Source organism: Apium graveolens, chromosome 6 (genome assembly GCF_009905375.1).
Source record: "Apium graveolens cultivar Ventura chromosome 6, ASM990537v1, whole genome shotgun sequence".
NCBI classification, from domain to species: Eukaryota; Viridiplantae; Streptophyta; class Magnoliopsida; order Apiales; family Apiaceae; genus Apium; species Apium graveolens.
The window spans coordinates 53,352,731-53,424,819 of record NC_133652.1 but is presented as its reverse complement, the minus strand read 5'-3'; the positions used below and the strand labels follow the sequence as shown (position 1 = coordinate 53,424,819).

The 72,089-nt window shown below is 36.3% G+C and overlaps 3 protein-coding genes and 1 long non-coding RNA gene across 5 annotated transcripts; all 4 read right to left on the bottom strand.

The window, feature by feature from the left end:
- Nucleotides 1-15,428: 15,428 nt before the first annotated feature.
- LOC141663773 (uncharacterized) lies at nt 15,429-18,962 on the bottom strand. Its single transcript, XR_012551635.1, has 4 exons — nt 18,422-18,962; nt 18,279-18,336; nt 17,480-17,524; nt 15,429-15,728 (listed from the first exon to the last, which is right to left on the bottom strand). It is a non-coding gene; the product is annotated as an uncharacterized LOC141663773 (long non-coding RNA).
- Nucleotides 18,963-19,954: 992 nt separating this feature from the next.
- Nucleotides 19,955-20,467, bottom strand: LOC141665058 (uncharacterized). The gene has a single exon (XM_074471041.1). The coding sequence runs from the start codon at nt 20,465-20,467 to the stop codon at nt 19,955-19,957; it is 513 nt and encodes a 170-aa protein (XP_074327142.1).
- Nucleotides 20,468-22,114: 1,647 nt separating this feature from the next.
- LOC141667901 (ADP-ribosylation factor GTPase-activating protein AGD12-like) lies at nt 22,115-28,557 on the bottom strand. Of its 2 annotated transcripts, none has more exons than XM_074474542.1 (9): nt 28,432-28,557; nt 28,011-28,064; nt 27,325-27,415; nt 26,309-26,384; nt 25,260-25,423; nt 24,757-24,895; nt 24,381-24,497; nt 23,864-23,959; nt 22,115-22,599 (listed from the first exon to the last, which is right to left on the bottom strand). In XM_074474542.1, the coding sequence occupies exons 2-9, from the start codon at nt 28,012-28,014 to the stop codon at nt 22,318-22,320; spliced, it is 969 nt and encodes a 322-aa protein (XP_074330643.1). In that variant the 5' UTR covers nt 28,015-28,064; nt 28,432-28,557; the 3' UTR covers nt 22,115-22,317. The 2 variants fall into 2 exon arrangements, with proteins under 2 accessions (XP_074330643.1, XP_074330644.1); XM_074474543.1 differs by lacking the exon at nt 28,432-28,557 and adding an exon at nt 28,168-28,391.
- A 2,179-nt stretch (nt 28,558-30,736) lies between these two features.
- On the bottom strand, nt 30,737-33,311 carry LOC141665057 (uncharacterized). The gene is made up of 5 exons (XM_074471039.1): nt 32,688-33,311; nt 32,511-32,561; nt 32,376-32,427; nt 31,883-31,956; nt 30,737-31,564 (listed from the first exon to the last, which is right to left on the bottom strand). Exons 1-5 carry the CDS (start codon nt 33,309-33,311, stop codon nt 30,737-30,739), a joined length of 1,629 nt encoding a protein of 542 aa, XP_074327140.1.
- Between the last annotated feature and the right edge of the window lie 38,778 nt (nt 33,312-72,089).

The following is a 72,089-nucleotide window of genomic DNA, read 5'->3' as shown; positions in this document are numbered from 1 at the left end:
CATGTAATAGAAGAGGGATACAGGTGTATACCAAGGTCAAGAGTTCCTTGCAGGTAGCGTAATATACGCTTTAAAGCATTCATATGATGTTCTCGAGGATCATGCATGTATAAACAAATTTGTTGCACGACATAAGAGATATCAGGTCTCGTAAAAGTTAGATATTGAAGAGCACCTGCAAGACTTCGATAATCAGAACTGTTAGATATATTTGATAATGTCATGGCTAATATGATTTATGTTTAGTTTTCAGATCTTATTTAAACAGGATAAATCAGTACTTACTGGAAGTCAGGACTTAAGGATATCAGTACTTATATTATCAGGAGATAATTATCAGAAGATGGATATCAGAACTTAAGTACTGAAGGACGTTCAGATAAGGACAACAGCTGATTAAATGAAAGAAGATCGAGATAAACATAAGAAGAGATATGCATGAAGAAGGAATTCTATGAAGAATAGAATACTTGGAAGAAAAGATATCTGATTGATATATTTTAGGAAGCAGAATTATATTCCATATCAATTAGCGATTATCTTGTAACTGTGTAGTATATAAACACAGACATAGGGTTTACACTAAAAGTGTTATCATATTCGAGAAGATTATTCATTATAACCCTAGCAGCTCTCGTGATATTTGTTCATCACTGAGAGGTAACAGTTCCATACTGTAACAGAGTTTATTGTTTCAATAAAGTTTATTTTCTGTTATTTGAGTTATTAAAAGTTCGATTTGATTGTACTTTACACTGTATTCACCCCTTCTACAGTGTGTGTGTGTGACCTAACAAGTGGTATCAGAGTCTAACTGTTAACGCACAAACAGTTTAAGATCCAAACACAATCATGTCTGACACAGAAACTCCTACTAAGCCTACCAAAACTGAAGAACCTCCAAAGACACAAATTCAAAGTCGGTATGAGACCATCAGAGTTCCCATACTGAGACCATCTGAATATGCCATATGGAAGGTGAGGATGACCATGTTTCTGGAAGTTACAGATCCAGAATATCTTGATAGAATCAAGGAAGGACCTCACAAACCAACCAAGCTCGCGGTTACAGTTGCAGGTGAAGCAGCAAAGACTGTACCAAAGGAGAAGAGTGATTATACTGCTGAAGATATCGCATCAATTGCTAAGGATGCTAAGGTAAGACACTTACTGCATAGTTCCATTGATAATGTAATGTCAAACAGGGTAATTAACTACAAGACTGCAAAGGAGATATGGGATGCTCTGGAAACAAGGTGTCAGGGAACTGATACAATTAAAAAGAACAGGAAGACAATACTCACTCAAGAGTATGAACACTTTGACTCAAAGGCTAATGAGTCATTGACTGATTTATATGATAGATTTGTCAAACTCTTGAATGATTTGTCACTGGTTAATAATGAGTATGATCTTGAAGATTCAAACCTTAAATTCCTGTTAGCTCTTCCTGAATGCTGGGATTTGAAGGCAACAACAATCTTGATGAAACAACTCTTGATGAAATTTATGGAATGCTCAAGATTCATGAACTTGAGATGGAACAAAGAAGGAAGATAAAAGGAGGAAAGTCAAGGACAGTTGCTCTTAAGGCTGAAGAAGAATCCCCCAAGGCAGCTACCACAAGGAAAGACAAGGGTAAAGCTCTTTTCACAAAGTCTGATACTGAGTCATCAAGTTCTGAAAGTGATGATGACTCAGATTCTGAAAGCTTGCCTGAGACTGATGCTGATGAGGAGATGATGAAGCTGTGTGCTCTTATGGTGAAAGGGATCACAAAGATTGCATACAGGAAGTTCAGGAAGGGAAAGAAGTTTTCCAGGAAAGGAAAAAGTTCTGATAAGAAGAATTTCAGAAGATCTAAGGGCAGAGGAGGAAATTCTGATAGAGGAGATTATACCAATATTAAATGCTATAACTGTGGTGAGAAAGACCACATATCTCCTGATTGCAAGAAAGTGAAGGGTGACAAAGGCAAGGCTCTTGTCACAAAGAAGAAAAGCTGGACAGACACCTCAGACTCTGAAAGTGAGGAGAATTATGCTTTGATGGAAAATGCTGATAAAGCAAGTGCTGAAAGCAGTTCTGAAGCTGCTGAATCAAAGGTACCTCAGACTACTTATGCTTTTCATACTGATGATATTAATGAGTTGAGAAGATATCTTAAAACCATGTTTGTTAGTTATAGAGATCAAACTTTAACATGTGAAAGATTAACTTCTGAAAATCTTGCTTTTAAGAAAAGAAATGATTTCTTAGAAAAAGAGTTAGTTATGTTCCATCAAACTCAGAAGGATAGAGATGATGCTTTTTATGTTAGGGATGAAGTGCTAAAAATGAATGAATCTCTAAAAACTGAGTTAGAAAAGGAAAGAGAGATTATCAGGACTTGGACTAACTCTGGCAGAACAACTCAAAATTTGCTAAGTAGTGAAAACTGGAAAGAGGGCTTAGGTTATGGAGAGGATAAGAGTGATAAAGGAATAGTAGAAGTTAAGCCTGTTGTTGTTCAGTAAAAGCCAAAGTTAAAACTTGTTAAGTTTGTAGCAGTAAAGTCTGATAATGAGAAATCAGAAGTTAAAAAGGGATTAACTTCTGACAAACTTAAACAGGAAAAGACAGCTGAAGTAAACATAGGTTTAATGACTAAGAAGCAGTTTAAGCATAAGCTGAAAGATTTTAAGAGCACAAACAAGGTAAAATCACCTAGGAAAAATAGGAATGGAAAGGAAGGTGTGAATAAAAGCAATGATTATAAGCCTGTTCCTAAAGCTCCTAGGAAAACGTGTCATAACTGTGGAAGTTCTAACCATCTGGCCTCTTTTTGCAGGAAGAATAAGAACATAAAATCCTTACCTTCAAAGTCAAGAGTTAAGAGTCAGTCTGTTAGATATAAGCCACAAAATCCTTGTTTTCATTGTAGTAGTTTATGGCATTCCATTTATACTTGTAAGGAATATCATAGTTTGTACTATGATTATTATCAAATAAATCCTTCTTTAAAGAAAGTTTCCATTGTTCCTTCTAGTGTAAATTCTGATTCAAAGTCTGATAGTGTAAGTTCTGATAAGAAAAATGTTAACATAAACTCTGATGCTAAATCCGCTGCAAATGTTAACAAACTTGATAAGGCCAAAGGATCCAAGAAAGTCTGGGTCCTTAAAACTAATCATTAGTGGTCTTTGTGATTGCAGGGCAACAGGAAAAATATCCTGGTTCTGGACAGTGGATGTTCAGGACATATGACTGGAACTAAAGCCCTGCTATCAGACTTTATGGAGAAAGCTGGCCCAAGTGTTTCTTATGGAGATGGCAACATTGGAAAAACATTGGGATATGGCAATATTAATCTTGGAAATGTCATCATTAAAGAAGTAGCTCTGGTCTCAGGACTTAAACACAATCTGCTGAGTATAAGTCAAATTTGTGAAAGAGGTTATCATATTGATTTCTTTGAAGAACACTGTGAAGTTGTGAGTAAATCTAAAGGCAAAGTTGTTCTGAAAGGATACAGGCGTGGTAACATTTATGAAGCTAAGCTTTCAACAAGTACTGATGGTTCTCCAATCTGTCTGATGAGTAGAGCATAAATTGAAGAAAGTTGGAATTGGCACAAGAAACTCTCACATTTAAATTTTAACAATATAAATGAGTTGGTCAAGAAAGATCTTGTGAGAGGACTGCCAAAGTCAGTATTTGCTCCTGATGGCCTTTGTGATTCGTGTCAGAAGGCCAAACGAAGAAAATCTTCATTCAAGAGCAAGACTGAATCATCAATTCTTGAGCCTTATCACCTACTACATATTGATCTATTTGGTCCAGTAAATGTCATGTCTATTGCAAAGAAGAAATATGCTATGGTCATAGTGGATGAGTTCACCGGATATACATGGGTGTATTTCTTGCACATAAAAAGTGAAACTGCATCTATCTTGATTGATCATGTCAAACAACTGGATAAATTGGTCAAAGATTTTGTGAAGACAATAAGGAGTGATAATGGCACTGAGTTCAAGAATCTGATAATGGAAGAGTTCTGTAAAAATCATGGAATCAAGCAGGAATTCTCTGCTCCTGGAACTCCATACCAAAATGGAGTTATTGAAAGAAAGAATAGAACTCTCATTGAAGCTGCACGTACAATGCTTGTTTTACTCAAAATGCAACACTCATTAACAAGCAAGGAAAGACACCATATGAGATGGTGAAGAAAAAGAAGCCAAATCTAAAGTATTTTCATGTATTTGGATGCAAGTGTTTTGTTCTCAAGACTCATCCTGAACAGCTATCCAAATTTGATCTAAAAGCTGATGAATGAATCTTTGTTGGATATCCACTTTCCACAAAAGCCTTCAGAGTCTATAATTTGAGAACAAGAGTGGTCATGGAATCTATCAATGTCTCTTTTGATGACAAGAATATTACTGGACTTGAAGATTTTATTGATCATGATCAGCTGAGATTTGAAAATGAAAACTCAAATTCTGATATTGAAAATCCTGACAATCTAAGTCCTGATACTGCAAACTCTGATGGATTAAACTCTGATGTTATTGAAACTGTGGTGACTACGCCAAAGGAAGATGCACCTATGCAGGGGGAGCATACTCAAGATCTTACCACATCTCAAGAAGCATCGGAACATACATCTGGCTCTTCAAGTTTTGATTCGTCAAGTTCTGATAATTCTGAAAATCTAAATACTGAAGAATCCAACTCAGAGAGCATAATTTCAGGGGGAGCATCAGAAAATGAAAATGAAAACAACATGGATCATGGGGGAGCATCCAGTTCTAGAGAAAACCTTCCATCTGCAAGGAAGTGGACTAAATCACATACACCTGATTTGATAATTGGAAATCCTGATGCAGGTGTCAGAACTAGAACAGGTACTTCAAATGAATGTCTTTACAATTCTTTTCTTTCTCAGACTGAGCCAAAGAAAGTGGAAGAAGCTCTTCAAGATGCTGATTGGGTGCAAGCAATGCAGGAAGAGTTAAATGAATTTGAAAGAAACAAAGTCTGGACCCTAGTACCAAGACCAAAGAATAGATCTGTTGTTGGTACAAAGTGGGTATTCAGAAATAAAACTGACAGTGATGGCATAATTACAAGGAATAAGACAAGGCTGGTTGCAAAAGGATATTCTCAACAGGAGGGAATTGATTATGATGAAACATTTGCACCAGTTGCTAGGTTAGAATCCATAAGGATATTTTTGGCTTATGCTGCTCACAAAAAGTTTACTGTCTTTCAAATGGATGTGAAAAGTGCTTTTCTCAATGGAGAATTAGAGGAAGAAGTATATGTTGAACAACCTCCAGGCTTTGTAGATTCCAAATATCCAGATTATGTCTACAGGCTTGATAAAGCACTTTATGGACTTAAGCAAGCTCCTAGAGCATGGTATGAGACTTTAGCTCAGTTTCTTCTAGAAAGTGGATTTAACAGAGAAACAATAGACAAAACACTGTTCTACCTCAACCATGGAAAGGACTTACTTCTGGTCCAGATTTATGTTGATGATATCATTTTTGGGTCTACAAATGACAGACTTTGCAAAAAGTTTGCCAAACTGATGCAGTCAAGGTATCAGATGAGTATGATAGGGGAACTTAGCTATTTTCTGGGCCTTCAAGTCAAGCAGAATGAAGAAGGCACTTTTATTTGTCAAACTAAGTACACTAGAAACTTGCTGAAGAAATTTGGAATGGAAGATTGTTCAAGTGCATCCACTCCCATGGCCACTGCAACAAAATTGGACAAGGATACTGGTAAATCAGTAGATATTACTGATTACAGAGGTATGATTGGCTCTCTACTCTATCTAACTGCTAGTAGACCTGATATCATGTATGCTACCTGTCTTTGTGCAAGATTTCAAGCAGATCCAAGAGAACCTCACTTAACAGCTGTGAAAAGAATTTTCAAGTATCTTAAGGGAACAGCTGATCTGGGATTATGGTATCCCAGAGAATCATATTTTAAACTAATAGGTTACTCGAATGCAGATTTTGCAGGTTGCAAAATTGACAGGAAAAGCACAAGTGGAAGCTGCCAATTTCTTGGAGGTAGATTGGTTTCTTGGTTTAGCAAGAAACAAAAGTCAATTTCCACATCAACTGCAGAAGCAGAGTATATTGCTGCAGGAAGCTGTTGTGCACAGATTCTTTGGATGAAGAATCAGTTACTGGATTATGGGTTAACATATTTCAAAATCCATATTTACTGTGATAATCAAAGTGTTATTGCTATGACAGGTAATCCAGTTCAACACTCTATGACAAAGCACATCAGCATCAGGTACCACTTCATCAGGGAACATGTGGATGAAGGTACAGTGGAATTGCACTTTGTTCCAACAGATCAACAACTAGCAGATATCTTCACAAAACCACTGTGTGAAGCTACTTTTACAAGATTGGTAAATGAACTTGGAATGGTTTCAGGTTCTTTCTCTAAATCTGCTTAGTTTTGTTCTGATGCATCAGACTTTATGATCAGTATTTACAGAAATTACTCTCATTGTGTATTCTGTGCTTAATTGAAAATTTGCTTAAGTACTGACTGTTGTCTGATGTAAGTTTCTCAACTATGATAGTGATATGTCTGTTACTGTAACTACTCAATCCTATGAGGATACCTATGCTAGATGCTGACCTAGTAGTCTTCAATAAACTAGGGATCCCATGTAAGAAGTAATTATTTCTGTGGAAATCTATTGACACAAGCAAATTCTGATATTGAGCTTAGTTGAGTTTACTTTGTCTATCTTATTACTAAGTCACAAACTAGAATATTGCTTGAGAAGAACAAGGGCAACTCATCAAAGAAAGAGTTCTAATGCTAGTAAATCTGTTTGGATGTACTAAGTGCTGATAAACCTCACTTATCAAAAGAAAAAGAAAAAGAATCAAGGATTAACATTCAGGTACTCCTTTGAGATCTAGAGTACAAATGTGGAAGGAACGACCCAAGTGCATTGCTGGTATTAAGTAAATATGCATCAGAAAAGCAAAATATTTTCTTGGTGACTTTTCACACTCTATGATTACTGGAGAAATACTCTTATAATAGCATAAATTCTGATAAGCAGTCGTGACTCACTTACACTGAGAAGCCATTGTAAAATGGAATTTAAAAAGATACACAAAATTAGCACAAAATATTTGAGGTGGACTTAAGCATGAACTCATTCAATAGTAGGTTTCAGAATAATGACAGGTTTTTGGTAAAGTTTTAGTTTTGCCTTATTTCTAAGATATACTAAAGTGAATCAGACTTTACTCTTTGTCTGATATTTAGCTTAATGCACACACTAAACACTCCATATGAATGATGAAAATAACTGTGGTGATCTATGTTATTTTAGATGAACAGTTTCTGTGTCACATTGCACACATTCGGAGGACAAGTTCTGATTGCATGTTCTGATGATTAAGTTCTGAAGAATCTATATCAGAATTTGTGTGAGGACTTACTAAGATAGGCATTCATTTTTCGAGTTGAGAAATTATGTTCTGATAACTGTTAAGTTCTGATATAAGTCTAAGTTCTGATATTCAATTCTGATTCTTTACTTGACTTATTTGTGAATAAAATCTAAAAACAGTTTCATCTTAAATCAGACTATGTTTGGGTAGAATATTAACAGTCAATATCATTAAGGAAAGTGGTTCACGACACGTACAGTAATTTTTACTTGTTACTTGTGCGCATTAACCCTGACTTACACTTCCAATGACTATTTTTCGTCTTCCCAGTCTAGGGAGACGAGGTAGAATTAATTCTACCTGTCAGCATTGAATTTCCTTGCGTCTCCTGGCATTCTTTTGCCTATATAAACAACCACTTCACATAAGCCTTAACATCAACTCTTTTATCACAAAACTCATCTCCAATTTCTTCATATCAAAAACACCATGGTCAATTACAATATATTTTTGAACTATGAAACATTCAACATGGAGCTGAGCTGTGAAGCCTGGCAGCAGGAATGGCACGTCACTGCCATTCCTGATGAGATATGGGACTCAGTTCCTCAGGAGGTACTCACCCACCTCCTGTTCTTGTACATGGATTACCATCGTCATCTGGAGTGATTGGAGGAGGAAAGGCTGGAAGCTCTCCGTCAGCAAGAGCGAATCATACGACTCGCTATTCTGTTTATCGAGAGTAGGAAGAAGAAATGATTTATTTTCTTCTTCCTGTTTTTCTTCATCGTCAGCCTTGCCCTGCTTCTTGAGCTAGGACTAATGCTGTTGATGTTAGGTTTAGCAGCTTAGGACAATCTTGTAAAAGTTCTGATATAATTTAAATTTCATGAATGTATTCTCTTAATATATTAATGAAATTTCTTTTTTTACAAGTTCTTGTCTCTGAGATGTTCTGAAATGCATTGATAAATCCTGATAAATATTCATATTCTGATGACCATTACAATTTAAATTTAAATTAAGTTCTGATTTTACGTTATCAGTACTTGTTCCCTTGATTTAATTTGGTCATTCTCACTCGATTTTTTTTCAAAATATTGGTGTTGCAGTGAAAAATAATTGAAAAAGTGGAAACAGTTTCAATTTTGAATTAAAACTGATTTACCTTGATTAATGGAATTACTGGGTAAGTGGAATGGTTTTTCCTTGAAAAACTGCAAGTGGGTAAGTAATGATTACTGTTTTCCCGTGCCCATTAACTATTCATTATTACTGCATGTCTGATAGGTGTCCAACGATTACATTTTTTTTAAAAGTATAAGTAAGACAGAGAGAGGATATTCTAATCTTTTATTCACTTTTATACTTTATCTCTCTATTTTCTTTTACTCACTTTTTACTCCTGACGTTGGTTTTTCATTTAGACATTTTATCAAACACCTAACAGGCACTCTTAAATCTCGATTATTTTCATGGCACCTAAGGATTTGATCATTAATGGAGCTAAATTTGTTCCAAATAACTATGCTGCAATTCTTGATAATGCTGAAGCTCCGTCTGAGTTGCATTTTGTGCAAGTTCTTCTTGCACACAGTGAAATCGGGTATGCATTGACCTAACCTTCAACCTTTTCGAGCCAACAAGTTCTGACATTTTAGAGGACTGGAAACTTTGATAATGGTGGTCAAAATGGTACTCCTAGTATTGTTTTTGAAGTGGGTGATTCTACATATGGGGTAACTCCTGGTACAATTCGCAAGGCCCTACATCTACCAAAAGGATGTACTTTTTCAACCCCGGAGGAATCAGCTCTTAAAGAGTTCATGGCTAGTTTGGGGTATGAGCAGAGTTTGGAAAAGCTTGGGCAGTTGAAACGGGCTCATATCAGAAAGGAATGGAGCTTCTTCTTTGACTGCATAACTAAAGCTTTTGGGAATAAATGTTCAAACTTTGATGCTATTCCTATAATGAGTCAGCACATCGGGTATGCTATCATTAACCAAACTCATTTTGATTTTGCAACTGTTGTGATAGGTTTTATTGGGGATAGGATGACAGAAGATAGGAATGTTGTCTACTTTGCTAGATTTTGTCAGCTTATTATTAATCATTGTTGTGCTGATAACCCCCAACCTACCACTGACTTAACTCCATCTTTCAAAATTGTAAAACGAGCCTTTAATGATTTGCTAAATGCTGATGTTAAGAAGAAGGTGGTTAGATCCTTACAGATTCCTCAATCTGTAAAACAGATCTTAGTAAATGTTGATCCTGATACCTACAGATCTGTTTATCCTGATGTCCAATCAACCACCACATCTCAAACACCACAACAATCATCAGCATATACCACTCATACTACTCAACCTACCCTCAGACAATATCTCAAATCATATCTCTCCACTTCACAGACAGTTCAACCTTCATCCTCAGCACCTCCTGTGAAACCTTCATCTTCCAAGGCTCAGAGGACAAAGACAGTTCCCCAAACACCTCAGAAGCGAAGGAGGATTGTTTTGAGAGATGAATCTGACAGTGAGGAACAGGTTTCTACATCAGAACTTGTTGTCAAAGAAGCTGAGAAAGTTCCTTCTCAGAAGGATTCTGCAATTGGGGGATCTAGGCTTCTCAAAAGGCTCAAAAGAATGACTGTTGATGAAACTCCCAAGGAATCCATATCTTCAAAGAGATACAAGAAACAGAGGGCAAAAAGGCCAGTTTAAGATGATGAGGAAGCAGCAGCTAAGGAAAGAGATCAGGAATCTCTGATCTCACAAGAACCAGTTTCTGCTAAGGTCCCTGCTTCTCCATTACCTTCAACTAAGGAAGTTTTTACCGAAAAGGCCAACACACCATATGTGTCTCCTAGCACTGTATCTCCTGTTAATTCAGGCACAAGTACTGATATTGATATTCAGAACTTGGTTGTGCCTGAAGTACTTTACTTAGAAGCTCCAACAGCAACTAATCCATCAACAACACCTGTTACTGATGCTGCTCAACCTCCAGAGTTATCTACTACACCTTCTCTGCATCTAGATGTTGATGATCAGAATATAGGTGAGCATCAGGGTATGGCTGTTAATCAGAACTTGGAACCAGATCAGCAATTAGAGGATGATCCTGAAGCCTCCATTGCTACTCATACTGTTGTTTTATCAGAAGATATGATTCGTCAAATTCTGATGCTGCAAATGCTGGAGATACTGTTGATGCTGCTCTAACTGCAGATGCTGATGAAGCAGGTCCTTCATGACATACTCCTCAACAAACTGTTCTTAAATCTGAATTTGTGAAGAAGTTTGTTACAAGAGAAGCACCAGTGCCTTGGAGTGAAACTTCTGCAGGACATGAGTGGACTAAGGAATGGAACTCAGTTTCCTGTGTTCTAAATGCAAAGCATCTTGCTGAGCACCTGACTAAAGCTGATGAGATGTTAATTACTGATGATTTCAAAACACAGCTTAGAGTCACTGCATTGAGTACTAAACATCTACAAGGTCTTCATTCAACTACTCATGCAGAGTTACATAAGATTCAGGAAGAATTCATTAAGCAAGAACAAGTTCAGAAAATTGACAAGAAAAAATTCTTCCAACCTACCTTTGACAGAGTTGCTTATATTGAGAAGACTCAAGAGAAACAACAAGCTCAAATTAATGATATTCTGAAAAATCAAGCTTCTCAGCAATCTTAACTTAATGAAATCCAAGCCTCAGTGAAATTGCTTGTCCCTCTTCTCTTACCTGCTGATTCCAAAAAGGGGGAGAAAGTAATTAAGTCCAATTGCAAAACTGATAAGACACTGAAGGGGAAGGATGATGAAAAGGATGACCAAGGAAACTCTGGAATGGGTAGAGGTCATAGTCAAGGTAGAGGTTTCTCATTAAGAAAAGCTGAAATCACAAGTCACAGGACAAGTTCTGCTACTGGTAAAAGGATAAGTTCTGATGAACTTTTAGATCTTGATGAAGAAATGTCAAGACAGTTATTTCTTCAGGAAAATCCAGGAATGGACTTGGAAAGTTTAATGGAAGAAGAAGCCAGACTTAAATCAGAAAAAGTCACATCTAAATCTGAAGCTTCTGGTAAAAAGATACTTCCAAAACTTAAAGGCATTGTGATAAAAGAAATGACAAATATTGAAGCAACATTGGCTAAATCACAACCGCAGATAGATCCAAGATCCAAGGGTAAAGAAAAAGTTGGTGAACCTATCAAGGTTTATATGCCTCCTGAGAATGAAGAAATCACTGATGAAAAGGATGATCTTGCTCTGACTTCAAGAAAAGTTTTTAAGACAACCTCTGACATGGCTCAAGTTGTTCAGAGTCAAGAGGCAGTAAGTTCTAATATTTCAAAGAAGCAAGTAACCTCTGACATAGCTCAAGTTAACTTGATATCAGAAGATAAATCAAAGACACTCCTACCAGGATTCACTAAAGCAAAACAGACTCAACCTTTGAAGACTGCTGCAAGTGGTTTTGAAGCAAGAGTAGTTACTGGAAAGGAAGCAAGAGATAAAACTGGATTGAGAAGTGCTGATGAAAGAAGAATACAAAACACTACCAATGATCCAACTTCCTTGAGTGAACCAGGTATTGGAGCAACTCTTGAGAGATTGAATCAACTGGAATCTGTATAAATGGTTTACCATACGTACTTGAAAGAACACATCTTGTTGTACTTCATGACATATGGTAGGGTTTATCATATAAGGCAAAATGCCATTCCATTGAAGTATTTTGAAGAACTGGAGCATGTACTATTCTTACTTCAAGTGAATGACAGATTAACAGAAAGTGCTGCAAACTATTTGAAGGATCAGATTCAGAGACATAAAAGGCTTTATTCTGTTAAGTCTGACAGCACATATCTTCCAAAGTACAGAGATTACAAGGGCGATATAGTTGAAATAAAGCCCAACACTGCTAAGATTATAACTACTTTTCTGGGTTACAGGGCTGTGGAATTCAATCTTGAGTCTGATAAGGCATATTTGATCAGACTGGATCAGGATATAAGAAAAGCTAAGATTAATGATCTCAGGGCTGCAATCTTTCAAATTGGTGAAGATACTGCAGAGCTTAAAGATGCTAAAAGGAGGATGATTGATGAACTTAGATATGCTGAGAAATGTTTGTTGAAGAACTATCTCAGAACAACTCCTGACATCAGAGAGATCAGAAGATGAAGCCAAGTCAAGATCTACAACTGATTAAATTATGATATTTGTACAGACTGAAGCTGTTATCAGAAGTTAAAGATTGGTAAAGCTTTAAGGACTATAAGTTGTAGTTATCTAGTCTAATTTTCATGCATTTGTACTTAATGTTTTTGACATCATCAAATATCTGTTAAACTTGTATATTATGCTAATTTACAAGTTGGGGGAGATTGTTAGATATATTTGATAATGTCATGGCTAATATGATTTATGTTTAGTTTTCAAATCTTACTTAAACAGGATAAATCAGTACTTACTGGAAGTCAGGACTTAAGGATATCAGTACTTATATTATCAGGAGATAATTATCAGAAGATGGATATCAGAACTTAAGTACTAAAGGACGTTCAGATAAGGACAGCAGCTGATTAAAGGAAAGAAGATCGAGATAAACATAAGAAGAGATATGCATGAAGAAGGAATTCTATGAAGAATATAATACTTGGAAGAAAAGATATCTGATTGATATATTTTAGGAAGCAGAATTATATTCCATATCAATTAGCGATTATCTTGTAACTGTGTAGTATATAAACACAGACATAGGGTTTACACTAAAAGTGTTATCATATTCGAGAAGATTATTCATTGTAACCCTAGCAGCTCTCGTGATATTTGTTCATCACTGAGAGGTAACAGTTCCATACTGTAACAGAGTTTATTGTTTCAATAAAGTTTGTTTTCTGTTATTTGAGTTATTAAAAGTTCGATTTGATTGTACTTTACATTGTATTCACCCCCTCTACAGTGTGTGTGTGACCTAACAAGAACTATCATTGATACGAGGACCATCTGTTGAACTTAATTTTTCCTTTGTATCAACTGGAGTAGGTGTTGGTTTACACGAAGACATGTCCGCGCGCTCTATGATTTCTTCAGCGTACCCTTTCTGAGAGAGAAATAAACCACCTGCATGGCGAGTAACAGCAATACCAAGGAAATAACTCAATGGACCTAAGTCAGTCATTGCAAACTCAGAGCTCAACTGAGATATTATTAATTTCCTAAAAGAATCCGAAGAGGCTGCCAGTATAATATCATCAACATATAACAATATGTATGCCATGTCAGAACCATGTCGATAGATAAACAAAGAATGATCAGATTTACTATGCGTAAAACAAATGGTAGAAACATAGGAAGTAAACCGTTTATACCATGTCCGGGGGGATTGTTTAAGACCAGGTATGGATTTTTTGGTTTGCAAACATAGTCTGGATGAATAGGGTCCTTGAATCCTGGGGGTTGATACATATATACTGTCTCTTCAAGATTCCCGTGCAGAAAAGCATTTTTAACATCCAACTGATGGATGGGCCATGATTTTGACAAGGCAAGACTAAGAACTGTCTGAATAGTAGCCGACTTCACTACCGGACTAAATATGTCATCACAATCAACACCTATTTATTGAGACCTACCATCTGCAACAAGCCGAGCTTTGTGTCTTTCAAAATCACCCTTAGCTTTATATTTATGCCTAAAAACCCACATTGATCGAACAACATTAACACCAGGTGGACGGAGAACTAACTTCCACATACCATTTTTAATAAGAGCATTAAATTCGTCAGTCATGGCTAGTTTCCAGTTAGGGTCTTTTGTGGCTGCTAAATATGATTTCGGTAATGGAGAAATTTTGGTGGCGGTGTTCATGGTTAAGGAAAAATTTTGTTCGGGCTTATAAATGTCATGCATGCTCCTGGTAGCCATAGACCGGGCTGGTGGCTGTGATTTGGTTTGAGACTCATCTGGTGGTGGCGAAGGCATACTAGAATTGTCAATTGGGCTTTGGGTGGCAATAGGGGGAGAAAGAGTGGATTGAGGCATTTCTGGTCGGGCTTGTTGTTGCTGGTTTACTTTACGTCTTGTGTAAACTAGCACGGGTGCAGTAACTTTGCGTTGGGGATGTATAGGTAGCGTGAGAGGAAGCGTAGAATTAGGAATAGTAGGTATTTGGGCCTGATTTGGTGGGGATGTTGATTGTATATGTGCTGACTGGACAGGCACACTCTGAAGATAATATTTGAGATACGGAGATATGCCATCATCAAGAAATCCATAAGTAGACGTAGACGGAGTGTGTAATTTTGAGAAAGGAAAGCTGGACTCATCAAAAGTAACATGGCGAGAAATAATTACTTTATTTCTTGACAAGTCTAGGTATTTGTAGCCTCGGTGGTTTGATGGAAAACCGAGAAATACATAAGGAACCGACCTAGGTTGTAATTTATGAATGGAGGTAGACGGTAAATGTACATAACAGAGGCATCCAAAAACTCGTATGTGAGAATATGTAGGTTCTTGTTGGTATAAGATTTCAGTCGGGGAGGAGAATGACAGGACTTTGCTTGAAAGAATATTGTTAAGATATGTTGCCATGTGAAGAGCATGGTGCCAGTAGGATGGAGGAATGGATGTGTGGAGCAGAAGAGTGCGGGTCATGTTATTAATTGATCAAATTTTACGCTCAGCCTTGCCATTTTGAGAAGAAGTATGTGGACAAGAGAATCTGAAATTTATACCATTGAGTTTACATAATTTTTTAAATGAAGAGTTGTCATATTCGCGCCCATTATCACATTGAATATTTTTTTATTTCTTTCTCAAATTGAGTACGAATAAAATTGCAAAATCTGAAAAATGCGGAATAAACCTCTGATTTTATTTTTAGAGGTAAAATCCACAGAAAATTGGTGTAATCATCCAAAAATAACACATAATAACGATGCCCAAGTGAACTCAAAACAGGAGAAGTCTAAATATTAGTATGAATGATATCAAATATATTAATAGAAGAATAAAATGGCAGTTTAACATATTTCCCAAGCTGACAACCATGATAAACTGAAGAATGACGAGTTTTGTTACAAATAATAAGATTTTTATTTCTAAGAGAATCTAAAACTGGAGCTCCTGGATGACCTAACGATCATGCCAAGTAGAAGAGGAAATGGTGGCAAAAGATGTTGGATTTGTGGATGCGGTAGAGGCGACTGTGATAGGATAAAGGTCACCATAGCTATTACACCTCGTAAGATGCATCCCCGTCTGAAGGTCCTTCACTGGAAAATCCAAAAGGATCAAATTCAACAGACACAAAATTATCCATAGTAAACTAGCGGACAAATATAAGATTTTTAATTAATTTAGGAGCATGCAAAACATTGGTGAGAGTAAGCGGAGTGTAACACCCCCAAATCCGGGGTCGGGGATCTGGGTTGTCACGAGTTCCATTTCCCTTAATAACACCCAATCTTAATAAACAATCAACTACTCTGTACTGTGACCCCACAATAAACACACACACCACAAGTTATAGTCTTAGAGATGAATATCCAAAAATAACACGAGTCATTTTATTCCAAAATTATATGCCATTACACCTTAAAAGGGTTTCTGAATAGATTTACATTTCTTTGCCATTATTACAATTGATAAAGATACATAAGTCTGGTACATCAAAAGTTGAAAGCCTAGCCTATTGGTAGTTCCTACCTCAGCTACAGCGACATCAACATAGGTTATGAAAATTATAAACAGAGTTGCAATATCCAATGAATTTAAGAAAGAAAAGAATTTTGGCATAAACCTGATATCTTGCTGATCAGGCAAAGATACCAATAAGTAACCTTTTCTACTAGTAGATGGATGAATCCCCCACCGGTCATCACCCTGGCCACATAAGGACCTTGTGCTGGACCGCCACCCGGCCTCTTACGCGTTGATGGACTGCCACCCAGCCACTTACACTTTGATAGACCGTACCCCGGCCTGTCGCTTATGCCGACTCAATTAGATGGACTTACTTCCCGGACGTTGGGCAAGTAATCAAATTGTTTCCTCAAAACAGCAACCACGTTGCGAATGTAAAATACACCACATAGCCGGATCCCCCAGGTTTTGAGCGAGTATTTAAATCCTCTTTGAAAGGAAGATCTTAAATATAAAAATGAGTTTTGGGGTCCACTCTAACTTTAAAAATCATTTTGAAGACTCGAAAACATTTTTAAGAATGTTTGGAGTACTGCTGATTTATTAAAATAATTCAGTCCCAATATATTTAGAAAATATCTGAATATTATTATTTAAATAATATTCCCATAAAGAATAATCTTTATAAAAATAATTGAAGTAAAAAATTTTAAAACTCATACTTGAAATGGATATTAAATAACCAAAGATATACTTATACGAAAGTATAATCTTTATTTGAATAATCGAAAATAAGTTTGATTATCGAAACATTATTCTTTAATAAAATAAAGAATATTATTAAATAATAAGCGGAGTCATAATACCTCGAATGAATATTATAAATAATATTCATTAAATAAAATAAACGGAGTCATACATCCTCAAATGAATATCCAATTAATAATCATTAAATAGAATAAACAGAGTCATAAGTCCTCGAATGAATATTCAAATAATATTCATTAAATAAAATAAAGTTATCGAATAAACCTTATTCGATCAATAGTTTTGAAAACTATATCCATATATATATATAAATATATATATATATAATATACTCGGGAAAATCGACTCCCGGTTTAGAAATATGTTCACCTTGGGGTCCCCTTTTCTAAGGGTATATGCAAATTACCGCTTATCTCTAGCATAGGTATTATACAACTAATAAGCATTTGAACCAACAGATATATATCAAGATTACGAAACAGACATGCATATATACCATATCACATGCTCCAATATATCGCAAGAAATTGCTAATAATAATCATGCATTTATCACAAGATAATGCATATACACATATACATCACAACAACAGTATAACGGGTAGAAAACTTGCCTGAGTGCTCCCGGATAGACTTAGGCTTAGAGTGGGTCCGATAACCTATGAACAACAACATAAGTTGGAATTAAACCCCGGTCGCTTAAGAAACTAAACTTTAACCATTTAGAGTCCTAACGTTCGCTTTCGCGCTTAACGATTCACATAAGTCGCTCGACTACCCTCGGCTCCACCATTTTTAATAAATTAGCCATTAAGAGTTTTAAGGCGATTCTTTCGTGAGCACCTTACCAACTGCCTAATCCACTTTACATAAATGTTTCATACCCCAAATAGTCATTTAAAGTCCTTAACCAAGGTTTCAAAGTAAGGCGAGGGGTAATGGTTCGGTCGTGAAACGCCGTTACATAAAACGGTCGTTTCTCCTAAACCGTACATCGGATTCAAACGAACCACATATCAAAACGAAGCTCGTAACATGAACTATCTAATCATGGCAATGGTCAAAACCTAAAAGGGAGTTCTCGGGTCCTGATGTTAAGAGCAAAAACGGTCTAAAGTAAATCGGACATTACGACGGCTATGTTTACGCGATTTCCCAAATTTTTACCATTCCAAATCATATCAATCCAACTACCAATCAACAACTCAAGATACACCTCAATGCTACTGATTTCAGTCATAATAAGCTCAAGGATCTCAATCCAATCATATATTATAACATCTCCAAATTCAACTATACTACTTAACAATTAAGCTCGAATCATGCTTATCATTCAAATTACTACTCATCCATCCAAACCATCTCCAAACTTCAACATTCAAACTTATTAATAAAGTGTGTGAAGATTTATACCTTTCTTGGAGGGTGAAAAGTTACTAGGAAGCCTTATGGAGCCTCCTACAAGCTTGATCTTTCCAAAGAAATCAAGAACACAAAGTTAGGCTTTAAAGTTTCTAAAAGTCCGATTGAAAGAACTGTAAAAATGAGGGTCTTACCATGCTTATTTGGACGAGACTTGTGAACAAGAGTTGTAGGCCATCTCAATACCTTTCCAACAAGCTATAGAACACAACATTTGAGTGAGTATTGAAGGAGATATGGCAGTTTGAAGTTGCTGTGTTTATTTTGGCCGAGCGCTTGATGAAGAAAAGGGAAGAGCTTTTGTGTTTTTTGTGATTTGTTTTGATTTGCCTTGGTTGGTTGACTTTTGTTTTGTTTTAATCATTTTTAACCATGAAAAAAAAATTGTGTGGTTATAAATCAACCACACTTCTTTCCCTTATGTCATGCTTTGGTCATCATGTGATGTCACCCTCCACACTTGTCCTCTTCTTGTTGGTTTGATGACATCATCATCCCTAACCTCCTTGATTAACTCTTAATTGTTTGCCTAATGACTGCTGATCTGTTATACGGTTCGCTTAACTTTCGTTTTCGTTTATCGTTTGAGGGATCATACCCGGGATCTTATTACTTAGGTTTATTTAACCTTTCTCAATACATTATATTCCTTTCATGATCCTCTCTTTTAATCCTTGAATTTAAATCTTTTTTATTCTGTTACCTTATACTCAATTTTTTCTGTATCTGGTAGATTTTCGAGAAAAATCAAAGTGTTCGAATTTGGATTCTGATGATCTTTACATACACTTATTTATCATATAGAGTACTAATAATATCCCAGAAGATCAATAAAAGAGCCCCTACATAGTGTGGCATGAAAAATTTTCTTATTCAGCATAATCAGCAAAACACTATTCATAAGGGTTTCAAAAATTCCAAAAATTGGGATTATTACACGGAGGGTGTGGTGGGGATAGGTGGGACTGGCCATAACCAGAAATAGGAATCATATGACCATTACCGACAACAATATTTTTGTTTGTGCTCAAATTAAAATAGGACGAAAGAGTACCTTCGTTGGACGTCATGTGCGAAGTGGCACAAGTGTCCATATACCAGTTATTGTTCGGGGGATTAAGTGTCATGGTGTGTAGAGCAGCATCAATATATGTTGGAGCATAAGGAGAAGATGTTGCGGCATTCATAGCTTGTTGCGTCCTAGATCCTAACACTCCTGGTGCCGTAGAAGATGGACGTATAGGGCCCTGTGGTCTAGTCCATGGTCTGCTAGGATAGGGACATGGCGGTGTTGCCCATGGCTTTTGCGGCCAGGTACAAGGTGAATAAGACCAAGACTGCTGAAAAGGTTGTTGTCGTTGTTGATTTTGCCAAGGCTGTTGAAATGGTTGTTGCCGCTGTTGATTTTGTTATTGATGGTAATTACCCCAACGGTCACCACGACTTTTCCCACGTCCATTATTGCTCCTTCCGCGACCACCACGGCCACGTTGTGTGTTGTTCCTGCCTCTAGTATATGTATTTTGACCATCAGAACGTTGATAAGAAAGTGGGTAGTTATGACGAGGAGAATTAGCAAATGACATAAGAGCAGTTTCAGAGATATTAGTTACTGTGGTCTGTTGAGCTTGTCGAGTTTCTTCAAGGGTGAGCATGGACCTTGCCTTTTAAAAATTAGGAAGAGGATCACTTTGTTGAATAATGGTGGCTATACCACTATAGTTCTCATTGAGACCTGCGACTAAACGAAGAACAAGCCTATCGTTTGACACCGGAGATCCGATATTAGCCAATTGATCTGCAAGCACTTTTAGTTTCTCACAATATGCAGAACAATTTGGAAAATCTTGAAGAAATGTAGAAGAGAATTGATTTCCCAGATAGAGAGCGCGGGAATTTCTATTATCCTGAAAAACATCACGGAGACGATCACATGCTTGCTGAGCGGTAGAGCTAGGTTCAAGAATTGTGTGAAGAAGATCAGTAGATATGGTTCCATATATCCACTGAAGAACAATAGCATCCAGACGATCCCATAAATTTTTATCAGTTTCTGTTTTTGACAAAGCTTCCTTTGCTTTCTCCGTCGCAGATGGTGGTACGATATGATCAAGTACCTGATATGCACGTGCAGTTATTTTAAAAAGTTCGGCCCAAGAAGAATACTGCACGTTTTCCATATCCAAGGTTACTGGAATGAAGTTCTTGATATTAGAGATAGAGAGAGCCGGATGAAAAGGAGATATCTTGGTTGAATCTGCCATTAGAGAAGAAGAGGATTGTATATAAGATTTTGAAGAAAAGGACGGCTGCTGGTACGGTTTGAGAGAAGGAGAAAAAAAATCAGAGAAAATAACCTATGCTCTGATTACCATGTTAAAAGGAATTACAGGTCGTGCCTTCTGTATTGCATTATCATGAATATATACATGAGTTCGGGAGTTATAAGGAAAGTATATATTTACAATATCTCTGGCGATATTTACATAATCATCTTTGATATCAATATATATATGCTAACAGTGCCGCCCTCCTTAAATGACTTTGAATAGCAATTCTATGGTGGTTTGTTCATAAACACTATTGTAGGTAGTTATATTTGATTTATTATTTCATTCAATTTGTATAGAAGTTCAATGCAGCGCTTGTATTTAGGATTTTGTACATTAGTTACTAACTCCAATAAAAATGGTCTCTTTTTATTGGTGAAATTGATATGAATGCAGGAGGCCATTAATATTTATTATTCAACCACCAATAAAAACAGATGATTTCTATGAGAATTAGTAACTATTGTATGCCTTTGGGTACACCATAGAAAATCCCTTCTAAAATAAATTAATGGTTATTGTTATGCCTGTACGTTGAGCATTTTTTCTATGATGAAGTTGATTTGTAACCATTCTCGTTTTTTGAGCCATATATTTAAAGACCGCGGTTAATAGTGCACTTGGTAATGTAGCACTTGAGGAGAAGTACATTTAGTAATTGAGCTCGAGTTCGAACAAGAAAATATGTTGGTTAAACTTATCGAGTCGATCCGAGTTTTATAAGTTGTCGATTCGAACTCGACTCGAGAGTGACTCGAGATCGACTCGACTCGTTAAATTCGACTCGAATTCAACTCGATAAACAATATACATTAAAAAAATCTAAATATATAGATGAGCATGCTCTATTCTAAATCTTAAATGATAGTCTAATGGAGTTTCAGCTCCGAAACTTCAAATATTTTCTTTTAATATAGCATTATTCGGGACAACTACTATATGCTCATGTGAAGAGCCCAAAAAAAAGTTAAAAAATTAATGACCAACTCGAACTCGAGTTCGACTCGACTTGAAAAGTTCGTGAACAACTCGAACTCGACTCGGTTGTTAACGAACTCGAGTTCGAACATTGAAATGTAACCGTTAAATTTTTCGAACTCGACTTGTTAAGAAAAAACTCGAACTCGAACTCGTTAAGAAAAAGCTCGACTCGACTCGGTTCGTTTACATCCCTAGATAAAACTAATTCATCCTAAAAATGTATATGAAACTAATAAGACCCGCAGGTTAAGAACCTAAAAATGTAAAATCTTAATAATACACCTTATTAACAAAAAAAAAATTCTTTGTTTGGAGAGGTCACACTGACGCATGATAATATCTTTACTTCATCAATGTTTTAGTTATTCTCAGGGTTTCCGCTAATTCTACAAAGAGTTTGTAATGATTTCCTGGACCCTAATTTTATTTCAATATAGGTCGGCTATTGGTACAAAAAGAACTATTTTTTGAGCAATATAAGAATAAACAAATACTATCAATTTACCACAGTGCACAAATCACAAATTCCTTCATTACCGTTAACATGACGAGTCAACTCCAAAGTACATTTTAATCTTCTCAGGACCTCGTAACCTCATTCTCAGTTCACCTCATTCTCAGTTCAAAAACAATGGTGCAGTTCCTATTTAAACAACTCATATACAAAATCAAATATTTTTTCGAGTAAATGGGAAGATGTAGTTAAAGTACATTAGACCTTATTGTCCAAGAGGCATCCACTCTAGTTCTAGATCTAATTCTCCAGATTCTACATTCTGAAGCTTCAGTGATATTTCCTGTTTTACCTTCCCATTAATAATGTTTACTGTGCTATCATCTATCAACGCATTGTCGTTTGATTTCAGCCATTTTCCTATCTGCATGTTACCGAACATACCAGCATCTCCGTACGCCGTTGCCGAGTTTATCATTGGTTGAATATCTACCTCGGCTTGCCCCATTATGTCATCAGCCGAAAATGTATCATAATCATAAACTTCCTGCAGGATTAAAGGATAACTTGTCTTTCATAATTTATAACATCAGGTAATACAGATTGATTGCAATTTAAGAGGTGCGGTGAACCAAATTTCACATGACTAGTCGCATAAAAATTAAAACAGAAAAAGATTGCAGGATTTTACTATGAAAGTGAAAGAACATGCATATAATTTGATAGGAAGTTGGGGGAGGCATCATTGTTTCGTGGAGAGCAGGGCCTGCAATATGTTGCCGGACATGATTTTTTGTAAATAACAAATAACAGGGTCTGATGAAGAATGCACAAGGGTTTATTTCCAACAGTCATTGACTCGCAACTGGACTGGTTCCATGCAAAATCATAAGAACGACTGGTTCATCCTTGAGGAGTGTAATGTGTATATAAGTTTAAGAAGAGTTTGATCACTGATTCTAGTAGCACTGGTGACTTTTTCGAAGGAGCCTATACAATATGTTGAACGGCATGATCTTTAGTAAACAACAAATAACAAGTCTGATGAAGAATGCACAAGGGTTTATTTCCAACAGTCATTCACTCGCAAGTGAACAGGTTCCACGCATAATCATAAGAAACAACAGGTTCATCCTTAAGAAGTGTAATGTGTAAGTTTAAGAAAAGTATATTAAATCACTGATTCTAAAAGCACTGGTAACTTTTCTAAATTTTCATATCAATCTCCATTTAGCAGATCAAGACTAAAGTAGATGCAACCGAAGTAACCCAGTCGTCCCTCACTAAAGAACTTTTCTATTTATTACAAGTGACAAAATATAACTTTATTAGGGACAAGAAACGAATATAGGGAATTCACTTAAGTGAGTACAAAACAAAAATGCGCATGATTTTTGTGAGGTTCACCTTTTCAACTTTTAAGTGGAAGTGATCCTATGCTACCACGTTCTTCCTTGCATGTTTCTACGCGGAAGTAGGAATTTTCTGGGAGGGGGTAACCGTTTGTTACCGTACATTTTTCCTTACATTGTCCTACTTCAATTTTCTTCTCCTTTGTTTATCATTGCTACTTGCAGAATAAAAAATACAGTCCGGAGAACAGTGCACGCATTTTATGGCAGCATGCTTAAATTTGCAAGTGGAATCTCGAAGAGGTTAAAGAATATCACGACTCTGTGGACTGTTTTCTATTCCCAATAAAAGACTTGAAAAGTTGCAGGAAAATGTATGTATTCAATAACAGAGAAGGTCAATCCGTAAACAGAGTAGTGAAAATGATGAATGTAGTGTCAAGAAAAAAAATTGCATACCACTTTTAAGGCCCCATAGTTTTGAGGAACCGAAAGCATCAGTTCCTGGTTCCAGACTGGATGCAAGCTACTCTTCACAACGGTGGTTTGTACCTTCTACTCACAGTAAGAGGCCGGTTTAGAACAAATGGATGGTAACAGGTAGCATTATAAAAGCTTCATTAAAAAGACTTAGATTCGTTGTATCTTAGGAAATACATATCCACAAGTTAATATTATTTAATAAAGAGAAATAGTGAAATACACGAGTCGAATTTAACCAGCCTCACAAAAAAAAGTCGTTTTAATAGATATCCATCATCTAGTTGTAGAAGTTTCTAAATCAATGGCACATAAGAAAAAAGGTGATGAATTCTCGTGATGACAATAGGAAAACCTTCAGAGTGCCACAGGACAAAAGAAAGATTTTCAAAAATAGTGTCACAAAATACAGATTATGCAAGATTTGCTGTATTAACTTTTCACTGCAAACTATTAAAAATTATATAAGGTAGTTAAAAAAAATGAATTAGCTGACCTGCTTCCCCAGTTGCAGTACTACATAAGGGTCACTTGACAGAATATCTCGAACAGCTAAGTTGGTGCCTTTAATTACTTTAACCTTTATTATTCCAATAAATTCCACCATGCCTTCCTGCCATCAGTTTTACAATCACTGGATGTGTATAGCTCATTAAACAACAAAAAAATCCCTACTTAAATATTGTGCTAATTAAATCTGAAGTGAATTGTTACATGGACTTACACTCCAATATAGCCACAAAATAAGCAAATAAATGAGAAACTAAAAATTAATATAAAATTGGCAATAATAGTATATGTTCCGGTTACTATCATCGCTTATCTCAACCTTAAAGCCTAAACTATAATAAATTATGAATGACAAAATTTACCAATTTATGGGATGCACTTGAAGAACTTCGAAAACTGCCCATAATATTTGTGGAAAAACTTGTTTGTAGAGATGCCTTGCTAGAATGTGACAAGATCCGCAAGCTAGGTTTGAGGAAGTCTTGACCCTCATACTTGGACCTGCAGTAAAGAGAGAAAAAAAAACTAGATAGCCTTCTTTAAACATTTATTCAAGTGCAACTGTAGCTAAAACAACAAAACAAAGGGATCGCCTCTAAAGTAGAAGATGCAAGTCCTTGGTGTGAAAGAGAATGCGCACACATGGAGGGGAGAGGGGAAGCATGTTGTTAAGGGATTGTTAGGTCCAAATTTTGCTCAACAGGGACTGATCTTTATAATAGACTAGAGCTAGTTAATTTGACTTGTTATCTCACATGAAATGCAAATGTTAAAGGATCGGAAAAAAGGGATGAGATATATAATTAGAATTCAACTGTTTTACAAAAAAATCAATGCTTGCGTAATATTTATTCAGTCGCCTAACCTTATGAAGTTTGCACGTTCCTCTTGACTAGCATTTGGTCCAGGCTTTGAAACTCCTCCCGGGATATAAGCCTCGTAGATTGAATTTGCAGAGGCATTTCCACCAACCTCAACTATGGAATCAATTTCATCATCAGACCATTCATCTAATGTTACAGACAAAACCTGTCCCGTTTGCAAACATTAATTCACCTTAAATTTGTAACTAAAGCCAATTTTTAATGAGGCCACCACTATTTATGGGAAGGAGGAAAGAAACACTCTATATCAGGATACATAAACTTCATCTCTCTTTTTTTTTTATATATAAATATCAAATCCATGCACATACTGGTAAAAAAACAAATACATGAATAAGTAAGCCTAGGCGTTTAATATTATATTAAATTGCTAAATTAAGTTTAATATTAAAATATACATGAAAAATTATAAAATAATAAAGACTCACAGGTTATAAACTTGTATTATTAAACCTAGGTGTTTGTTTAATGACATAGGTGCCTCTCTTTTGGGTGTAGATTGACTATGGTACTGAGTCTGACAAATAATGCACAGGTAGACGCCACATATTTGAGAAACTGTAAACAAAGGTATAAATTTGTGTGCTCCAGTGATCAAATTTAATAAATTTGGACATGCATTTTTTTTGGAAAGATGAATTTGTTAAAAAAAGGTAGAAAGAATGAAGGCAGTCAGATTCTCAGATTTCTGAAGACCCGTTTTCAGAGTAGTTTGATCTACCTTAACCGATAAACATAAGTGAAATCCCGTGTTATAAAGATTGCTCCGTTACATTACACCCCGACATAAATAAACAAAAGAAAATGAGAAGGTGTGCAGGTGCTGGGCATAAGCAAATTCATTCTTACTCACCCTGCAAGAATATCCTATTGGATAATTTAATGGCAACAAAGTCTTTGAAAACAAAGATACCAGGTACCTAATGCATCCAGTAACCTTGCTATAATTGGCAGTAATGCATTTTTGACTAATTTTTAATTACTAAAATGGTGAATGATAATGACAAATAATGATGTAGCTAAGAATCACCTTTGAAATATGAGAACCAAGACTTCTGTGTACACCACAACATTTTAAGCATATGAATACTCCAATATTAGCTGACCTGAAATTTTCAACCAGAAGTTCGATAATTTTAGAGAAAATTAGAAGTGGTATACTTCTAGAAGCTTTTAAATATTCTTAACTGAAAGCACATAGTATATGACTAGCAAAGCTGAGGCTTGTTACAAGATTCCAACGATCATTGCTAATTACTAGCTTAGTAGCTTGCATGCTAGCCTAATATCTTTCAACTCATCCTAGACCACTTGTATCCCTATTCCCTGTTGATCAATGCTAGCTGATAACATTGATGGTTAATAAAGTAACAAAGCACTAGAGAAATGTTGATTTAGGAACCCTATACTAAACCTCGCTTTAAAAAACTGTTGAAATTCTTATTTATCTACATACCAAACCAATCATTGTCATCATTTAATGACCACAAATCATTCAGAACTTCAACATTTGCTTTTGCAAGTTCATAATCACAACTATACATGTACTTTCAAGGTACCCTTGCCAGTGTGTGCACTCGTACTTGATCTTTAAGGAAAAAGCCTAATTTGATTTCTGGTACCCTCTTCCTAAAAGTACACACCAAATATTCGCAGGATCTTTAAGATCTATTGTACTTATGTATATAAAACGGTCAAAGTAACTTAGTCGACTCAGTTAGGCCTTTGAAAAACTAAAAAACCTGCCCCGAATATCATACTCGCATCTGCTTTTATTTTGCCTTTAAGACCTATCAAAGACCATCACGGTGAAAAAATTACTCAAAATTGCCTCACCTATAGTCTCACTAAGCAAAAAAAAAGAATACAGAACTCATTTTTTAAAAAACTTAAACAAAGATTGCAGCATTAAAGGGTAAAATACAGACAATTTGTAATGCATATAGTACGAGTAGGCAGATTTTTCCCTTGATATTGTGTATGCTAAAAAGATAAATCGCATTAGTCAAAAGTGAAACTAGAAGAGTATCAAATGATTGAACTTACGCCCATTTCGGGTCTGGAGCACTACAATCAGCACAAACACGGTTATCTTTCTGCAGCAACAGATCCTTCAATTTTCTTTTACCTGCAGGGTCTGAAAATGCATAGTTCAACTTTACAGCTTTCCCTTTATGTTAAATTCCAAGTTGATGTAACAAAATTTAAGATACTAGTAAAAAGTAAGAACTTTGAAATGAAACAAAACTAGCACATGGCAATACATTGGATAGCAGCGTACAAAACACAATATCATGATTTGTAAATACTTACTAATATCTATAAAATTATGCATTAACATCATTTCATAAATTTCAAAATATTTAGTACATTTTTAAGATGACTTAATAAATAGCCTTTCTACTCTTTAATATAGGGGTAAGGACTATGTACATCTTAACCTCCCCAAACTCTACATTCGAGCTAATACAGGGGTGAATAAAGGTAATGTACACTTAATTCTAACTTCTAACTCATCTTCACAAATTTATAAAGAGTAACGAGATTGGTGTGAATTTTCATATAAAGTTCAAAATACTCTCTACCCCAAAATTCCAAAAAGAACAAGGAACAAAGTTAATAATATTACAAGCTACACGAACTGCATGCTAGTTTCTGCAATAAACGAAAAGAAATTAAACACTAATTTGGCACTAGTCATATTTTCCTCTAAGGTAAAAGAAGAAGCATACTCATTGTGCTGCTCAAAACAAACTAATCATCCAAGAATCCCTTGCCTCTGTGAACTGTCAAAACATGTAAAAAAGAATCACTTTAGATCTAACATTAAAAAAACCAATAAAAACCCATACAACCCTTAAAAAAGAATAGATCATTCAAAGTTACAACCTTTATTCTTAAAGATCAAAAACAACTTAGATTAGTCAAAATCATCACTCCCCTCCTCATCATACTAACAAAAATTATGTAAACTACCAAAGAAAGCAAGCATTATATCTGTGCATTTCACACAACTCAAGGGCTACTCAGAAATCAATCATATTAAACAAGAATATAATTGAAGTATGACATAAATCATCAAATAATAGCATTAACAAAAAGGTCAAATAGAAAAGGAAGAGCAAATGAATGAAATTTGGAAGATAAGTTCACCTGATTATTACAGAAAGTGGAAAATCTGACTTTAAAAACTGGTTTATGTAAGAGAAGTTGATTGACATTCTTGTGTGTGTGTATATACTATGTTGTGCTTGCTTACAAAGTTTGACAACAAAGTTTGACCATGATGACAAGATTAATTATTAAATATTTGTGTCCATAAATTCTAGTATATTACTAAAATAATTTCTGTAAAAACATATTACTATGATTGCATTTTATTTTAAAAATTAAAGATACTCCATATCCTAAAGGTAATCTTTTTTAAAAGAAGAGAGAATAATGTAAATTTTTAATTGATTGGTTGGAGGTTATTCAAAACTTAATTTAAATTTTAGCAAAAAAAATAATTATTTTAAATTCTTTTTAGCAAGTAGCTATTTTTTATATATGGTTTATGGTTAGTTGGTTTCAAATAGGGGTTGCAGAAATTATTAATAAAAAGATTAAAAAAATTGGGATTATTAATTGAACTTTATAAATAAAATTATTATGTCAATAAGAATCTGAAAAGGATTATATTTTTTTAGGAATAAAGGTGTTAATTTAATAATAAAAAGCCATAACCAGTCCAATAAACAAATGATAAATTATAATTTTTTGTCCTCATAATTAAAAGTTATTTTAAAAATAATGTATATACAAATACAAGTATCAATTTCTTACCTACTGCATTCTCATACAAAATTTTATCACTAAATTAAGACTTGTGTTTAAAATCAGGAAATGAAAAACAAATCTCAGAAGAAAAAACAACTTAAAAATAAAAGCCAAGAACCGAGACAAAAGCAAAAAAAGGATTATACTCCAATAGCTTTTTTTTTTTTTTTGAAATTAAAAGTACTTGCTTTTATTCAATAGAATCGATGATCAACACATCACGAATACAATCAGGAGGGGTATCGACCCACTCATGGACGCCTGACATAGAATAAGTAGCCCGTGCCAACTCATGAGCCACTACATTCGCAGACCTCGGGACATAGTCTACTAGCACTTCATCATAGTGCTTAAGTAAATCAATACAATCTAACACAATCAAATGAAAGTAGGTATTTCCTTGAGCGCTTCTACATGCTTCCACAAGCTCTTTCGCATCTGTTTCAAATACACATCTTTTGTATCCCAACTCTTTCACCCACGATAACGCTTCCTTAAGGCCTAGTGCTTCAGCTTCTTTGGGACTATACAAAGCCTGCAATTTGTGATTTCTTGCTCGTATAAATTGGCCATGTTCATCTCTGATTACATTTCCTACTCCAGTACTATCCCATTCCAAAAACAACGCGGCATCAGTGTTTACTTTAACCCACCCGTGTTGTGGTCTACGCCATATCTTCAAACTCCCATCTGTACCTATCCCTTGCCTTTTACCTTCTGCACATTTCTGTTTCCATTCGTGCAGCATGTTCATTACCAGTGCTTGGACCCCAAATTCTGATACATTCACCCTATCCCACACCCACCTGTTCCTCCGATTCCATAAGTTCCAACATACTAGCAAAATCAAGGCAAAATTACCTCGTGAACATTTCTCTGCAAAATGTTGAATTATATCTGTAATATGCCCTTCGTATCCCGCCGTACTAACATCTGTCAACCCCATCTGAGTCCATACTGACCTTGCATACGAGCAATCAAACAGCACATGAGTGGCATCTTCATCCTTAACTAAACACCATGGGCATTTAACGTTAATTTGCACACGTTTCATAACCAAGTCACGCGCAGTTGGTAAGCATCCACGACATACACGCCAATCAAAGTTGAGTACCTTACCTGGTAATTCCAAGGACCAGATTTTCTTCCAAAACGCTGTGTGTGACCATTGATGTATCCCTTGCACTGCTCTATAACAACTTCTCACAGAGAACATTCCTGATTTCTCCCATCTCCAGATCCACGAGTCTTCTCTACTTTGTGCTGGAATCGGTATACTTTTAATCAACTTCGTATCTCGTTCATTGCATATATCATTTAATACCTCCTCATCCCAGCGTATACTACCAGTTTCCATTAAGTTCACCACTCGTATATGTTCCAGCTCCTGAGGCATTTCACTAGTCAAACAACCGTTATTATCACCTGGCAACCATGGTATATGCCACACATTAGTTTGCTCCCCATCTCTTATCCGTCTTCTACTTCCCTGTTTAACCATCTCTTTCGCTGCGTGAATACTTCGCCACATATATGATGGATTAACTCCTAACTTAGCTTGAAAGAAGTCACAGTTTGGGAAGTATTTTGCTTTCATGATACTCGTAACCAACGGATTCTGATTATTAAGCAATCTCCATCATTGTTTTGCTAACATAGCAATGTTAAATTTGTTTAACTCCTTGAAACCCAGGCCTCCCCCCTCTTTAGCAGTACACATCCTCTCCCAAGACAACCACCTAATTCCCTTGCCTGATCCTCCACTCCCCCACCAAAACGAGTTCATCTGCTTCTGAATTTGACTACATATCCCCTGTGGTATTAACAGGAGATTCATCCAAAAATTTGGTATTGTTTGCGCGGCAGTTTTCAAAAGAATCACTTTACCACCCCTTGAAATTGATTTATTACTCCACCCTTCCAACTTAGAACTGATACGCTCCACCAAGAACTTAAACTCTTTATTTTTCCTCCTTCCTATATGCATTGGCAATCCCAAATATTTACCAGGTACAATGACTTCCGCTACCTGTAATGTTTCACAAACCTCCCTTCTTCTCCTACTCATAGTATTAGGACTGAAAACCACATTAGATTTTCCAAAATTTATTGCTTGTCCGGACAGTCTTTCGTACTTCAGTAAGATGTTCTTCATAGTCAATGCCTCTGGTTTTGTAGCTCTGAAGAAAAAATACGAATCATCTGCAAATAATATGTGTGACACTGGAGGTGCCCCTCGAGCAATTGAACACCCATGTAACAAGCCCACATGTTCATGCCTACGAATTATAGAGCTTAAACCTTCTGCACATAGTATATATAGATAAGGGGACATAGGGTCCCCTTGTCGAATACCCCGTTGTGGTTGCACATCGCCAAATATCTCTCCCTCCTGAACAAAACTATACGAAACTGTTGTAACACATTTCATCACCCGGTCTATCCATACACTATTGAAACCGAATTTCTGCATCATAGCTTCCAAAAAATGTCACTCCAATCTATCGTATGCTTTGGACACATCGATCTTGAACCCCACTACTCCATTCTTCCCTTGTCTTTTTCATCGGATATAATGATTTAACTCAAATGCCAAGAGCGCATTGTCAGTAAGCAAACGATTTTCTATAAATGCACTCTGTGAATCTGATATTAACACAGGTAGACACTCCTTTAGTCAATTAGCCAAGACTTTTGAAACAATTCTAATAAGTACATTAAATAGTGAAATCGGTCGTAGATCAGTAACTTTCTGAGGGTTCTTGATCTTTGGAATTAAGCATACCACTGTTTTATTCGCAGCCTGTGGCAACTCCCCTGTATTCATAAAAGTCTGACAGCATCGTATCACGTCCTCTCCTACCACATTCCAATATGTTTGGAAAAAACACGGATCAAACCATCAATACCCGGTGATTTATCCGGGTGCATCGAGAATGCCGTATTCTTCACCTCCTCTCTTGTAACTGGCATAACTAACTATTTATCTTGTTCATCCGAAATTTTCTTTACCACTTCACGTTCAGAGAGTGTTTCAGTCGTTCCTAAGCTTACAAATAATTCAGAAAAATAATCCACAATTACATGTCGAATCCCCTCTTTACTTTCCTGCCAGTTTCCGTTTGAGTCCATCAACTTCGTAAGCTGATTCTGTTTTCTCCTCCCAGTCGCGTACCTGTGAAAAAACTTTGTATTTTGGTCTCCCTCCCGGAGCCAAAACTATTTTGACCGTTGTTTCCAGTACACCTCCTGCTTCTCTAACAATCTCAGATACTGACCTCGAGCTTCATCATACTTTTTTACCCCATACCCATCTCTTGATCTGAATCTCTGCATAACTGTTGTACACTTCTTAATCTGCAATCACATCTCTTGCACTAGCCCCCTCCCCACTCTTCTAACTTCACACTCACATACGCCATTTTTTCCATGATACTCCACTCCTTAGCCTCAGTCCAACTATCCTGCATAATTTTTTAGCATTGGTCTTCCCTAATCCAACAGTTTTCAAACCGAAATCTTTTTGCCCGTGGCACATACACCATTTTATTTAGCTCCAAAAACAAAGGGAGATGATCAGAGGTAGATACCGCTAAAACTCTTATCTCTGCTCGTGGAAACATAGCTTGCCACTCAGTAGTTACTAATCCTCTGTCCAACCTTATTTGCATCCAACTAGAAGTTCTCCTTGATTTTTCCCAAGTAAATTCGCTCCCATTAAACCCTAAATCCATTAATCCACAATCATTCACCGCACTCTTAAATCCCTCCATCAGCCATCGAGGTTGTGGTCTTCCCCCAGAATTTTCATGATCAAACTTAATATCATTAAAATCCCCAAATATGCACCATGGTAACGTAGAGTCCCCTGATAATTTTCTCAATAATTCCCACGACTCTTGTCTTCTCTGTCTTTCCGGGCAACCGTAAAACCCTGTGTACCTCCATCTTCCTACTTGCTCACAAACTACTTCATAATCAATATAATGATTACAACTTCCTTTTATTTCTACTCCTCCCTCGTTTTTCCAAATGAGAGCCAACCCACCTCCATGATTCTGAGCTTCGACTACAAAACACCCTGCATAATGCAGTGCCTTACATATAGCTTCGATTTTATTCCTTTTTACTAATATTTCTGACAGAAAAATAAGACTTGGCCTAAGCTGTTTGACAATTTCCTTAAGAAATCGAACTGCTCGTGGATTGGCCATTCCACGACAGTTCCACGATAAGCAACTCATAATTCCAGGCGGACCTGGACTCCAGGACCCGCCACATACAAGTTTTTTGGATCGGTTACTTCCATTAATTTTCTTCTTTCCTCATAACTTGGCCCATCTGTTTGCATTAAAATTGGCCCAAGTTGCATCTGTGTTAGGCCCATGTCAACTCTTTTCCTTTTTGAATCCAGTACTGTATCAACATTTTCAAAATTTCCGCTTAAATTCAAATTGTTTCTCTCCTTATCTATACCCTCCTGATGTTATGGATTAAAAACTAATATATATAATTGCTGTATTTAGTACTAAGGAACGTGAGCTTCAAGGCTCGGTTTGACTGCTCTTGTGTTTCGTGACTCAATCTGCCTTAATAAGATGCCTGCGTACCTTGCTGATTACCAAGGATCAAGTCAAAAAACGTAGTTCTAATTTGTGGGGTGAGACCCCTTATATAGATGTGGGAGTCCTTGAATTGGACTTGGTGTAGGAGACTTGGTGGTCAAGTCTCTGAATTAGGTTAGACTTAGGAGTCCTAGGGAGTAGGAAGCTGATTCCTTGTCCCATGAGGTTTCTTGGAGGTCAATCTACAAGGATTTATACCCTCACTAGGACTTATCTTAATAGATGTTTTTCTCCCTTATTTATTAATTACGAAATTAATAAATAATCAGGGTTTTTGGGCCTTCTTTGTTCCATCAGGCCTGATCTGGTCCATCAGGCCTGATCAACATGTTAACCTTTCTGGTCTGAATGTCATACATCTTCTTATTGGGCCTTGCAGCTCAAACTGTAACATTTAATTATATAATCAGGATTTATTTATCCCTATCATTTGCCCCCCAACTTTTGGGAAACACTTATTGGGTTTCGCAGAAGTTAAGTCTATTCATTCCCTTACAGGGTTTCGTTTTTGCGTAAAGTGTGGAGCGACCTACACATTTACAATGATTTTTCCTTTAATTCAGGAATTATCTTAATTTCCAGGAACTTTTCCCTAATTTTCTGGATTTTTCCCTTAATTTCTAGATTTTTCCCTAATTTTCTGGGATTTATCCTTAATTTCTGGATTTTCCCTAATTTTCTGGGATTTATCCTTGATTTTCTGGATTTTTCCCTATTTTTCTGGGATTTTTCCCTTAATTTCTGCATTTTCCCTAATTTTTTGGGATTTCTCCTTAATTTATGGATTTTTCCCTAATTTTCTGGGATTTATCCTTAATTTTCTGGATTTTTCCCTAATTTTCTGGGATTTATCCTTAATTTCTCCTTTTTTTTCTTCCCCCTTTTTCCTTTTTTCTTTTTCTCTCTTCTTTTTTTATACAGATTTCGACCAGGAATCCTGTTCGACCAGGATCCTGGTCGAATTAGCCTCTGTTGTGCCTTGGTCGAAGGCTTTTCGAGGAGGATGCATTCGATCAGGAATCCTGGTCGAATTTCGTCCAGGATTTTTCCCTTTTTTTTTTTTTGAAATATTTCGACCAGGAATTTTCTAGTAGGAAACTTCTGTTTCAGTCAGGATTCCATTTTTGACCGAATTAGCCCCTTTTTGGTTGCCCAGGTCGACGATATTTCGAGCTCGAGGATTTCGACCAGGAATTCTTCACACTTTCTGGTCGAATTGGTCCTGGTCCTGGTCGAATTAAGGCCTTTATTTACCCTGATCGACAGGGTTTCGACCTCAAGTTATTCGACCAGGATTTCTTTATGTTTTCTGGTCGAATGGGTCAGGAACAATTATTATATATATATTTTTATTATTTTTTTTGTACCTACTTGGATTTAGGCTCTTAATGCTGGGCTAAAACCTGGGCCCATTGTAACTGGGCTTATTTTCTTATTAGGCCTACCCTTAATTCTGGGTTTCAATTAGAAAAACCTTGGGCCCATATTTTTTTATTTTTTTTGGTCCAGCTAGGCTTTGCAATTGGCCCATGCTTTTAACTGGGCTCCCTTTCCAATCCTTTTTTCTAAAACACCATTTGGGCCTCAAACAGGGCTTCTTCAAACACTTGGGCCCTTAGCTGGGCTTAATTTTTTCTAAAATTGGGCCCTTTTTCTGAACTGGCCTTTTTTCTAAGCCCAAATTCCAAATTCTTCTGGGGTTTTTCTGGATTCTTCCAGATTCTTCAAAAACTCAAGTTTTTTTTCTTGAATTTTCCAGGCATTTCCTGGATAATTTCAGAAACTTCTAACTTTTGGGCCCAAATGGGCTTTTTAAGGCCCATTGTCCCCCTTTTCTTGGCTATATAAAGGTGGGGTGAGAGTTTGATTTCTCCACACCTCTCATTTCACCTCTCTACTCATTCTACCACTTCTCCTCATCCTTCCTCCAACCTTCTAACTTCTCTCCCTTAGCTTCCAGCCCTCTTTCTTTCAAAGTTTCCAGGCTTTTCCAGCTTTGCTAATGGCTGACAAGAGTTCCGAGAGGGCGGCCAAGATAGCCTCGGCTTCAAAACGAGGTAAGGATATCGAGATCCATTCTTTGTATATGTCTTTAATCGATATGATTAACACTAGGGGGGATGAATATCCCTCTACTGCACATCTCGATTCTTTTAATCATTGCAATACTTGGCACAATATAGAATTCGATAAACTAAATGCACGTTATAACGTCCTTCCTCCTCTTAGATTAGTTCCAGTCTCTGGCGGTGACCGTACTTGCCATTGGAGACCCGACACTCTCTTTATTTACACAGATGCCCTTAATGCTGGGCTTAGGTTTCCTTTCCACCCTTTTATTCCTCATCTTTTAGCTGATTTACAAATTAATCCGTGTCAGCTTCCTCCAAACGCCTGGAGGAACATTTTATTTTTTATGGTCTGCTGCCTTAGGGAGGGTTTTCCTCTTTCTGTAGCTGTTTTTAGGAAGGTCTTTCAGTGCTATAACAGCTCTTCCAGTATTTGTGGTTGGGTCTATGTTAAGCAAAGACCCAAAAGTAAACACATCTTTAACAGCGCCTCCATTCCTGATAACAACCAAAACTGGAGGAATAGTTTCGTTGGGTTACGTTGGGAGAATGGTGACTGGGGCACACTCTTCCGATCTTCCTTCGGGAAGGTCAGTGATGGTAGCCTCAAATCCATTCACTTAACTCCTGAGGAAACTATTATTTATAATGGGCTTACTCAGGACAACGACACTACTACCAGCTGGACTCTCTTAGAGGAGTTCTCCCTCATTCACGTGGGACTATCCTCTATTTCTCAACAGGGTATTTTTCTTCCCTTATCATCTTTATTTCATTTCATGCATTATTAACATCACTTATTTTGTTTTTTGCCTTGTTTTGCAGCTGCTAAGGAGATTAATGAGGACAATGTTTATCCTGTTGAAGAGACTGTTAGGATGAAGAAAGCTCGGCTCGCAGGCCTAGACACCCGGGTAAAGGCGACAGAGCCTATCTTCTTGAGAAAACACAAGGAGCCTATGGGGGAGGCTTCAGCTGAAGGAGCTGAGGGCCATAATGCTCCTATCACTGCTGCTGCCCCTGCTGCTGCTGCTACAGGCGCCTTTCAGCCTCTCTGGGGATTCCGCCGAGGAGATATCGTGGTTGGTTCCAAGAAGCATGCTTGGGATTGGCCCTATCATAGCGTGACTCCCAAGGACTTTACTGACGCGGTGGCCACCCCTGACCTTGAGAGGATTAAGCTCATGGGAGCCCAGTCTCTGGCTTCGGTATGCCTTCTCTCTTTTGAACTTATCTTTTATTCTTGTAGCATTTTTTTGCGTTATACTTTGTTGATTGCTTTGTTTCAGTCTAACGCCTATTTTCAAGGCGCTGTGAGGCAAGCCGAGCCATGGAAGCGGGCTTCTGATAAGGCCGATAATGCCCTCAGGAGGCAACAGAAGAAGTATGCTAACCTGGAGAAGAAGCTCAAGCGCAAGGAGGAAGAACTCGGAGAGTCTAACGCCGAGCTGGTGGTACTTCGGGCGAAGAAGGATAAAGCTATAGACAACTATCTGGACTCGGAGGAGTTTGCCCAATCCATGAGGATTAGGGATGATTCAGTCTTTCCCGGGTTTTTTAGGACTGGTTGGGACACGGCCCTTGGGACCGTGAACGAGGCTTGTCCTGATATTAACCCGACGGACTATGTCTGCCCTGATGACGAGGCTTTGCTACAGAGGTTTCGTACCCGAGTAGTTGTCTCGGATCATGTTCCTCAGGATCCACTCCTTCCTCCTCCCGAGTCTTCTTCCAGACCTGCTGAGGACGATAGCCCTTCCTCCTCCTCCGAAACGACAGAGACATCCAGTGAGAGCGGAGAGGACGATGATATGGATGTCGAGGGTACCTCAGCTCCTTAGAGCTTTTTCAGCCCTGCGTGGCTTGTCTTATTTTCGAGACTTTATTTATGGAACTTCTTATAATATTTAACAGATCTATTTTATTTATCACCTTTTATGCTTGCATCCATGCATTTGGTTTTTACTTGTTAGGCCATAAACATACTTTGAAGAACTAATGAATTTCTATACATTGTCTGGGATTCGTCCCTTACACAAGTCTTAATAAACTTTAAAATAAAAGTAGAACATATAAATCCTAAGCAAGCAAAGCTTCAATGTAACACCCCCAAATCCGGGGTCGGGGATCCGGGTTATCACGAGTTCCATTTCCCTTAATAACACCCAATCTTAATAAACAATCAACTACTCTGTACTGTGACCCCACAATAAACACACACACCACAAGTTATAGTCTCAGAGATGAATATCCAAAAATAATCACAAGTCATTTTATTCCACAATTATATGCCAATACACCTCAAAAAGGTTTCTGAATAAATTTACATTTCTTTGTCATTATTACAATTCATAAATATACTTAATCTGGTACATCAAAAGTTGAAAGCCTAGCCTATTGGTAGTTCCTACCTCAGCTACAGCGACATCAACGCCTATAGAAAACTGCGGAACGTTTCCTATCCGCTCGCGAATTGGGAGCTTGGTCCTGTTCATCTTGTCTATCTGATGTTGTGTGATGAAAGAAGAAAGCAAGGGTGAGCAACAAGCCCACCAAAATAATATGTATAGTGATTTACAATATATGAGCATTTTCATAGTACTTATGAAAGTCTTGGTCAAGAAGAAATGAACCAAGTTGATATCTTAACGCGACCAAGTCGCAAAATATTCAGTATATATGTATATATACTTTTCAAAATCTTGGAAGTCCTCTTCCATGCATAATATACACAGAGTTCCAGTTTATAACTGTATAAAAATATCGTTGCAAGGTGATCTCATATATCTAACCTTGTCTCAACGTTTTTCTGAAAATCTTTGTCATGCATAAGATAATCATTTACTAGATATAAGTTTAAAAGATGAAGTTACAAGATACTCCAATATACTTATATCCGAATACTACTTGAACTACCACCGTTCAAGTTATAATCAGTTTCAAAGTTCATCACCCAGATGAGACTATAAGACTTGAATAGATTCAATCTTTGAAATATCATTATAAATAATGAAGTTACGAGATACTTCATTAAGTCCTGATATATATATCCATATATATATATATATATCATACATTTCCAGAAAATCTCTGTCATGTAAAGTATGAACAGAGTTGTAATATCCAATGAATTTGGAAAGAAAAGAATTTTGGCATAAACCTGATATCTTGCTGATCAGGCAAAGATACCCATTAAGTAACCTTTTCTACTAGTAGATGGATGAATCCCCCACCGGTCATCACCCTGGCCACATAAGGACCTTGTGTTGGACCGCCACCCGGCCTCTTACGCGTTGATGGACTGCCACCCAGCCACTTACACTTTGATAGACCGTACCCCGGCCTATCGCTTATGCCGACTCAATTAGATGGGCTTACTTCCCGAACGTTGGGTAAGTAATCAATTCATTTGTTTTCTCAAAACAGCAACCACGTTGCGAATGTAAAATGCACCACAGAGCTGGATCCCCCAGGTTTTGAGCGAGTATTTAAATCCCCTTTGAAAGGAAGATCTTAAATATAAAAAAATGAGTTTTGGGGTTCACTCTAACTTTAAAAATTATTTTGAAGACTCGAAAACATTTTTAAGAATGTTTGGAGTACTGCTGATTTATTAAAATAAATCAGTCCCGATATATTAGAAAATATCTGAATATTATTATTTAAATAATATTCTCATAAAGATAATCCTTATAAAAATAATCGAAGTAGAAGTTTTAAAACTTATACTTGAAATGGATATTAAATAACCAAAGATATACTTATATGAAAGTACTATCTTTATTTGAATAATCGAAAATAAGTTTGATTATTGACACCTTATTCTTTAATAAAATAAAGAATATATTTCAGTAATGAGCGGAGTCATAATACCTCGAATGAATATTATAAATAATATTCATTAAATAAAATAAAGGAGTCATACATCCTCAAATGAATATTCAATTAATAATCAATAAATATAATAAACAGAGTCATAAGTCCTCGAATGAATATTCAAATAATATTCATTAAATAATATAAAGTTATCGAATAAACCTTATTCGATTAATAGTTTTTAAAACTATAACCATATATATATAAATATATATATATATATATATATAAAATCTACTCGGGATCCTCGACTCCCGGTTTTAGAAAATGTTTTCACCTTTGGGTCCCTATACTAAGGGTATATGCAAATTACCGCTATTCTCTAGCATAGGTATTATCAACTGAACCAACAGATATATATGGCAAGAATACGAAATAGGCATGCATATATATACCATATCAGCATGCTTCAATATATCGCAACATTTGCTAATTAACCAACATGCATCTATCGCAAGATAATGCATATACATATATACATCACAACAACAGTATAACGGGTAGAAAACTTGCCTGAGCGACTGGGGGTTACGAATGGCTCGGGACGAGTCTGGTAACCTATAAGCAACAAGTAAGTTGGAATTAAACCAAAGTCACTTGTAAATCTATACTCTAACCAACTCAGACTCTAACGCTCGTTTTGCGCTTATTGATTCTCTTAAGTCACTCGAGTACCCTCGGCTCCACCATTTTTAATAATTTAACCATTACGAGTTTTAAGGCGATTCCTCTGCGAGTATCTTACCAACTGCCTATTACACCTTACATAATTGTTTCATACTCCAATTAGTCCTTTAAGGTCTTTAACCAAGGTTTCAAAGTAAGGCGAGGGGTAATGGTTCGGTCGCGAAACGCCGTTACTTAAAACGGTCGTTTCTCCTAAACCGTACATCGGAATCAAACGAACTACATATCAAAACGAAGCTCGTAACATGAACTTTCTAAACATGGCAATGGTCAAAATCTAGCAGTGAGTTCAAGGGTTCTGATCTTAAGAACAAAAACAGTCCATGGTAAATCGGGCATTACGACGGCTATGTTTACGCGATTACCCAATTTTAAACCACTCCAAATCATCTCACAATCAACCCACAATCACAACCCAATCAAAACTCCATCCATACTTTATCATAACAGCCCCAAAAACTCAACATTAACAATTTATACTATTCTTTATCATGAATTTAAACTACACTTAAGTTCATTAATCAACAACCAAGATTTACAACTCCAAAAACATCCCAAAACCAACTAATCTCTACATACACAACCATCAAGCCTCTCATGAACTAGAATACTCATATTATGCTCTTAACATTTAATAACAAAGCTTGGTTAAGAGATTATACCTTCCTTGAAGCTTCTTAACACAACACAAGAGCTTTGAATGCCTAAAGAACCTTGATCCTTGCTTGTATAACCTTAAACTTTCATAAAAATTCAAGAAAACTAAAGTTATTTCTTGAAGGTTACTATTCACCATCTTCTTCCTTGATTTATTGGAAGAGATTGTGAAGGAATTAGGAGCTTAAACTTATAGGATATCCATATCTATGTACAAGGAACCTTAGATAATTACCTTGTAATTTAACAATGCTTGGAACTTGATTTTTGGAAATTTCTTCTTTGAAAAAGAAGAAAAGCCGAGAGCAAGCTTGGAAGAAAGAGAGATTTTTGTGTTTTTGCTTTGATTTGATTCTTTGGTTGGTTGTTTTTGATTTGTTTTTGGGTAATTACCTTTCTAACCTTGACTTTGTGTGGTTATAAACCAACGACATCTCCTTCCTCCCTATGTCATGCTTATGTCATCATGTGATGTCATCCTCCCCTCTTTGTCCTCTTCTCATTGGTTGGATGACATCATCCCCTTTAATCTCTTTGATTAACTTCCTAATTGTTTGCCTAATGACCGCTGATCTGTTATACGGTTCGCTTAACTTTCGTTTTCGTTTATCGTTTGAGGGATCATACCCGGGATCTTATTACTTAGGTTCCCTTAACCTTTCTCAATATATTGTATTCCTTTTATGATCCTCTCTTATAATCCTTTAATTTAAATCCTTTTTATCCTGTTACCTTATACTTAATTCTTTCCGTATCTAGTGGATTTCCGGGAAAAATCAAAGTGTTCGGAATTGGATTCTGACGATCTTTACATACACTTATATACCACATAGAGTACTAATAATATCCCAGAAGATCAATAACAGAACCCCTACATAGTGTGGCATGAAAAGTTTTCTCATTCATCAAAAACACTATTCATAAGGGTTTCAAAAATTTTCCAAATATTGGGGTTATTACAGTCTCCCCTCCTTAAAAGGATTCCGTCCCGGAATCAGATAGAAAATGAATAGGGATACTCTCTTAGCATTACACTTTCTAACTCTCAAGTAAATTTTCCCACATTGTGGTCCTACCACCAAACTCCGCCTAGTTTGATAACCCTTCTCCTAAGCACTTGTTCCTTTTCACTCTATAACCCTTCCTGGTTGCTCCATATAGGTTACGTCTGGTTGCATGTCTATGCGCTCATATGCCCCTATTTATCTGGCATCCGAATTACACTTCCTTAACATTGATACGTGGAACACGTTATGACTTGCTACATGTTCGGGGGTAGGGCTAGCTCATATGCTAACTTCCCAAAACGTCTTAATATATCCAAGGGTCCAACAAATTATAGACTTAGCTTTCCTTTCTTTCCGAACCTCATCAATCCTTTCCAAGGGATACCTATAACATTACTAGGTCCCCTATTTCATACTCTTTGTCCTTTTGAGTCAAATCAGCATACCTCTTATGTCCATCATGGGTTACTACCAGCCGTCCTCTGATTAGATCTATTATATCCCTGGTCCTTTGGACTACTGCGGTCCGAGCATCTTGCGCTCTACAACTTCATCCTAACATAAGGGAGATCGACATTGTCTTCCCTCAAGGATCTCATAAGGCGATACCTCAATACTGACATACAATCTATTGTCGTAAGAAAACTCAATCCGTGTTAAGTGATCATTCCAATTTCTTTCAAGTCTATTGCACAGACCCTCATCGTAGCTTCTAGAATTATAGCTTTTGCTTCTCAATACCCACTCTTTTCCAGTTCGTAATCGCTATTATCTTCCGTTCCTAATATTATACTGGTTACACCTTTGCTCGTTAGCATTTTATAACCTTTTAATACACGCGTCAACCTTAGTATCACGAATGTGTCTCCATTCCGAATACCACCATAACTTTACTACTCCTTTTTCAGCTGTTTCTATTTCCCAAAGTTTGATCAATCATATAGAAGTAAAGGAATTTGTTGAAAGATCACTATGATCATGAACACTTGTTATATCGCATAGTTAGTACAGAAGGTGGCCAGCCTTTAGTACTTGACAAGCAATTAAACAATAGATGGTATCCTACTAGGCTTCTATCACACAGATAGATAGTCATTCGGCAATACCTCCCCTTCTGGAAGGGTTGTTCTTCTCAGTTTATATGAAATGAAAAGAAGAAAAAAGAACGAACTGAAGAGAATTATATATACGTAAAAAATTTTATTACCATAAAATATCTGGCTTGGAACCTACCTCTGAATTATAGAGGTTTGTCATAGGAGAACAAATCATATACGTATATATATCAACATCAAGTATTATCGCATCGCATTTCACATGCTTAAATATTTTTGCTATTCCGTCCATCATTCTATGGAACCATGCTCTTCCTCGAGCTTATACACAATCACCTTTGAAACTCCCTCGATATTGAGAATCGAATCTGGGATCTCATTCTAGACATCATCGTTACTAGAATTCTATGCTTGCATCGCAACCTTCCTCATATAGTCATACGACCCTCTATTGATATGGAGGAATAAATATTCAATAGGTAAATAATCTACTTAATTAGTCTATTCAATGATAACTTATACATCACCACGACCCGATTAGTGGTACTTAATCTCAACATCCATTCCAATACAACTCTCATGGTTGTAACCAGCTCATTACTCGCAGAATCATTGCTACATTACTATGGTCCACCACTGACCTACTGTCGTCATTCACTTTCCATGAAATCTTAATATCTAACCATACGGAATCCATACATGTCGTATAGAATACTTCTAAGGAGTTAACATAACCCCCATTCATAATTCATGAAGAATACTCCAGATCCTGACGTACTTTCATGACATGAAGCAGATAAAATTGCAGAAGAGTTTCAATCAAAGCAACGATAGCAGGTTAATACCATTCTTAATCATATGCCTTCAATAGAAGACTTAACTCAAAGGTTCGTTTAGTCCTTTTTGAAACATGGTCCTGGATTATTCTCAAGATAGTACCTTCTGAGATAGATAGCCCGCTCATGGCGATTACACAAATTAAACCTTTATCAAACTACTATTACGGTTGGGTATTGCACAGTCATCAGAAGGAATGTCAATCTTCCAAACCATAATACAACCTTCATAGCTTTGACCATCATCATTGTATTCATTTGGCACAAGCGCCTATAATTATCCTCTTACCTTTAAAGTGTCGGCCACCTCTTTGGCCTTTCCTGATAGTAAAATTTCCTTACAGTCAATGTCATTTTAACCACCTCCAAATAAATTTTATACCTCATTTCAATCACAGCTTATGTGAAGATGTTTTCCTTAAAATCTGATGAGTAAAAAAAAATATCACCATTTTTCCATAAGTTATTGCCTCAGTCTTTAGAGGTTAATCACTGTCACGACTGACTCTCAATTATACTTAGAACATCTTTTATCTTAGGCTCTAATTGCCCTGAACAATTTCGACCTTTACTGGTTCGATTCATACTTTCTCGTGGTTTAACACGTGCCCCACTTGGCATCATTATAATTATGTCATATTCCCTTTATCAACATTTCTATTCTTGAGAATTTTTGAATATTACCTTTCTCCTTGTAAAACCTCTAAGGTTATCCTTCAATCGTTCCTCCTGTATTCCCTAGATACAGGGCATATCAAAATACCATTTACTAATACTAAAACCATTGTCTATATACTTCTGAAAAATTTCTCTACTGATTCTTAAAGGTTGTTGTTACCTTAACCCTTTCCAAATCATACTGTCAAAACTCATACTGTCCCTATTAAGGGTGAAATGCCAACCTTTATGCATTCCCCTAGGATTCATTTTAAGTTACCGATGTTCTATCCTTAATTCCACCTTTAAAAAGGTACATGCATCCTTCCATGGATAATCAAGTCATATATCCCTGATAAGGGTGTCTTATTCAATCATTCCCACCTCGGTAGTATATGCCTAGTTTCACAATAACTTCTGTATTCAAAATGAGGTCAATCAACATGGCCTCCAAAAGATAACAACGGTTATCCGCTTTTCTTGCCTAATTTGGTAATGATAACAAGGATGTTTTGGAAGATATTGGTCATGTTCAACGTGAACTTCTTCTTAATAATTCCTTATTTACTTTTGTTGTTTATCCCAACAGTCATCTCAATGTTGGGATAACTCTCATACCCGGCGTCTCCCTTTTTGGGTATCGAGCCACCGGTCTTACATTCACATTCCTGAAGGTCACTTCATTCATCCAATTTTCCTACTTTCTTACTTTCTTGTCTCCTCAGTTTATCCGCGTCTCATTATTTATCCTTCGAACTATCTCAAGGTTTCCTCGAATCCTCCCAACTTACAGGAGATAAAATATATGTATCTCTTATGCCTTCAACCATCAATTTTAACTCATGGTGAATCACCATCATCCTGACGATTACATACTTTTCTATTTCTATTGGTACGAGTCTTTAGGGTTTCCTCATACCCAACTCCCTTATCATTCCTCAAACTCCATTGCCTTTATATTCCTTTCCACTTCAGTTTCTTTTTATTCTCCTTTCTCTTATCATTATTTCATGAACCAACACAACATAAGCATTGATTTCAAACATCTCGTCATTCTGGATTCGTGTCCCCAGAACGAATCTTGACAACTTTTACCACTTAGATTCATAATTCATCATACTCGTCCGCTTTTGTTCTGGCTCTAAATCTGTTACACTACCTCCATAACCTTGGGATTTACTTTCTCGAAAACAATTGACTGAACTTAAATCAATTTATTATAATCTCTTGCTCCGTGCCTTCCTTGGTCTTTTACCAGCGGGTGGTCTCTCTCTTAGGAGGGTAAGTGACAAAAACAGTCTTTTGTGATTCATCAATCATTTAGAATCTCAAATGATTCCTATATTTCCTTTAGCCAGGCTCTTGCCTCGACTGGGTCAGCTTGTTCCTTGGAACTCTGAGAGCTTAGCAACTTAAAAGTCTTGAAAGAATTTCTCACCGCATTGTTTCCTCAGGGTGGTGGTTGGGGATAATAGTCTAAGTTCTATCTAGAAAGGTCCATAAATTATCATATAGGAGTACCGTCTCGGTTCTCCTTTCCTTACTCGACTTCCATTTCCTTAGTCTGAACATTTCCTCCTCCTCCCCGTAATCGGGGTCATCCTTCATGTTTTAAATCCTTATTTTCCACTTCATTATGTTATGGGTTCTTTCTATCTTGATGGCGACCTCCCTGACTATCACGTTCAGGGTTAGCTCTAAATCTTATTCCTCAAACTAGCTTTCATCTAAGATCTCATCTTTAAGCTCTTGAACATTTGGAACCCAAATTCTGTAGGAATACCTCATTATTCCCTTATCATCTTTCTCGATATTAATCTTTTATCTAATTGTTGGCTCTCTTCCTTCATTCATCATTTTTTTTCTGGCACAATCTGTTCTTTTCCAATAATTTGAACTGTATTGCAATCTCAAACAGCTTTTCGGTACCGGCTCCGGTTACCTTCACTTCTATTTCCATTTTCTCAAAATCTCTTATAAACTCTCCAAAAGACATTATCATCTTGAGTCTCCCCTTTTTACTAAGGGCATCAGCCACCATATTGGCTTTCCCCGAATGATAAAGAATCTCCCAATCATAATTCTTGATTAGCTCTAACCGCCTCCTCTGGCGTATGTTGAGCTCTTTCTACGTGAAAATATACTAGAGCACTTATAGCTTAGGTAATTCTCGCACTTCTCTCCATACAAGTAGTGCCTCCAATCTTTAGGGTAAAACTATTGCCACGAGCCTAAGCTTATGGGCGGGGATATCGAATTTTATATTCCCTTAATTGTCTTGACACGGACGCGATTATCTTGTTGTGCTGTATAAGAAGCACCCAAATTCCTTATGCGAAGCGTCACTACAAATCACAAAATCTCCTTTTTCCATCCGGCAACACCAACATAGGGGCCATCACCAATCTTTGCTTCAGTTCTTGAAAGTTGTTCTCGCATTTTTCTGTCCATTCAAACTTCTTAGTCTTACGAGTAAGCCGCGTTAAAGGGGCTACTATCTTTACAAACTTGAACGAATCTCCGGTAGTGACCAGCCAATCCTACATCTGGTAATTCCCCGAACCATGGTCATCAATTCCTCAGTGGTCCTTTATTCATTCTTGTCAGGACCCTCCACGGGATTCTTCTCAGCAACAATCTCTTCTAGGACAACATCCTCAACCGCTACATCCTCAATATGAATATCATCCGGTCCCTCATTAGGGTGTTCCATTGGATCCACAATCTGATCTCCAATAACTAATAAAACATCATCGCGTTGTTGCTCCTCAACCTCAGGGTTCGGAGTCCCGCTACCATATACGATAACGAACTACGCTTATATCACGATATTTATAAGGGTTCCCCTAAGGGTTTTAACTGTCAGTACTACATTAGGTAGTCCGACTATGAACTTGGCAAGAGTTCTTATTATCTTAGTGAACTTATTATCTTAACGTCACATCATCTCTGAGGTTTATAACGCTTAGCTCTGATACCACTTCTGTAACACCCCCAAATCCGGGGTCGGGGATCCGGGTTGTCACGAGTTCCATTTCCCTTAATAACACCCAATCTTAATAAACAATCAACTACTCTGTACTGTGACCCCACAATAAACACACACACCACAAGTTATAGTCTCAGAGATGAATATCCAAAAATAATCACAAGTCGTTTTATTCCACAATTATATGCCAATACACCTTAAAAAGGTTTCTGAATAAATTTACATTTCTTTGCCATTATTACAATTCATAAATATACTTAATCTGGTACATCAAAAGTTGAAAGCCTAGCCTATTGGTAGTTCCTACCTCAGCTACATCGACATCAACGCCTATAGGAAACTGCGGAACGTTTCCTATCCGCTCGCGAATTGAGAGCTTGGTCCTGTTCATCTTGTCTATCTGATGTTGTGTGATGAAAGAAGAAAGCAAGGGTGAGCAACAAGCCCACCAAAATAATATGTATAGTGATTTACAATATATGAGCATTCTCATAGTACTCATGAAAGTCTTGGTCAAGAAGAAATGAACCAAGTTGATATCTTAACGCGACCAAGTCGCAAAATATTCAGTATATATGTATATATACTTTTCAAAATCTTGGAAGTCCTCTTCCATGCATAATATACACAGAGTTCCAGTTTATAACTGTATAAAAATATCGTTGCAAGGTGATCTCATATATCTAACCTTGTCTCAACGTTTTTCTGAAAATCTTTGTCATGCATAAGATAATCATTTACTAGATATAAGTTTAAAAGATGAAGTTACAAGATACTCCAATATACTTATATCCGAATACTACTTGAACTACCACTGTTCAAGTTATAATCAGTTTCAAAGTTCATCACCCAGATGAGACTATAAGACTTGAATAGATTCAATCTTTGAAATATCATTATAAATAATGAAGTTACGAGATACTTCATTAAGTCCTGATATATATATCCATATATATATATATATATATCTCATACATTTCCAGAAAATCTCTGTCATGTAAAGTATGAACAGAGTTGTAATATCCAATGAATTTGGAAAGAAAAGAATTTTGGCATAAACCTGATATCTTGCTGATCAGGCAAAGATACCCATTAAGTAACCTTTTCTACTAGTAGATGGATGAATCCCCCACCGGTCATCACCCTGGCCACATAAGGACCTTGTGTTGGACCGCCACCCGGCCTCTTACGCGTTGATGGACTGCCACCCAGCCACTTACACTTTGATAGACCGTACCCCGGCCTGTCGCTTATGCCGACTCAATTAGATGGGCTTACTTCCCGAACGTTGGGTAAGTAATCAATTCATTTGTTTTCTCAAAATAGCAACCACGTTGCGAATGTAAAATGCACCACAGAGCTGGATCCCCCAGGTTTTGAGCGAGTATTTAAATCCCCTTTGAAAGGAAGATCTTAAATATAAAAAAATGAGTTTTGGGGTCCACTCTAACTTTAAAAATCATTTTGAAGACTCGAAACATTTTTAAGAATGTTTAGAGTACTGCTGATTTATTAAAATAAATCAGTCCCGATATATTAGAAAATATCTGAATATTATTATTTAAATAATATTCTCATAAAGATAATCCTTATAAAAATAATCGAAGTAGAAGTTTTAAAACTTATACTTGAAATGGATATTAAATAACCAAAGATATACTTATATGAAAGTACTATCTTTATTTGAATAATCAAAAATAAGTTTGATTATTGACACCTTATTCTTTAATAAAATAAAGAATATATTTCAGTAATGAGCGGAGTCATAATACCTCGAATGAATATTATAAATAATATTCATTAAATAAAATAAAGGAGTCATACATCCTCAAATAAATATTCAATTAATAATCAATAAATATAATAAACAGAGTCATAAGTCCTCGAATGAATATTCAAATAATATTCATTAAATAATATAAAGTTATCGAATAAACCTTATTCGATTAATAGTTTTTAAAACTATAACCATATATATATAAATATATATATATATATATATAAAATCTACTCGGGATCCTCGACTCCCGGTTTTAGAAAATGTTTTCACATTTGGGTCCCTATACTAAGGGTATATGCAAATTACCGCTATTCTCTAGCATAGGTATTATCAACTGAACCAACAGATATATATGGCAAGAATACGAAACAGGCATGCATATATATACCATATCAGCATGCTTCAATATATCGCAACATTTGCTAATTAACCAACATGCATCTATCGCAAGATAATGCATATACATATATACATCACAACAACAGTATAACGGGTAGAAAACTTGCCTGAGCGACTGGGGGTTACGAATGGCTCGGGACGAGTCTGGTAACCTATAAGCAACAAGTAAGTTGGAATTAAACCAAAGTCACTTGTAAATCTATACTCTAACCAACTCAGACTCTAACGCTCGTTTTGCGCTTACTGATTCTCTTAAGTCACTCGAGTACCCTCGGCTCCACCATTTTTAATAATTTAACCATTACGAGTTTTAAGGCGATTCCTCCGCGAGTGTCTTACCAACTGCCTATTACACCTTACATAATTGTTTCATACTCCAATTAGTCCTTTAAGGTCTTTAACCAAGGTTTCAAAGTAAGGCGAGGGGTAATGGTTCGGTCGCGAAACGCCGTTACTTAAAACGGTCGTTTCTCCTAAACCGTACAGCGGAATTAAACGAACTATATATCAAAACGAAGCTCGTAACATGAACTTTCTAAACATGGAAATGGTCAAAATCTAGCTGTGAGTTCAAGGGTTCTGATCTTAAGAACAAAACAGTCTAGGTAAATCGGGCATTACGACGGCTATGTTTACGCGATTACCCAATTTTAAACCACTCCAAATCATCTCACAATCAACCCACAATCACAACCCAATCAAAACTCCATCCATACTTTATCATAGCAGCCCCAACAACTCAACATTAACAATTTATACTATTCTTTATCATGAATTTAAACTACACTTAAGTTCATTAATCAACAACCAAGATTTACAACTCCAAAAACATCCCAAAACCAACTAATCTCTACATACACAACCATCAAGCCTCTCATGAACTAGAATACTCATATTATGCTCTTAACATTCAATAACAAAGCTTGGTTAAGAGATTATACCTTCCTTGAAGCTTCTTAACACAACACAAGAGCTTTGAATTCCTAAAGAACCTTGATCCTTGCTTGTATAACCTTAAACTTTCATGAAAAGTCAAGAAAACTAAAGTTATTTCTTGAAGGTTACTATTCACCATCTTCTTCTTTGATTTATTGGAAGAGATTGTGAAGGAATTAGGAGCTTAAACTTATAGGATATCCATATCTATGTACAAGGAACCTTAGATAATGACCTTGTGATTTAACAATGCTTGGAACTTGATTTTTGGAAATTTCTTCTTTGAAAAAGAAGAAAAGCCGAGAGCAAGCTTGGAAGAAAGAGAGATTTTTGTGTTTTTGCTTTGATTTGATTCTTTGGTTGGTTGTTTTTGATTTGTTTTTGGGTAATTACCTTTCTAACCTTGACTTTGTGTGGTTATAAACCAACCACATCTCCTTCCTCCCTATGTCATGCTTATGTCATCATGTGATGTCATCCTCCCCTCTTTGTCCTCTTCTCATTGGTTGGATGACATCATCCCCTCTAATCTCTTTGATTAACTTCCTAATTGTTTGCCTAATGACCGCTGATCTGTTATCCGGTTCGCTTAACTTTCGTTTTCGTTTATCGTTTGAGGGATCATACCCGGGATCTTATTACTTAGGATCCCTTAACCTTTCTCAATATATTGTATTCCTTTTATGATCCTCTCTTATAATCCTTTAATTTAAATCCTTTTTATCCTGTTACCTTATACTTAATTCTTTCCGTATCTAGTGGATTTCCGGGAAAAATCAAAGTGTTCGGAATTGGATTCTGACTATCTTTACATACACTTATATACCACATAGAGTACTAATAATATCCCAGAAGATCAATAACAGAACCCCTACATAGTGTGGCATGAAAAGTTTTCTCATTCATCAAAAATACTATTCATAAGGGTTTCAAATTTTTTTCCAAATATTGGGGTTATTACATTCAAGGTGCTTTTCAACCTACTCGTCATCTTGACAAGTGAGAATCGTATCCAACTGCCCTACACATAGTAAACCTTCAGGTTTTGTGCATGCCAAGTTCTCGGGACTTCGAAACCATCCATAGTCTCTAGCTTGTAGGTTCCTCTACCCTGAACATTCTTGACTCTGTACGGTCCTTCCCAATTTGGGGCAAGCTTCCCTTTTTGTCCTACACCAGATGCTTCTATCTTCCTCAAGACTAGATCAACTTGTTTAAAAAACCTTTCTTTAACCCTTAGGTTGTAGTAGAATGAAGCCTTTTTCTGATATTCTACTATCTTTGCATGTGCACCATCTCGCACTTCGTCGATTAAGTCCAGAGCTAACCTTTGTCCTTCCTCATTTTCCTCAGCATTGAAAGCCTGAATCCTTGGAGAGGAATGTGATATCTCCACGGGAACTACTGCTTCTGCCCCATATGCCAACATGAAAGGAGTTGCTCCTGTCATGACTCTACAGGTAGTCCTATAGGCCCATAATATGGGAAGTATCTCATCCACCCAATTATTTCTTGACTTCTCGATCCTCTTCTTTAGTCCATCCAGGTTTATTCGATTTGCTACTTCCGCTTGCCCATTGGCTTGTGGGTGAGCCACAAAGGTGAACCGTAACTCAATTTCATTTTCTTCACAATACTTCTTGAATTCCTCGTTATTGAATTATGTTCCATTGTCAGTGACGAGGATACGGGGAATTCCATATCGGCACATAATATTTTCCCACAGGAATTGTGCAACCTGCTTAGTTGTGATTTTGACCAAAGGTTTGGCTTCAATCCACTTGGTAAAATAATCAATGGCTACAATCAGAAACTTCCTTTGTGCCGTGGTCATAGGGAAAGACCCTAGAATATTCATTCCCCACATAGCAAAGGGAATAGGCGAGTTAATAGAGGTCAGCATCTCGGGGGGTTGTCTAATAACTGGTGCATGCTTCTGACAGCGATCACACTTCTTCACATATTCTTTGGCATCAGCCATCATTTCTGGCCAGTAAAAGCCTAAACGAGTTATCTTATGAGCCAAAGCCCTTCCCCCCAAGTGTTGTCCACAAATACCTTCATGCACTTCTTCAAGAGCCAGGCGGGCCTCATCGGGCCTGAGACACCTTAAATAAGGAACCACGAAAGATCTTTTGTACAGAATCTCATCTACCAAAGTGTACCTTAGTGCCCGAACAGTTAACTTCCGTGCTTCAGTTGCTTCGCTTGGCAACCAACCGGTTTGAATGTGACCTTTGATGGGATCAATCCATGACGTCCCCAGGCCTATGGGAGCCACAAGCTTAACATCTATGCTTCGTGTCTTCAAAACACGGAAGTACACGCTTCCTGAACTTTCTTCTATCTCAGATGAAGCAAACTTTGATAACGCATCTGCCTTAGCATTTTCTTCCCTTGGAATGTGTTCAACATGGCATTCATTAAATTGGGTCATCACAGCCCTTACTAGGCGGACATACTTAGCCATCGTATCATCCCTTGCCTCAAATTCTCCCTTTACCTGGGATATGATCAGTTTCGAGTCTCCACGAACCTTTAAGTTTTTGACTCTAAGTGTTCCAGCTAGGCCAAGGCCAGCTATTAGGGCTTCATATTCTGCCTCATTATTTGTGGTTGGGAAGTCTAGCTTCATAGCATACTCAATTAAGAACCCATCAGGGCTTTGCAAAACTAATCCTGCTCCACTGGAGTTTGTTTTTGATGCTCCATCAAAATAGAGAACCCAATATTCTTTTTCTTTATCATCCTTCTCTTTGCCCCCATTATCGACTCCCTTGTCTTGAGGTATGGTATCTTCCTGCCCCTCGACTTCTTGGTTGGGTATGGTACATTCCACCACGAAGTCAACTAGTGCCTGGGCTTTTATTGCCGTACGTGGCTTATACTTGAGATCGAACTCTCCCAGCTCTATTGCCCACTTAATCAATCTCCCACTTGCTTTGGGACTGTGAATGATATTTCTCAGGGGCTGATTTGTTAGCACCTCAATCTGATGAGCCTGAAAATAAGAACGCAGCTTTCTCGAACCCATTACCAAGGCTAAAGCGAATTTCTCAATAGTTGAATAATTCAACTCAGCACCATGCAGAATTTTGCTGACATAGTATACGGGTTTCTGGACTTTCAGTTCCTCCTTAACCAATACCACGCTTAAGGCACTTTCTGAAACAGCCAAGTACAAGAATAAAACTTCACTCAGAACTGGCTTGGCCAACAACGGGGCCTGGGCCATATACTTCTTTAACTCTTCGAATGCCTTCTGGTTTTCCTCATTCCATACAAAGTCCTTGATGTTCTTTAGTGACTTGAAGAATGATAGGCACTTGTCTCCTGACTTGGAGATGAATCGTCCTAGCGCAGCAACCCTTCCGGTGAGTTTCTGAACATCCTTGACAGTTTTTGGTGGTTCCATGTCTAGGATCGCCTTTATTTTGTCGGGGTTAGCCTCAATTCCTCTCTTTGAGACCATCAATCCCAAGAATTTTCCAGATCCTACTCCGAAGGCACACTTCGTAGGATTCAACATCATCTTGTGGCACCTCGAGACCTCAAAAGCTTCCCTCAAATGGGTTATATGATCAGTCTTTACTAGACTCTTGACTAACATGTCATCAACATAGACTTCCATAGTCTTTCCAATAAAGTCCTTAAAAATTTTATTCACCAACCTTTGATAGGTGGCTCCTGCATTCTTGAGACCAAACGCCATAACAAGATAACAATAAACACCAAAGTCAGTGATGAATGATACCTTTGGAATGTCATCCTTATGCATTTTGATCTGGTTGTATCCGCTAAATCCATCTATGAAACTCAGCATCTCATGCCCAGTAGTGGCATCAATCAAAGTATCAATCCTTGGCAACGGAAAGCAGTCTTTTGGGCATACATCATTCAGATCAGTAAAGTCTATACACATCCTCCACTTTCCATTAGCCTTCTTCACCATTACAGGGTTTGCTAACCACTCCGGAAATTGGATCTCCTCAATGAAACCAGCCTCTAAGAGCTTTTCTAGTTCCTGTTTTATAGCCTCTTGTCTTTTCGGGGCAAAATTTCTTTTCTTTTGTTTCACTGTCTTCCAGCTTGGATCCACGTTTAACTTGTGAGTAATCAACTCCGGGTCTATGCCTGGCATATCAGCTGCTGACCATGCAAACACATCACTATTTTCTTGCAAAAATTTCACCAACTTCCCTCTAAGGGGCTCCTCTAATGTGGCTCCAATGAAAGTCATCCTCTCAGGATTCTCGGGGTCTAAAGGAACCGAAATCAAGTCTTCTGCTGGCTTTCATCTCTTCTCGTCATTTTCTTGGACATCCATATCCTCAATAGGAAGAACCTGCCCCCCGACTCCATCTGCCCTCAAAGAGGCCACATAACAGCTTCTAGCCATTTTTTGATCTCCTCTCTCTTCTCCAATCCCGTTTCGGGTGGGAAACTTCATAACTGAATGGTAGGAAGAGGGGACTGCCTTAAAGGCATGTATCCCTGTTCTCCCCATGATAGCATTATAAGTTGAACTAGCCTTTACCACCACGAAATCCAACATCTGCGTTGCTTGCCTTGGTTTCGTACCTATGGTGGTTGACAATTTGATTATCCCTTCCACAGGACATTCTACTCCAGCAAATCCATATATCGGCATATCGGTTGGTGTCAACTGGGAGTCGTTATACCCCATCCTTAGAAAGGCGTCGTGGAGCAATATATCCACAGAAGCACCATTATCCACAAGGACCCTCTTAACCGGGCTATTTCCTATTATTGGTGTTATGACCAGCGGGTCGTCATGAGGAAACTTTACACCCTCTAGGTCAGAATCATCAAAAGCCAATATTAATTCTGTCCTGGCCCTCTTCGGGGCTTCTCCAACAATATGCATAACCTCTCTAGTACATACCTTTCTGGAATTTTTGGACAATCCAGCAGTAGTTGGACCTCCAAGGATCGTGTTTATCACAGGCCCTCGAGGTCGCGGCCCTCCAAAAATTGTATTTATAACCGGCCCTCTAGGTTGGGGATTTCGCCCCTGATCGTCTTGGTCCCTCCTATGATCTTCAAAATTCTTCCTTCCATTATTATTCCTGTCCCCTCCTTCTCCAGTATACTTGTTCAATCTTTCTTTTCGAATCAAAAACTCAATTTCGTCTTTCAATTGCCTACACTCATCGGTGTCATGGCCAACATCTTTGTGGAATCTGCAATACTTGCTCTTATCTAGCTTGGCGGGATCAGCCTTCAAGGGCTTAGGCCAACGAATATCTCGATCTTTCTCGATTTCCATCAAGATCTGGCTTCTAGGAACATTCAGCTTAGCGTATTCGGTGAACTTTTGCCCAGGTCCTCCCTTCTTGGGGGTTGAATCAGGGTTTTGTTCGGTTCTAGGATACTTGTCCTTAGCAATATACTCCAGATCAGTTTTTCGCTTCTTGCCTCCAGTGGGCTCATTACTTACTACGGTCTTCCTCATGCTTTCTTCAACCTTGATATACTTCCATGCCCTCTCTTGGAGCTGCAACATGCTTTCAGGGGGATGTTTGGCCAAGGACATCTTGAAAAACTCATCCCTAGTTCCTTGTTGCAATGCTATCATGGCTACCTTATCATCAAGGTCTGGGACTTTTAAAGCCTCCTTTGTAAAATGATTCAGGTAATCTCTCAAAGATTCCTTAGCTCCCTGCACAATACTCATAAGAGATGCTGAACTTTTTTCATGGACTCTCCCACTGATGAATTGCTTAATAAAAGCCTGACTTAACTCTCTGAACGATCCAATAGAGTTTGGGGGCAAGCGACTGTACCATCTTTGAGCCATACCCGACTGGGTTTGAGGGAAGGCCCAACACTTTATAGCATCATTCACGGGTTGCAGCAGCAGTGCATTAGAGAATGTCCTAACATGATTAGCGGGGTCTCCCGTGCCATCATAGGCTTTGATAGTGGGCATCTTGAATTTCCTTGAGATATGGACATTCATTATCTCTTCTGTGAAAAGTGGAGTTGGATCATCAGGATCTCCAAGGGGAAGGAGATTGCTTGGATCAGTTCTTGGGACGACAACCCTTCTTCGTACCGGACCATCCATGTCTATGACAGGAGGAGGATTTCTCCCCCTAGGAGGTATCTGGGGTCTGGTGGCCTGGTGAGCCTCCAAGTCACGCCTCAGCCTTTGGATCTCAGCCTCATGAGCCCTGATCCTTTCCTGCACTTCTTGGGGATTTGCCCCTTGGGTGCTTTGAGGGCGTTGCCTTCCATCGGCCATTGGCTCTTTGCCAGGACGCCTCCTTCTTGGGACCACTTCATCATCCGAAGATTCGGAGTCTCTCTCAGTGTAAGGACCAGAAAATTCCCGATCCTCGGGGATAGGAGCCAAACCTCGTATATAGGGGGCGATTGCCCTCGTGCTTCACTTCGCCCAGCATATCCACTTCCTCCAACCTCGGGGTGAAGGGGCATCTCATAAGGGGGGTTAGTAGTAATAACAGTTTAATATTCATACCCGACGGGTCGAGAATTCACAGGTATATGTACTTGTTGAACTTGAGGATTCGTACCTTGAATAGTCGAGGGAGTCATCCCTTGTGGCTGAAGTTGAGTTGCCCCTATCTGGGTTTCAGCTTGAGTAGATGCACAAGTTGAGTGGGGAGGTATCTCCACGGTGGACGAAATCATCTGGGTTATTCCCGATGGTGTTCCTTCCTCCAGAGCTCTAGTTGTTCTCCGTGTTCTCGCCATGGTTGTTGTTGTGCTTCCCACAGACAGCGCCAAATGTTATGGATTAAAAACTAATATATATAATTACTGTATTTAGTACTAAGGAACGTGAGCTTCAAGGCTCGGTTTGACTGCTCTTATATTTCGTGACTCAATCTGCCTTAACAAGATGCCTACGTACCTTACTGATTGCCAAGGATCAAGTCAAAAAACGTAGTTCTAATTTGTGGGGTGAGACCCCTTATATAGATGTTGGAGTCCTTGAATTGGACTTGGTGTAGGAGACTTGGTGGTCAAGTCTCTGAATTAGGATAGACTTAGGAGTCCTAGAGAGTAGGAAGCTGATTCCTTGTCCCATGAGGTTTCTTGGAGGCCAATCTACAAGGATTTATACCCTCACTAGGACTTATCTTAATAGCTATTTTTCTCCCTTATTTATTAATTACGAAATTAATAAATAATCAGGGTTTTTGGGCCTTCTTTGTTCCATCAGGCCTGATCTGGTCCATCAGGCCTGATCAACATGTTAACCTTTCTGGTCTGAATGTCATACATCTTCTTATTGGGCCTTGCAGCTCAAACTGTAACATTTAATTATGTAATCAGGATTTATTTATCCCTATCACCTGATTTCTCGGTGTAATAACTACTGCAAATTTATCTCCACTTTTCTCTCTAACTACTCCATCAGATTCCTGAAATCTTGCCACCTCCATCGTGTTGTTACCTCCATTCCCCTGATTACTCGTACCTCCCCCAGCTTCCGACCATCCGCCTCCTCCACCTGCATTGCGAAGCCACCGTGCTCCCACCCCTTGTTTACCACCCCTACTTTGAGCCCTAAGCCACGTACCATATGCACGTTCTACTTCCTTCTCTGGATGTGCGTAAACAACATTACAATCTCTCTCTGTATGTCCTATTATACCACAGACAAAATAGAAATTGCCTAGTCTTTCATACTTGAAATTAATCCAACTCCAAGATCCTCCTTCGCTTTTAATTTTCATACGCCTCTTTAACGGTTTTTGTATATTCATCTTCACTCGAACTCTAACATATTGTTTCCATGTGCTATCGAAATTTCTAGGATCAGACTTGACATGTTTCCCCACAAAATTACCAATGCTTACTAGAATGCTTTCAGATATAAATCCTTTGGGAATATCATGAATCTGTACCCAAATATCCATTTTATTGAGACTTATCTGGCCTGGATCTTCATCAGTCTGCATCTCATGGTAGAATAACATGTTCTGCTCAAACGACCATGGTCCCCCCTCGATTACTTTACGTAAATCCAAAGTGTGGTAAAAAACAAACGAGTATCTATAGCCTCCCATATCATGCACCTCCATTCCCTCCTTGGGTCTCCATAACGAAGCTAAAACATTCTGCATCGCCTGGAAATTTATATTTTTTTCTGTTAGAAATCGCCCCACGAGAAGAAAGCTTTCTTTCTTCGCCTGTTCTTGTGCAGTCCCAACGATGATGCCAATATCTCCCTCCTCTTCTTCTTCAATGGATAATCTGTCATACAATTTTTCCAGATTTGATTGATTCTCCTCCATAGCTATGTTATTTGGATATGATAATAATGATATACGATATACTTATAATGAATGGAAGACAAAACTGATAGAATGATAATTTATAAACTTGCCATTAAAGACAAGACAACTCTGATTTCCAGAGAGATTTTACTTCAATAGCTAATCGATTCTTAAAGTCTAATATAAGCAATATAGAGAAAAACACTACTCCGATAATATCCTAGTGATTACTTAAATCACTAAAATCCACTAAAATCTTCTTTCAGTTCCTTATTTTTAGCCAATCTATGTCCCTCTTCTAACTTTTATTTTAGAAAAATACACTTTCTCTTTCTTCATTTTATGTAATAATGTTATTTTTTAATGATAAAATATTGTATAAGAAATAAGCAGAGGAAACGTTGTTAGAGTTGAGAATAGCTATTGATATCTTAAATTACTAAGATCCAATATTTTATATTAAATTTAAATAATGAACTAAAAAACCGGTGGAGATGCTCTAACATATTTTCTGTTGATAGCAAATACAAGTCCTCTTTTGAGTTACTTTAGTAATTAGTTATATTAATATTTTGTTTTCAATTTATGTCAAAAGGAAAAAAATCAATACAACTTTATGGCATAAGTGGCTTGCGAGTTGCGACTAGACCTGGTAAAATGTGTCTGGATCTCAAGAACCGAACCGAACCGAAATTCATGAAATCGAGATCCGATCTATGATCCGAATCATACCATCCGATAATTATCCGAAAACCGAATTAAACCGATCCGAAAAATATCCGAACCAAAAATTTAATCGAAAATGATCTGAACCGATTAAAACTGAATAATATATTATTTGAATCGAATATGACCCGAAATAAGCAAAAATTATACTTTACACAATTTTATGTTTATGATAACATACTTATTTAATCATATTCTTTTGTAAAAGTACATTATATTATATTAAAAATACTAAATTAAATAAAAAAGATATTTTTTAAATCTAAAAAATTGAAAAATAAATAAATTATGATCCAAAAATATTCGAATCGAATTTAATCCGAAAAGAATTTTGTCCGATCTTAATCCGAATTTTATCCGATTTTAATCCGAATTAAACCCGGATCGAATCACATCCGATCCGATCCAAATTGCCTTAAAATATATCATAATCCGAAAGTAGATCCGATCTCAAATTGATCTGATCCGAAATCGAACCGATTATCCGAATTGTCAGGTCTAGTTGCCACTATCTATGCATTTAGAAATTAGAAAGTTCATATGATAATCAAGATCTGTCAGCAATATATACTTCAAAAACCAAATTATATATTCACAATCACTCGACATTCAACTTAGAAAATTGACATTACCGATATATGCACTTCCAAATTCCCATACCTACAAGGCTACAAAACACAGGAGATGCTGACCGGTGACCGCCGCTTGATCTCTAATACAAACTTTGTAAAATAGATCAACTAAACCTTTCTTACAGCATACGGCAAAAACAAAACTTTCTTAAATCAAACTCGAGACTAATTAAATTCAAGACTGAGTTTAAAATATAACTGGCCTATAACCCGTGCGATACACGGATTGTTTTTAATATTCGATAGTTTTTAATAATATATTTTATAATATAATTTTTAATAGTTGAAAAATAAATCGAAGAATATAATAAATTATAACAATATATGTTTTATAATAATTTGAGACTTGAGTGAAAATAAATAATATAATATAATATAATATATTGTTTAAATAAAGAATATAAAAGTTTAAATATAATAAGCTGTTGACGGGGTTCGCACCCTGAATCCATGAGAGCAGTTTAAATATTAATATAATAATATTTTATTATTATATCCAATGGTTCTCATTTTTTTGACTTTAGATCTGACGTTTGTTATTTGTCGTACCAAACAACTCTACCGAGCAACTACCAAACAACTGTACCGAGCAACTATCAAATAGAGGGTGTTCTGCTTATAATAGTATAATATAGATATAAACAATTATATTTTAATAATTTTCTTTAATATATATTCAATATTTTATTATTAAATATTATTATTATTATCATTAAGATATAATATAAATTAGAGAGAAAAAAAATGTTAATAAGAATTTATTATAAAATATAAATTAGAATAAGAATAGATGTGCGCTTAATAGAATATAATTGTCATTTAATACATGATATTTGTATATTAAGAGCAAGATTAATAGTGTCATGATTATTACCTTATAAATATTATAAAATATTATTTTTCAGTAATTTACGATATTATTTATATACATGAGCTCTAACAATAAACCTTAATTTTATGCCCTGTTATTATCATAAAAATATATTTCAAATGTAATAACGGCGGAAAAAGAAAAGAAATGTGAAAAAAATGTAACTCCAACAATCTCTTCTATATATAATAGGAGAACAAGAGTATAATTTCATGAAATTAAAAAGACTAAATTACCCCTGTTTTTAATAGGAGAACAAGTGTATAATTTTATGAGATTAAAAAGTCTCATTAAAAAGACTAAATTACCCATGTTTTTAATATTAATATAAAAGATGTGGTTCGTGGGAATTGAACTCAAGTTATTTCATTCAACAATACAACTTGTTACCATTACAGCATATTATCACATATGCTTTTCATCATACACATAATATGTAACTGTGCTAAATTAATATTTTATTTAACTTTAAAAATACTTACTTAAATTCCGCAAAAAAAAGATAGTTAGTTGAATATTTGTACAATTAATTTTAAAGAATTGAATTCAGATATAAAATTAGGCATAGTACATAAATGGATTATTATCTTATTTATTAACCATTTTTTAGTTGGAAAATATATCTCATATATTTTTAACATATTTTTTATTATAAAAATAATTAAAATGTGCATATATAATTTTAAAAAAATATTGAAAATAGAATCACTAATATATAAATTATCTATATTGATATTACATATTTAGATAAGTTCGAATTATAATGAGTCAATGGATTTTAGAACTTGGCCCATTGTTCAAAAAATACTCGAAATTTGACTACATGACCCGACCGAAAAGCATCGTCACATTCTACGTTTAGTAAATTTAAATTACAAGCTCGGCGAGAATATTTTACAGATAATGTGAAATTTTTTTAATATCTTATGTTAATATAAATTAATGTGTTTGAGGTCTTTATAGGATCAAATCAATTGATTATTTATATTAAAATTACTAACTTCACTGGTAACACATTATTATTTTTGGGATTTGTCCCAATTTTAAGAATATTTGAAATTTGAAATGAGATCTCACAAGATTTGTTAAAACTACGATGATATATTAAATCGATTTATTTTTCATTTTTCACTTAAAAAAAAACTAAGTTTTTAAAAAGAATTCTTTTAGATCAGCAATATTTGATCAGGATAATATTGTACAAATAATTTGAATTATTTTAATATTTTGAATTATTCAAATAAAAGTTATATCTATACTATATTGTAGCATTTGATTCAAAGCATTTTATATTATTTAAGGAAAAAAACATATATTGTTCAATGATTTGAAGGAATTAACCGGTTCAACTGATATTTATAAAACTTTATCGAACAGAAATTTTTTAATTTTAGAAGAATAGTATAAAATGTTATAAAATTATTATTTGAAGGAAATATTAGAGTCGCAATGAAATAAACTTAAAAACGGTTTAAATAATGATATAAATACAATTTTTGTCACGAATTCCTGAAAACAATCATGAATATCAATAATAAGTCTTAAAAATATATAATTCATTTTTATGTTACAGCCATGATTTATACTCGGTTGCGTAAAAAATAGATATGGATTGTTTGTCAGTGATAATGTGAATACAATATATAAATAATAGCAATTTATTTATTACATAATTTTAATTTTTGAATAGTTATAAATGCATGTTATTTACGTAATCAATTATCTCACTAGATATTTATAATAATTATAAATGTACATAAATCATATATTTAGCATATAAATAATTGAAACCATCATAATTTACTAAGATATGTAACATACAATAATTTACATGCTAACACACACATACATATAACTTAATCTTATTTTTTTAACAGTAGTGTAAATAAAAAACTAACATTTTCCCATACATACATACGTTGAATTTCAAAAACTAATATTTTTCATTAAAATCAACTTTAATATTAACAATAATGTAAATTTTACATTATTGTATATAATGATTGCAAGTCATTCTGACTTTAGTTATGCATTTTTTATCTTTTCAAATTGAGTAAGTTAATTATAAATTAGTAGTGTACTCAGTAATAATATAGAGCAGTACATATAGTTTATTTAAATAAAATTCAAGATTTTTGTCAACTCTATATTCAACATATATGTTAATTTGTAGCTTTTTATTTGTAAACATACTAACGGCATTCTACAGATTAGGTTTAATCGTTTACACTTACTACCCTATTTATATTCATTCATTAAATATAAAATAACGGGTAAAAAAAATATAATATAATAATAGTTGAGGGGATATTCACTCCTAAAAGCGAGAAAGCATTCGAAACTCCTAATGTTATAGACGGGAACATGAAGCTTGTTAGAGAGAAATTTTATCTCCATTTCTTCAAAATTTGACTCAAGAGGCTACATAAGGGATATTGTTGAAGTTACTCTACAAACATTATAATTGCATGATGCATAAAAAAAACTCTAGAAAATGACCCGTGCCTCGCACGGGTTATTATGCTAGTATGTCTTATAATTGTACCTTATTATTAGTATAATATTATATTTGAATGAAAAAAAGATCGGAGAGAATAGATGTGTAACAAAAAGGGAAATAAATTTTTTATTGATAAAATAAAATAGGACATGCCTATGTCTTAAAAATGAGGTATTTGATGAATGTTCTAGTGTTTTAAGGTACCACTTAATATTATTGGAATACTGTACTCATTTAAACAAAATATCTTAAATTTTAGTTTAGGAAATGAGTTTAGTGCACTCTTGCACTTGCTCTAAGACATCACACAGATTGTTGGGTAATGAATACAACACAGAGCAGGGTGAATGTGTTTTGGACAATTTTAATCTTTATGAACTGTTTTTGTATGGTGAACAAAGTAATCTAGTTTGTAGAGATAATATGTTTCAACAAAAATAATAAAACATGCACATGAACACACTATCTTTCAAAACTCACTTAATTTTGTATTAAAATCAAGTATGTGTTTTGCTACCAAAATCTGGGTTCTTATTATGTTAAAACTCAGCTTCTCTCTTCAGAGTTACAAGATTTTAGATCTTTTTATTATAACTGAAATAAAACATTCAGTGTTTACTTTATAGAACAGTAACCACTGGTGTTACACAACATTCAATAGCATGAACTAAACCCTACTTTAAGTTAGCTAAAACTTTCTATTTCTGTCTTGGTGTATCTTTGCAAATCATGCATGTCTGTGTCTTTTCTTTGTCACTTAATCTTGGCCTTTGATCTTGTACTTTTCAAGCTGCTTTTGTAGACTTTTTCAAATCATTGATTTATTTGTTTGTTGATTGATAATCTTGGATATTTAATTGGTCTGCACTTTGTACTTTGAGTTTTATCTCGAGATTTCTGGTTTGATATATAGAGAAATAGACATCTCGATAAGTATAATGGCTTATCGAGATCTTTTATTACTTTAAAGTTGATATGACTTATCGTAGTCTCTAAATTCTCGAATGTGAAATTGACTAGTTGAGATTTCTGAGTTCTCGAGTATAATCTTAACTGTTAGGTAATGAATTACACACAGGGGGGGTGAATGTGTTTTTACTGTTTTTAAACTTTTCTTGAATCTTTATGGTTGAACAAAATAAATTAAATCTTGTAGTAAAAATATGTTCATGCAGAAGTTAAACTTGCAAAAATAAAGAATACAGATCTTCAAAACTCACTTAATTTTATATTAAAATTAAGAATGTTTTGCTACAAAATTTTTAAGCTCTTTGTTGATAAAGAGCTTAGCTTCTTCTTGAGAGAGTTACAAGATTTTCTTTTTAAATTGTTACATCTAAACAAAGGATCAATGTTAACTTTATAACTCAGTTAACTGTTGGTTTACACAGTGTACAATAAGACATGCTATTAACTTTACTAAACTGTCACTTATCATTTCCATTTTAGGAAAAGTGTATCTTCTATTTCTGGCTTAGCATATCTTAGCATCATGTGTTTACTTTGATCTTCCTTTGTCAGTTAATCTTCACCATTGATCTTGCACATCCTTCAAGCTGTTTTTTTGTAGACTTGTCAATCTAGCTGGTTGGATTGCTTGTTGATTGTTAATCTTGGATATTGAACTGATCTGTAATTTTGTACTTTGAGATTTTACCTCGAGATCTCCAGTTTGATCTATATAAAACTTGACATCTCGATAAGTTTATTGGCTTATCGAGATCTCATGTACTCTATAGTTAATTTGGCTTGTAGAGGTCTCCCAGTTTTCTACGAGAGAATTTGGCTTGTCGAGATCTCTAGTCTTCATATCTTCACTTTGACTTATCGATATCTCTGAGTTCTCTAGTGGCTTCTTGACTTGTCGATATCTCAGAGTTCTCTAGTCAAATTTTGACTTGTCGCTATCTTAGAGTTCTCTAGTGAATTTTGACTTATCGATATCTCTGAGTTCTCTAGTGGAAATTGACTTATCGATAACTCAGAGTTCTCTAATGAATGTTGACTTGTCGATAACTGAGTTCTCTAGTGAAGAAATAACTTGTCGATATCTCTAATCTTCATGTCTTCAATTTGGCTTGTCGGTATCTCTGAGTTCTCTATAAGCTTTCCTGAGTTCTCTATAAGTCATTCTGGAGTTCTCGAATGACTTCTCTATAACAAAATCTGTGACTTGTAGAGATCTTGACTTGCAATATTTTTCCTAAAACAGATTTATTCAACTCCAAGCTTCTTCATAATTCTTCTGAGGAATGATCTTCTTGATCTTCTTCCAGATAGAATTCGTAGGCTTGACACTGTTTATAGAAAAAGACTTCAGTATGCTCCTTTGACATTTTTTACATACTTTAAGTGTTACAAGTACAAACTACAAATTAAGATAAAAATACAACTTACTTAGGGTTGACAAATTGTCTTAGTCTTGTTAAAGTACATGCATGTCTTGCACAACAATCTCCCCCAATTTGTGAGAAGATTGCTTAACACAAATTCATGCATGTTAACAAGACAACCCCAAGTTTAAAATGATGGAAAATAAAACTAATACACAAAGCTTAACAGAATTACAACTTTTGTGCAACATAAGATTTACAAAGTTCAATGGTTACAGGTATCAAATAAATACAGTTTTTGTATCTGCTTCTTCCCTAAGAACATCCTTCAAGTGATCAAGAATTTCCAATTCTTCTATAATAGGTGTTCCACTTAGGGATTCTACAAGTTTTTATCTTGCTACCTTGGGATAACCGCTGTCTAGCAAATCTATTCTAAATCTTGAGAATTCACCAGCTTTGATGTTTAGAAATTTCCCATCTTTAGAGATTCTGCTCATTCCTTTTGCCTTGAGCTCTTCTGATCTTTTTATAAACATCTCAATTTCTTCATCATACTTCCTCTTTCTCTCTTCAGCTTCAACTTCATTCCTTTTTCTTGTTTCTTCCCTTTCAATCACCCACTCAGCTATAACTGATCTTCATGCCCTTGTGGCAGTATACTTGTCCTTTAACAAACTTTTTATTCTCTTAATTTCTGTGGAAGAAAGAGAGTCCATTAAATCACTACCAAGAAAGGTGAAGGATCTATCTTCATAGAAAATTCTAACTTCCCTAAGAGATACAACCCAGACTCTTACTATTTCCTCAACAAGTTGTTGAAAATGATCTTAATCTGAGATGCACCAATTTAAAGGTAGAAAGTCGGATTACTTGAAACAGTTCCAGATGGCCCTCTCAGTGACTTCTCCTTTCTTTGTAAGCTTGACTTTCTTATGGTTTCTCCTAACAGATTTGAGATTGACTTTTAGTGAAGGTTTGGCTAAAGGTAGGGTTGTGATTTTCTTGAGACTTGTTTGGCTTGTGGTGATTGGAATTTTTAGGAAAGAGTTGGTTGTTTATTTGTACAGAAATTTTGGGTTTGAGGTTTGAGGCGGTTTGATGTTTGAGATAGTTGATGTTATGGGTTGAGATGAGGTTTGAACTAGTTGTGTTTGGATTTTTAGGGTTTGTTGTGGTTCTGAACCATCATGTCTTCTCTTACTCCTTTCATTGGCTCTCTTTTTCTCATCATTCTTCTTATAATCCTCCTTCTTCTTCTCACCACCCTTGCTACCAGATGGCTTAGTGGACTGACTTAGATTTGAGCCAGAAGGAGTTTGATCATCTTTCTTCTGCTCATCATCATCCAAATCATCCTTGTTGATTTGAGTTTTGAGCAAGTTGGCTTCAACATCATTCAAGTACCCCCTCAACAGCTTTATCATCTCTACATCATCATTATTCTTATTCTTCTTTAATTTTAAGCCAGTTTCCAGAATCATGATAAGCTTCTTGTTGTCCATGACACATTGTTTGGGGATTTGAAAATGTTAGAAATGTTTGGTGTTTGGACAGATGTATGCTATACCCTTGCTTGGCTGAAGATAAGCTTCAGGAAAAGTAGCCACTTGTGAATTATTCAATTCAATTAGCAGCACGGTGTCTTCATGAGTTACAACTCTGACTTGGTTGACCATAATGTCCAACTCAGATGCCCTCCTTGAGACAAGATAATTGAGGGACACCTGCATACATCTGTCTATCCCTGAGTCATTGATATTGACCACAATCCTCTTTTGTAGAAAATTGTCTTGATTCACCATGATCACCCTTAAGAAATTTATTGTCTTATCAAAGGTCTTTCTGTATGAGAAGTGATTATCATTGAGAGAAGCTTTTAGGGCCTTAAGTAATTCATCAAACTCTCTGCTCAGACTTGATCCTTCAGCAGCCCTAATAAGTCTCTCCAAGTCAAGATCCACTTCTTGATTTAAATTCTGTATAACACCCTGGACTTGTTGTGATGATCTGGATTGTGCTAGCCTAGCTTCTATCTTCCCCTTAGTCTTGTTGGCAGGCATGAGAAAAGGAGTAGGAATTTCAGGCCTTATCTATTCTAGAAGTGATGGTAGAGGAATGTTGAGCTTGCCCATGATGGCTCCCAAGGCAACTGAGTTTTGCATTTGGAGATGCTTGTGAGAATCCACCAGGGTCTTGATATCTGTCTGTTGACTTTTGAATAGATAAGTCAAAGCTTGAACTTGAGTGCTGAGAGAAGCATTGGAGGTTTCCAAAGAAGCTACTTGATTCTTAAGTGCTTGAATGTCTGAAGAGGAAGAACTTGGAGCAGATATAGTAGTAGATTGGCCAAAGGTAGCTTGCACAAATTTCTGAATCTCATCCATGACCAAAGGTGAAGGAGTGTATCTTGTAGTGTGCATCTGATCCAACTTCAACCTTATGTCATTAAATTTAGTGATATGATCTTGAACAACTTTGTGCAAGGCTACAAAAGACTCCTTGAGTTGAGTTACACTTTTATCAATCCCACTGAGATCATACCTAGACATTTGTTCTGAGAAGTGCTTGAATTGATTTTTGATCTTAGTTTGTGAAGGGATGATTTGGTCCATCTTTTTCATGACCATCTTCATTACTTTATCTTGATGTCCATTCAATGTTATTTGTAGAGATTTTACAAAGTTGTGGAAAGCCTTGATTTGAGCCTTGTAGACTTCATTGATGGCATCATACACCTCTTGTGGGGTGAGAGATCTTGCACTGCTTCCCAAGATAATAATGTACTCTTCTCTGAATTTTGCTAACAAGGCATCCATCTTAATTGTGAAATTTTTGTCCAACCAAGCATCACAATTAGTATCCTAACCGGCTTCATCCACAATCTTTGCCTGATTTTCTTCCTCATCGGCCTGGTAGGCATGATAGCTTGGTAATCTTGATTGGATATATTTGATGTGAGAAGCTGCTGTGAGATTTGAGCCAGGTCACCAAGTTGATCAACCCTAAGATCTTCAATTGTAGATGATTAATTTTCAGTGTCTTGGAGCCATTGAGAGATGAGGTATGATTGAGAGGTGGAACGTTGAGCATCAGAACCACCTGTGACTGAAATCACAGGTTTACTCACAGATTGCTCTGTGGTTATGGCTAGTTGTTGTTCCACACTAGTTGTGGGAACCTCCAATTGAATTGGAGGGGATTTGACTGGGTTACTGCCATGTGCACCAGTCTCAAACTCTTGTGTGTCTTGCACCACACTGTCACCTGAATGTGCTATACTTGCCTCCCCTATGACAGGATCATTGGCAATTGTACTCCTAGCATCAACTGCCAAAGCAATTTCTGTTAGGGTTTTGAGGGGAGTTGTTCCTACATGAGGAATTTCCAATTAAATTGGAGAGGATTTAGATAGCTCTCCCTCAGGAGTACTACCCTCAGACCTTATAGTCTGTAAAGACTGATTTACACATGAAGGTGCATTTATGACATCCATGGGGTCTTCAGTGAAAACTGATGAATCCCCCATGTTTTTGATGGTGTCATCAAGGTCTACCCCAGCTAGTAGCCTCTCACCATCTAAATGTAGTGTCTGGGTGGTGAACAAGGTTTCTTGAACCAAGTCAATTGATTTTTCTTGCACTTGAGAATTAGATTCAAGTACAGTATGGGAAGAAGAAATTTGAGATATTAGAAGTTGTTGTTCAGAAGTGAGTGTTGGCAGTTCCCCCTGAATAGGTGAGGGAGCTTCAATAGATGTGCTCTCACAGTGTGTGCCATCCTTATTTCTCCTACCATACACTTGAATTTCTTTAGGTGCAGGATGTGCAGACTCTATACAGGATGCATTGAGGTGAATGCTTTTTTCAATGGATATACCTTGTTGAGAGGATGTATCTAGAGTCTGTTTAATCCCCATTTTTAAAACTACATCCTGTTGGAAGGATACATAGGTGGCTTGACTGGTCAGCTCAGAATTCTTACTTCTTTTGGATCTCTTGACCAAAGGTGACTCAATTTCAGCTTGATCCTCACCACTCTCAGTTATAACAGTTAAAGTTACCCCTTTTCTCTTCTTTTTACTCACCTCATCCTTGTGAGAAGATGAGGTGGTTATTTTCCTAGCTTCTACAGGTTTTGAAAGAATGTTTGCAGCTTGGGAAGATCCCAGTGGGTGTTCTGGTGTTTGTACTTCCACAGGTTCAGGGATCATAACTGTGCAAGATTGTATGTTTGATCTAATGTCAGGCATTGGATAAGGGTAAGTCCTAAACCTCTCCAACATGAATGGAGTGATTTTCAGACTTACATTTACCTTATTATTTGTAGTAAGTGAGCCAAATATTATTTTGGACACTTGCTTACAATTGCCTATTTTTGTGTTATATATACAATTCAATAAGTGTATGTCTGCTACTTTATGATTTAAAGTGGATATAATAAATATAAGAAAGAAAATTTCCTTACCTCTAGCTGACAGGGGCATTGTTAGCCTGGTTGCAAGTTCTTCCAGGATCAACAGACCAACATTCAAGTGTCTGTTGTGGGAAATTGAATACACCAGCTTTTGTACAACACTTGAAATGTTGTCATACCCTGTTTTCCTGCATGTGAAGGCCCTTAACACAGAATCAAAGATAAAGGACCACTCCTTCCTTAGATTGGTCATGTTTAAGCTTGACAGGTTGATTCTTCCACCATAATTGATGAAGTCTTTTAGGTCACACAACACTGTAGAAGGGGGTTGAATACAGAGTTAATAAAATCAAATCGATTTAACACAAGTATGTAACAAATATCAAGCATATTGAATAAACTCTGTTACAATAAGAACTGTTGTTTTCTCTCAGTGATGAACAAATATCACTAAAAGCTGCTAGGTTACAATGTATAATCTTCTCGATAATGATAACACATATAATGTAAACCCTAAGTCTGTGTTTATATAGTACACAGTTACAAGATAACTTCAATTGATATGGAATACAATTATGTCTCCTAAAATATATCAATCAGATATCTTCTACAAGTCTTCCAGTCTTCTAACTCTTTCCATGCATATCTTTTTTTATTTAAGACTCGATCCTCTACTGTAAATCAGTTTCCTTCCTTATATGAAAGTCTTCCTGCACTTAAGTTCTGATATGACCTTAAGTTCTAATATTAAGTTCTGACTTCCAGTAAGTCCTGATTTCAGTAAGTCCTGATATGTCCTGTTTGTTAAGATCTAAAAACTAAACATGAATCATATTATACATGACATCTCAAATATATCTAACAATCTCTCCCAACTTGTAAATTATGCAAAATATACAAGTTAATAGATTTGATGATGTCAAAAACATTTAAGTACAAATGCAAATAAGAGTTTAACTAGATAACTAACTACAACTTACAGTCCTTGTAGCTTTTACCAATCTCACTAAGTCAATCTGAATCCATAATGATTCTTGACAAAGCTTGATATCAGCTTTTCTTCTTTAATCCTCAGGACTTGAGAGAGTGTAGTCATAACTTGCTTCATCTCTTCATTCTGACTTCCAATTTGATAGATTGCAGTCCTTAAAGTAGAGATATGGTTTCTTTCTAAACCATCATTCAGTCTTATTACCCTAGGATAAGAAGAATCTTCATTGTAGCATAGACATTTCCCTTTCAGAATCACTTCAAGCTTAGCAGAATTCTTCTTCATTGGAATTTCACTTCTATCATTTTCAACAATACTAGGAATGAATTATGTAACTCTTGAACCAGAAATTCTTGCTTTATCTCTGATGGTCTTCAATATGAACTTTGACCATCTCCTGGTAATATCAAACTTTACCTCTAAAAGGTAATGAAAGAATTGAAGTTCTTTCAGTGATTAGTTTAGCACATCTGATTCTGACATCTGATATGTCCTTCCATCTTCAAGAAATAGAATCACATTTTCCTTGACATTGTGCTTGTCATGAGCATCCAGTACCACTTGAACAGAGATAACCTTATCAAGGTGTTTCTGTGTAACATCTTCAAGCGGTCTGTCAGTTAATAGAAATGGATCTCTAGTAGCAACTTCAACTCCTGTTTTGATCTTTGCTTCAT

Bases quoted from the DNA above. Each gene is read 5' to 3' on its own strand.
- LOC141665057 (XM_074471039.1), bottom strand. From the start codon at position 33,311: ATGGCCAATCCACGAGCAGTTCGATTTCTTAAGGAAATTGTCAAACAG. The intron at 32,562-32,687 runs GTATCTACCTCT...AAAATTATGCAG, and splicing joins CAGAGATAAGAGTTTTAGCG to GATAGTTGGACTGAGGCTAA. The intron at 31,565-31,882 runs GTATGCTTAATT...GCTATGATGCAG, and splicing joins AGGCTGCGAATAAAACAGTG to AAATTCGGTTTCAATAGTGT.
- LOC141665058 (XM_074471041.1), bottom strand. From the start codon at position 20,467: ATGGAAAACGTGCAGTATTCTTCTTGGGCCGAACTTTTTAAAATAACT.
- LOC141667901 (XM_074474542.1), bottom strand. The intron at 26,385-27,324 runs GTAAGTTCAATC...TGAAAATTTCAG, and splicing joins GCTCCAGACCCGAAATGGGC to GTCAGCTAATATTGGAGTAT. The intron at 23,960-24,380 runs GTCAGCTAATTC...TACTGTGAGTAG, and splicing joins TACTGCAACTGGGGAAGCAG to AAGGTACAAACCACCGTTGT.